Source organism: Dermacentor andersoni, chromosome 3 (assembly GCF_023375885.2).
Source record: "Dermacentor andersoni chromosome 3, qqDerAnde1_hic_scaffold, whole genome shotgun sequence".
Classification (NCBI taxonomy): Eukaryota; Metazoa; Arthropoda; class Arachnida; order Ixodida; family Ixodidae; genus Dermacentor; species Dermacentor andersoni.
In genome coordinates this window covers 173,864,264-173,936,352 of record NC_092816.1, presented here as the reverse complement: position 1 = coordinate 173,936,352, position 72,089 = coordinate 173,864,264, and the positions used below count along the sequence as shown (strand labels likewise).

Sequence of the window (72,089 nt, the reverse complement as noted above, 5' to 3'; positions counted from 1 at the left end):
GAAGTTACATTTCTTGGAGTTGAACTGTAGACCGGATTTGCGAAAAACGGCAAGTACAGCTGAAAGGCGCTCAATGTGTGTGCTGAATGAGGGCGAGAACACAATAACATCATCTAGGTAGCAGAGACAAGCCGACCACACCACTCCTTGGAGTCATGAGTCCATCATACGCTCAAAGGTAGCCGCTGCGTTGCATACCCCAAAAGGCATAACTTTGAGTTGGTAAAGACCATCAGGCGTTATAACGGCGGTCTTTTCACGATCTAGATCATCGACAGCGATTTGACAATGACCAAAATGAATCGCATCAGGTAGCTTGTGCCAGACTGCTTTTTGACCTCATTGTGAGGAGATCACACAGTGATGTGTCGAGGTGCCTGCCTCTGAGATGCCTCTGTGCTGCAACACATGTGCCTGTAGAACACACATGATGCTGAGGGTTCCAGCAGTTTGCAGAGGTGCTGTTAACATTTTGTCATAGCTATAATTTTACCTGTGCTGTCTTTTGTCATCTATTTCAATAATATCATTGGATGTGTTATCAGAATTTAGCAATTTATTTGCCCTGGCGCATTAGCCTGCCAAATTTGACTACTCATTAGGTGGGCTATTATTCAACATGGACCATTACTTGAGTACACCTTTTTATGTGCAGTGGCTTCTCAATCGTGAGTCAACGTAGATGCTCAGAATTACCTGAGGCTATACGTGCACTGATGAATTTGCTACCTATACGAATCGCTCTAGCGCAAACAACATGTTAACACTTCCAAGACAGTGGGCAATGTTATCGTTTTATCACATCAAGAGATACTTTCAATTTTGTATGACGCATCATCCAAGGTGATGCCTCATTGGTGTGAGGTATTGCCCTAAGGCAATTAGGGTTCCATGAAAATATATCAACAAAAGTTATTGATCCAGCTAGGAGTGCTGCTTTGCAACACTACTTTATCGCCACTCCTCCTTTGCATGCTACCTACTTACTCTGTGCTGTGTCATGTTTAAGTTTGAAAAAAGGCAACAGCTAGGCAGTGCAAAATATTGCCGCGAATCTTTGCAGTGCTTGGTCACTCTTCAAGTCTGCCGCCACGCCGCTTTGTCGCTTTGTTTGCGACGCAAGACGCGCCCAGATTTATCCCGATTGATAGCATCCATACAGAGCTGATTCTCGATTGTTCCAAAATGTTCTAGTACTTTGCACGCTTTATGTAGAAAGCTCGCTATCAGCTTTATATTGTGCGCAGACGATAGCGGCGGGCATTCTGTTCGACGACCGCCGAGCACGGTGGTCGCCTCGCCGCCGCCGGGTAATTCAGGCCATTGTGGGCGCAAGTCATCCCAATAAACAGTTTTCTGTTGACGAACATTTGTCCGTCTTTATCGCCCCTGCGACTGCCGTCACCACTACGTGACAATATCTAACTTGCTGTTAGTTTAACAATATAAAACACTATTTAACTTTTTAATTAGGTCAGTACATCATTTACCTGCAGAGTGGATTACTGTTATAAACTGATTATATTTTGTAGGAAGCTTCTCAGACTTGTTTGACAAGTTCATAAGTGCCTTTTTAGCCTATATAATATATAATACTATACACTGTTATAATATATAACACTATATAATAATTTCAACGCTGACATTGTCTGACTCTGCTCTGCAATTTAATAACTATATTCCAGGAAATATACTAGTAATTTGAAACATCATCCCATACATACCTTAAGATACCCGTAATTTAAGAAAAAGGAGTGCTTAAATTTATATTTAATCTGAGCCAAACTTCTTAGCATATGTTGCTAATTGAAGTTCCAATTTCAACAATTTCGATTTCCTCCCTCGCCTTCTTTTTCTCTTCTGTGCAGGTATTGCTTGCCTATGTCTACAAGAACTGTTGTGTCGAGACACAAGAACCTTCACGCGTGGCCTGTGACAGCAAGCTTTTGTGGGCAGCCATTGCTCTTCTACAAAGGCTGGCCTGCTCTGGCAGCGGCGGCAATCATTTTCAAGATTGATCCATGATCACCTTTGCTGCTATTCGTCACTCTTGTTAATTACACTTTCTGCCTCTTTTCTAATTTATTAGGTAATACAGTATGACTATGTGATGTGGTGTGAAGTAGATGTCTTGCTGCATTTTCGCTTGCAATCATCTTTTGTGCATCAAAGACTCATCGTACAATGTATGAAAAAAATAGCAGCATATTATGATTTATCTTTCAGTTCCGGTAACATGCAACATGCAAGGAATTCACTAACGGATGGTATGCCGAAGAACTGGCCGCTATTTCTGCGTAATGCTGTGCAAGCATGTTGCGTTACCTTACAAGGGGAACCCACAAAGTAAGTTACAATTTACTTTTAAATGAAGCATGGACATCAGAAAAAATATACCTATATTGCCAGTTATAGTGGTTCGCAGAGTGTTTTTGCAGATGTGTACTATCCTTTATTTCTTAACAATTCATTGCAATACAGGATTCTGTTTTGTATACTGGTGTCAGGCTATTGTGCTCCCTGTAGCTGAAACCAGGATGTAATGTTTGCCTGAACTGCAGCATCACTAACAAAATGTTTCTCTGCTAGCAACTATTTCAATTTGGTGGAGACCCAGCCGGGCGAAGTTTTGTCAATAATGACATGTTTCACGCAGAGATATTCTTGTTTAGCTCAATGGGCGAACATTGGGATGATATCAGCATACAATACAGATCTTGTTTTATTTGCAAAATAATTCTGTCAGGTGGCATTCAATGAATTGGTCTAAATAAAAAGCACTAATTGACCAATGAGGCCGTACTACACTATTCCCATGGTTCACATCTGGAAAAACTACCTGTGCATCACTCTATCCGACAATATAAACTTTTTTTACGATGCCCGTGCCTCATATAAAATAGATTGTAACTGCGGGCGAACCTCGTGCTACTGTAACAGCTGCCGCAAACATTTGAGAGCATGTCTAAAAGAAGTCTTCATTTGTTCTTTTCAACCTGTCCATTAGCCAACTTATAGCGTAACGTTAGCAGGGCTTACTAAAGTACTTCTAGACGTCCATGGCTACAAAATGTCTTGACGATGACTCCTACTAGATTTTTGAATTAGCCGTTTAAGACATCGAATAGCTGCTTGCGTGTTTCGTGGGAAGAGAGTATGATCGGAAACGGCTGTCAGAACGCTTCTCCCTGACTTAGAGCCGTGATGAAAACTGTTGTTGTTGTTGTTGTTTTTGTTGTTCTTTTTCTTCTTCTTGCCTATCACGTGTGTGGCTTCTACCCACGATAGGGGATTGGCCAAGAAATTGGTGGATTATTCCTAATTAATATGGATGAATTGATACTGATGAAAACTGTAAAATGTTAACACCATTGCGCCTTCGTCGTCGTCGTCTTTTTCCACAGCTTGCGCCGTTGCCGCTCATTGCTTAAGGGGGCATGAGCCATTCATTCGCAAGAGAAATCGATCATCATCATCATCATCATCAACACCAACAACTATCATCTTCCGCAATGGCTCGAGCATCGTCGTCTTCTTCCACAGCTGGCTCCCTTGCCGCTCATCATTCCAGCGTAGAATTTCGTTCATCTTCTGTCGTCGTCATGGGGAGGGCGCGTTAAACGTTTCACACGGAAGCTGTTTGCGGCTGGGCAAAACCCTCGTCCGCGAGCAACCCGCGAACTGTCTCCTTGCGCCCCTCGGCGCAACTGCACGAGCGCGCTCGCGCCGCTGCTCACGCGTTCATCTTCGTCGTGTCCTTACGCGGGTGCATTTTTACAATCCGCCTTTTTCATGGCGCGACGGCTATGCGCCCTGCCCTAGCAGATTAGCCGCGAAACGTTTTGGAAGGGTCGCGCGCATGGCCGCACGCCAGAAAGGCCCCGAAAAAAAAACGAAGCGTTCGGACTCACGCTGCACTCGTGCCGTGTACCGCGATGACACTAGTGCTAGCTCGACGTTGGTGTGATGCCGAACACGTGCGTAGCGTAAAACTGCAACTCCACTTTAGAACAGAAAGCAGCCAGGCCATCGTCCGAGTTGTGCGGACTGCCCCGTGAGCCAGGTAATTGCCGCCTTTCATTGATGGCTAGCAAATTTAACGAAAACCGGTGCGTTACACTTGGGCGACACTTGAATACATCACGTTGCTGACGAAGTCTTCTTGCAGCGTCGGTCCTCACTTGCTGGCGGTGCCACCGCGTGCCTGACTTCACGTACTCGTAAGGCGCGGTAACGCTGGGTCGATACGAGACCGACAAGACGCTGACGCCAACGATTGACCGACTATTGTGAGTCACCGAAACAATTTTATCATGCCAAGTCGACAACGACGCAACCAACGAAAGCGAGTTGTACTGTGACGGGCGTTGTTGTCGACGGCACCGACAAAATCAGCATGCGGACCATCGTTCGACCGAAGCTCCCGCGATAGGCCGTCGAACCGACAACACTATAGCTACAGCGTCTTTACTTGTATATATAATTAATCGTGCTCAAAATGAGTCAAACACACCTACCAAGTTGAAATGTACAAACTTCAATCCTCTCAAGCCGTGCCCATGAAGGTTGAGCTAATGTCGATCCTGTTCAGCGAAGCCTAAGCCTGGCACTGTGGACTTCGTGCACCCGCTACCGGTGGACCTTAACTGAAATCTAAGTGGTTTGGTCGAACGAAACTGCATCTACAGCTTGCTTCCTGCCTTAACGATTCGAAATCAACTACACTCCAAACGGCGCGTATACAATAGGCGGCAAGCGTGGACACAGCGCTGTGCCAACATCTGTAGGTCACGGCATCTGTAGGCTATCGGTCACATTCGATATGCGTATATGGCTGGGTCTGTACGTGTTGCTCGGCCGTACGTGTTGATGCACTGTTTGCTTCTGCGTCAAACGGCAAACAAGATACTGTGCATTCGGTATACAGCAGCATAAGCAACCGCCTTGCTGTTATACCAAACGGTGGCATCCGCGCATTTTCGCGAGAAAACACGGCCTGCAAATGAGCACTTATGCGAACACAGTTTTCTCTAACAATGTTCTATGGCACGCGCAAACTGCAAGTAGGATGGAGTTAAAGAAAAGCTAGAATCAGTAATAACAGCCCGTAGTGTATGTATATGGATCACAGTTGCCCTTGTTTAAGCGTTCGCCCGCTCATATTCACTCGTCTCAGGGTCTAACAACGCGACATATATGCGCAGATATGCATGTTTTGCTACTTTTTGACATTGTTGCATAGCAGCGGTGCACTTTTTCCACAATATTTGACGATAACAATGGTCTGCGTTTGTAGATGTTGATGTATACAAGTGCACCGCTTTGATACATCCGACGCGGAAGGCTGCGCTCGAAGACTTCTTCAATATACGAAATGTATAAACAATATATAAAAAGAGTACAAAAAGCGATGTCCAAGTGCAGAAATCAGCAATAAATTCCAAGGCAGCCGTGTCGCCAAACGGTTCTCAGCGTGCCTTTACCGGCCGCACTGTTCGGAGAACAACGCACTCAGGCCTGCTGACCCAGTAGTCGGTGAGTGCTGCATGGCTTCACTGCGGTGGAAAAGTTTCTTTGCGCGTGTTGCGTGCGTTTGTCCCTAGGCGTGCTGGCATAGCGTAGTGGGGTCGAGTTTGTTTACACTCGGATGCTGGCTGCCGGAGCCGTGAAGCGGGTGAAGCACCACGCTCTGACGCCCCATGTGGTGATCGCTGTGTGAGAAGGTGCTTCGGATAGAATTTCTGACCCGTGCGGCGCTGGCGCTGAGTCAGTCATGCCGGATTAGAACTTTGTCGGGCCTTACGGCGCTTATACCTTAAAAAAATGCATCACTTATTTTTCCTGGGGAGTGATAGGGGCCGTAGTATAGGCCAGGCCTGCTCTCCTGGAATTTTCAGGAGCATTTTTGAGTGCTCCCGTTTGAGTGAAATAAACGCGCAGCGCCTTAGCAACCACAGTTCAACGCCATTGCCTTATGTCACGCCTTGAGAATTATCGACTTCACTCCTCGTCCACGTTACGTTAGGTTAGTTTAAGTTAGCATAGGATAAGTTCGGTTAGCGTAAAATCCGTTAGGATGCAGCAGCGTATTCTCACAGCGGTGAAGCTGTGTGGATTATTGTCTTTGCGACTCGACCACGTTAGGTTAGGCTAACGTTAGCTTAGGTTGGGTTAGGTTAGCATTACGTTACACTAGGTTAGCCTAAAAGCTAAAATTTAGGGGTTGCGTAAGACGCGTTAGGGGGGCGCGGCGTATTCTCGTGAGGCCCTCTGCCTTGTAGATTTTCAGTATATGCGGACCCTACTGCTCCCATGGAAATATCTGCGATGTTAGGACCTGTTTCAGGGTGGTTGCCCACTTCGCAATGCCGGCACGCCTAGGGACGAACTCCTACAACACGCGTGAACTTCTCCTCCGTATTACCTAGCCAGAGTCATATAGCAGTAGCAGCAGAAACGACAGCGGCTGTCGCTGCCGATGCTGCCTGGCAAACCGCGTCGGAGAGGAAAGGCGGCGCAAGGAACTCGTTTGGACCCCGCCCCGTCGAATGTGCACAATACCCTCTGGAGCTCCCTGGGCGTCGCAACATTCGCCTCTTGACAGCTGTAATTACCTGTAACCACCCGCATAAACATTTCATAAACTGCACCCTTCCCTTTTACTAACGTGCGGATCCAGAGGGGACGTAGATAGAACTGTTGAGAGAAGGAGGAGAAAAGGCAGGTCCCATACAAGGGGGTGGGGGGGGCGGGGAAGTTGACCTGAGAAGGCAAGGAAACCCTACTATTATATGACGACGGTTGCGGGGAAACTGGATAAGCTTAAGTTCAAGGTAAACACCAGCTGGATAAGCATAAGTTCAAGGTAAGGTACAGTGCGCTCCTGCTATTCCTGAAAAATAAAGACCGTGCAAATATGTCAAGCAAACAAATTACGCAGGGCTGCAGCAGCTGAGCCGCAATAATTAAGGCGCACTGCAGGGTCCAGGGGACACTACGGAAGCGGTGGAACGTCAAATCAACACTTCTGTGCCCGCAGCAGTAGCGTTGCGGCTATGGCATTGCTAGAGGTCGCGGATTTGATACCGACTGCGGCAGCCGCAATTCTACAAGGGCAAAATATAAAATCCACGTGCATTTAGATTGTGGGACACGTTAAAAAGCATCACCATGTAAAATTTAACCAGGACTCCACCGCTACGACGTGCCTCATAATGCAATTGTGATTTGGCACGTACAGCACCATAATCCAATTTAATACTTCTGCCATGATGCGATGTGCCATGTGAGGCAATGACAAGGTTCAACCCTCTCAGATGTTATGAAATATGGCTCACAACAACGCCTCAAACAAAGACCTCTCCCTGTGTGTTCTGTGTACTACGCACACAACAGCAGTGGCGCACGCAAGGTAACGTTTAACATCAACTCACCACTCTCGCGTTAGACTAATTGTTGAAGAAATTAAGCTTTCTCCGTCAACATCACTGCTGTTTATCGTCAATCAAAGCAACCAGCACAGAAAGCTTCGCTAACATCGATTTCCACAGTTCGTGGCCGGGATCGGCATATTTTTTGTGCATTCGCCCATGAATGATACGGTTGGTCAGGAAAATCATGAAAACTGATGTTTTCGCACCATGACCTCTTCTCGTAGTCACCTTGCCAACAAGAAAGCGTAGCGGCTACAGAGCGCACAACAACGAATAATCCCCACGCCAGGTGATCCTCGGTGCTCTTTTGAAAAGACTTCATCATTCCTCTCGCAGCTGTTGGTCCGTCAATAGTGCCATTGAATTTTTCCTTTAGATTTCCGTCGACGTAATAAACCTATAATATGAGCTCAACGCGATTTCTGTCTATTTTCGCATTTTGCGGTGTCAGCCAAAACACCATGTCACTGCTGAACGTGCTATGATTAGACCTACGGAACTCGGGTTTTATTCATCTTCAACATCTAACATAAGCAGTGTAACCACATGTACACATTCACAGGCAAGGCCAAAAAAAAAAAAACTCGCACACATTTGGGAATGATAGCAACTGCAAATTGACGCCGCTTACGTTTGCAGTACAAAGAAGGACGCAGACCATTCTCCGTCAGGAGATGTACAAACACATGTCGTCTCTGTATGCTCACCGTTTTTCCATGCCTACAGGTGACACCTGCCGAAATTGGCATGTTTTTTTTTTTAAGCGCTGCTTGAAGCTCGATGATGCCGCTGATCGGTCCAATTAAAAAATGCTGAAGATTATGGAGATTCAGAGCCAAATGCCGGCACCGCAGGGCAACGCGTTTCACTAGACCATGGTCTCCGAGGTTCCACGAGCTGGCAGTTTTTGCTACAGAAGCCTCGATCGGCACCCTCGCCAGCAAAAAGGTGTAATCCGGCACAAGCAACACCGTGTCCAGAGATAGCGCTGTTAAGCCCATGGCTGGGGTGCAGTGAAGACGACCGCATAAGGGAGACCGCGCGAGTTCCCAATGCACCCATTGCCTCTCTATTCACACGTCATGAAAAACTTTCACGGAGATATATGCCTAGCAATTTCTCAGCCCTACATCCTGCTACACACTAAACATTTTAACACCCTTATGGGTGTTCGAAGGGGTGTTTTCTGCATTTACACCCATGCCTACACCCTATCAGCACCCTTTCCGGCCAAAACACCCCATCATAATGGTGTATACCACACATAAGGCGTGACTTTACTCGAAGAAGGATGTTAAATTGATGACTGAAGGGTGTTGAACGCATTGCTGCATAAATCTGGGTAACGTGTACACGTCCGCGCATTGACCAATGTGTTTATGTATTGAATTTTAAATGCGAAAGCATTTTGTGTCCTTTCAGGTAGAAAAGCTGGCGTTCTCCGCAACAAAAATGCATATGGGACCCTGCTCATGCCAATCTTGCTCATTCCCTTGAAAGCATTCAGAACCGTGCCACTCGTTTTATTCTCTCAAATTATTCACGTCATTCTAGCGTCACGTCCATGAAAAGAACACTATGTCTACCTGACCTTTGGTTGCGTCGCAAGTACTTTCGTCTCTCTCTTTTTCATAGAATATGCTACTTTAACCCTCCTCTTAAAGAAAATGTTTTCGCCACATCAAGTTCTCGTCTCGCATCGACCATCAACACAAAATTGATGTGCCAGTCTTCCTTTTGGCCAAGAACAGCCACTGAATGGAACCGCCTTCCCGCCTCCAGAGTCTCACTTTGTGACACCACTAATTTAATATCGCCGTTCAAAGAGTCCTGCAGTCTGATTTTCTATTCTTGCCTTGCACTGCAAATATTGTATACTTTCACCACTTCTTTCTGTTGTGCCTACTAGGCCTTGAAAGTATGTATAAATATTAATAAATAAACAAATAAAATGTGACGTCATCGCCGTCTTGTATGACGTCAGTAGTGATAGAGAAGGTAGTAAATACAACAACGTTAATTATGAGCACTTATGGGTAATTAATGTGAAATAATGTGAATAAGGGTGGAATAAATTGGATTAAGGTTCGTACAAACTATAATAAGGTGGATTACGGCAGATTAAGGTAGAAGTGTGAAGGACACGTGAAAATGTATGAACTAATGTATCACGGTCACGTGACAATTGCAGGTGTACATCCGTGAAATCATTGTTTTCGCATTCCTAAGTAACTTGATTGTTTTTCAAAGATTCCAATGTTATTGGCATGACGGCCACTCCAAAAATGTATCATCCAGGAAAAGTACGCCCTTTCACTTACAATTTAATTATCATTACATTTCGTGCTCACAGTAATATTAACATGCAATTAAACACTTCTAGAAAAACTGCAGTAGCAGAGCGAAAACACGCGAGCAACTTGCACAATTCTGCACGAATATTTCGGTGCCCTTAATAGCCAAGAAAAAGCGGCGAAATGAAAGAAGCTGTTCGGATACATTGCTCAACAAACAGGGACGTGCTGTTAGACGAGCCTCTGCTGTACAATGACATCAACGTACAATTTGCATGGTGAAGCCATAAAAAAGACATTTATAGAGGCGAGGTCACGTTGGAAGTTCTGAAACCGGAATTTTCCGGTACCTTGCCTAATTTATTCAGAGGTTTACTAAGCTACTGATCTACTTTCTAAGCGCATCCTCAGACACAGTTTGTAAGGCTCAGCCTATATATTAAGGGCTGGTGTTGTCAAAGCTGTAATTTCGTATTCACAGCATACGCTCTTGCAAACGCAGTCTTCAGTCTCATGAATGTTTACGCGTCGCTGTCGCACGACCAAGATGTGAGCGTCTTTATCGAGCCAGGATATCGCCTAAACTACGCTGTGACCTAGCAAGGTTGCTTCGTTCGGACGCAGCGAATAATCTAATCGCACCAGCAGAAGGGCGCCGATCGTCTCGCTCACGGTCACGATTTGTGTACTGTACCCTCAGTGATGCAGCACAGACTGCGCCCCCCCTGTTTTCGCCTGTGTTCGCGTCTCGCGCTGTGCGAAATAATTTTAAACGTGTGATTAGTTTTATGCGCGGAATAGAAAAAGATGTGGCCCGTGCTTTGTGTATTACTCGTGCCCCACTCCAAAACAAAGCGTTCGTAGGCACTGGAAGATGGATCCACGGGGGCTGAAACGACAAGTTCCAGCGTGCCCGGTCGGTACAGTACGGCCATAATGAAAATATTCATGCAAGCGCCCGTTTATTTGGTATTTGTTTGGTGAGTTACGTGTTTTTGTTAGCTCTAGAAGTATCTCACTGTGATCTCGTAGCATAATTCACTAATGTAAGAGCATGAGCAGCTGCACTCCCAGTAGGGCAAGGTAACTACCTCGATCGCGCCCCGTGTGACTGTTTGTCAAACCTACATCGGGCGTGATGCGCCTGCATAGTTACGCTTTTCTCAGCGCTTCAACGTTCACAGATGTGAATCTCTTGTGCGTTCAGCGCGGCTTCTTGTAATACGGTCGTTCACACTTAAGTTAAATGTGGTCGACCACTCTTGCATCCCGTAGAAAAAGGACGACTGGCTTTAACACCTTTCGAAAGGACTGGCGTGGTATTGGTTCTCCCTGATGCAGTCGCGTGGTGCTGTTGCTTCTTGCCGGACGCCTTCAGCATGTTTTCGGCTCGCTTTCTCCGTGCGTGTGTGTGTGTGCGTGTGCGTGTGTGCGCGCTCGCGCTCGGCTCGATGTGTGCGTGCGTGCGTGCGTGTGTGTGTGTCTGTGCGCGCGTGCATGCGTGCGTGCGTGCGTGTGTGTGTGTGTGTGTGTGTGTGTGTGTGTGTGTGTGTGTGTGTGTGTGTGTGTGTGTGTGTTTGTGTTTGTGTGTGTGTGTGTGTGTGTGTGTGTGTGTGTGTGTGTGTGTGTGTGTGTGTGTGTGTGTGTGTGTGTGTGTGTGTGTGTGTGTGTGAATCAACTTGAAATAATAAACTATGCAAAGCATGCTGGAATAGTGACGACAGCAGCATATGAGCATAAATGATCTTGTCTTTTGTTCTAATAGCATTTGTTTATCTTGAGCTTAAAACGTCTTTTCTCGCAGGTCATGCAGGTGATAGCAGCACTTTACCAAGGCCCAGCCTTGGTGCCCTGTATCAAGAGCGAGCCACTTGCGTTCGCCTTCGGACAGATGGTTGATGTCTGGGACGCAATTGTGAAGATAATATTGTAAGTAGATATAGGTGTGTAGTGTAATATAATAAGTCATGTTATAATTTAACACTCTGAGGCTCCTTGGCGGCCTAAGCTTGATATCATGTGCAGTTGTGTGTGGTTTTAAATATTGCCGATGGTACAGGGCATACTGCAGGTATGACTGCTGATACAAAGTACACACTTGTATTTTCTTCATGGCCTTTCATAAGGAGTATTTTCTTTATGCAAGAATATTCACGTAAGCGGCATTAGAGCATCATATTCTTCATTGTGCATTAATTCGTAATTTCGTATAACTTTCCTGCTACCAATTTGTTTGCAGGAAACGAATATTTCTTTACTGTCTGCAATGAGTTGGTTATTTGCTCATTGCATTACACTCTTCTACTTTTAATTTATTCCTATATAAATCTCAAAACCTTAAAATTTGAGCTGTTTGTATTTTGAATATGATATCAAAATCAAAATGCGCCGGATCGCAATCTAGAGTGCAAGGGACTTTAAAAAATTACAAGAAACTAGGACCTCTCGTGGGTGTTAAAAAACGTTTCAGCAGGCAATGCGCCTATTTCTTGTGCTTAGCTAGCTTCTCATGAAAAGTGCAAGCATATTTCATTTGACACAGTTTTTCAGCAAATAGCAGGCCTATCATTGTCTCTAAGCACAACCTTTCCTCATTTGCATCATGAAAATCTCTCTCGTGCTTAACTTTAGACAAGTCTTGAAAAATGAACGTTTCCTACTTTTGAAACTACACTTGGGGGGGTAAACAGTTTTCAGACACCTTGATCATGTTTAACCTAGCCATTACTAGACGAGAAAAAAACATGCACAGGAGCACTCATTCAATCAAATACAATGCCTGTGTTGATGTTCCGCGCGGCAAAATGAACTTTTAACCGAGAGAGGGCGGGTAGCCAATTTACCACCATTGCGACTCATGCGGGTAGTGGCAACACAGGATGAGAAATGGTTGTGGCTCTGCGCTTCATTGAATATGTAAACACTTATATACAATCCCCCCCCCCCCCCCAGTTAGGGGAAGCTGTGCAATATGTTTTGGGCGGTAAAGATGATTGTTTGAGGAGACAAGAAATTTCAGGCTATAGTTGAGAGGCTACAGAAAGAAGGACCATGTATATAGTCGCAGACCGACATAAACTGCGTAGGAGGGACGTCACAGTTTAGAGCATGAAGTAGAAATTGGGAGCATGAGGAAGGAGCATAAGTTTAAACAAGGGAATACTACTTGTCAGCGTATTGCCAAGCTAACCAATTGAAAGAAGGGGGCATGCTCAAAGGAAAATCGTTGACAACACATGCTAAATTTTCCAGGAAAGTATGTCAAATTGCCAATTCTTTCTAAATTAGTAAATAAGAAATACACAATAAATTTTAGGATACGCAAAGGGCCTAATAAACTGCATTGTAGATCGCTCAGCTGGATGCATGTATTGCAGGGCAAATGAGAATGCCAGTGGGGGTTTCCTCATTTTCATTTCGTGTGCACTCTCTGTAAAACAGTACTCTGTCTCCTAGTGTAATAATGTTCTGTAAACACAATTATTTTTTCATGTCTTGTGTATCTCAGTCTTAATGCGCCATATCCCATAAGGTTGTCAGCTGCAGTGCTTATAAAGTATAATGCACAGATATATTGCAGATTTCATAATGTCAATTTTATACTAAGGTCACAGACGCGCTCCTGGACAAATGTCTGCTGTTGAGAGATGTCGTTGGTAGTGTCTATAAATTTTATTCACTCTTATTTTCTATGGTAAGAAGGCTATTGTATATTTATTTGCTTTTGCTGCTGTATGTACCATGTTGTATTCACATTGAAATAGTGGTTTAATGTTCACGGTAACATGCAATTCCTAAATTTGCAAAATAGAAATTTCTCCTACCTTTCACTTGCCTTGCCCCGTTACCTAAGCTGTGCAATGTGCCCGGTACCATAATTAAGATTGTTGCCTTATGAAATTTTCCGCAGTGTACATGTGTAATTGCATAGACTGAACTCTCGTGATTTCCTTCTTATTTCGCCAATGCAGGATGCAAGATTCCAGCATGGCCATGTGCTGCATTTATTGGTAAAGGTGCTCAGAGAATCGAGTCCCTGCACCTCGTGATTAAACGCGAACAGTATTTTTTTTTCTTTTTGAAAGCTAAACGCCACTTGCTGGGTGAATTGCATTTTCGCAGCTGAAATGTGTACCATATCTTTTCTTATTTTCAATAAATGAATATACACTGTTCAGTATATTTATGCTGTTTGATACAACCATTTCTTTCTGGCAAATGTTAACAGTATGATATTTAAGTTATGCATGACTGCCTGTGCCTGTGTTTTTAGTAACCAGGGTATCGCTGATTTAATAAACCTATTGTTTCATTTGCATACTCATACGCTACAGCAGCATTACCGCATCTAAGTGCAAATAATTTAGAAATTGACAATGTATTTTAAAACAGTGCCAACTTTTGTGCTCAGCCAAATAGTTTAAATAACAGTGGTTTGTTTTTATCAGGCCCCCATTGATACTGCACTTTGCACCCAAATAGTAGTATATGTGGCATATTCAGTCGTTTGTCTTATAGTAAGAAAAGAACGCATTTTCAAACTACATATTGTATAGCAGGCCAGTGCCTCGGGATTAAAAAACAAAAATTGAAAGAAACCGGCATTGTAATTAGAAAATCTGCTACACAGCACTTTTAGCCCAGAGAAATCTCTTTTGAGAAAAGAAAACTATTTAGGCACTAAAAATTGTACATATTTTTTGTGCTCAAGTAATCTTGTTGGAAAGAGAAAGTGAGCAATCATGCTATTGGCTTAAACCTTATTTAAAGCACATCTATGTTTGGAAAATATTGTTTCAATCTCAAAAATGCTGGCCAGTTATGCCTTACATCGACTTTCCAAACTTTTCATAATGCTTTGCCATGACATTGGTGCACAAAATAACAGGTGTGTTTCTTGTGTGTTTGCTCAGCATTTCATTTACTTCCCTAATTGACCTTTGCAATATCCTTTTTGTTTTTCAAGACATCAAAACTTGAATTTTCGTTCATTGGAGCTTAATAGTGAAAATTTATGACTTTATGTGACCCAAAACATTGTGAGGTCAACTCAGGCTCTTTCAGTGCTGCTATACATAGTTTCGTCTCTAATAAGAACAGATTTGATCAATACACATATTTTAATCACGTTTATGGCAAATGTACATGTTCTTGTACTTACCAATGTGGTTGGTGATTGTGCATTTTTAGATTGCATGTGACTTATGTATATCTTGTAGTCTGTATTGTAGCATGCAATAAATACATTTATATTTTTCGTGAAAATGCAGCAGTCTTAACAGTCTGTGTTGCATGTTATACGGATCTGGAAATCTTGATAGCAGTTGGTGTTGATATACATGCTCAAAAGTGTCAAATTTGCTAGGCTGTATTTTTGCAGCGAAGGCAGGCTTTGCAATATAGAGCATGAATTAATAATATTGTGACGCTCTTACGTGCATAGTGGGTTCACGCCTCAAGAAACAGTATGCGGGGGCACGGAAGAGTGGTGAACGAAGAAGACGACAGGTGGCTGGCTAGCTGAATCTCGACAGGCGCTCAGCTGATCAAGGCCATCGCATCTAACGCTACCCGGCTTCGAAGTAACGCCTTTTGTGGGTGTAACAGAGTGGTGGAAGTGCGGGGTATGACACAATGTACCACGGAGTCGCAACATCTAGAACTTCGCCGGAGCCTTCGTCTTGCCGGTTTCTTGCCAACGACTTTCCCTATGGCTCAGGACGTAGGTGGACAAATGCCAGCTCTAGTTTCACCTGCTCAAAGGTCAGCGCCAGTTGGACCTTTGCAGCACTACATGGAACCACGCTCGTTCGCGGGAAAAGTGGGCGAAGACGTCGACGAGTGGCTGACGCACTACGCAAGGGTGAGCCGCTACAACCGTTGGGATTCTGTCACTCAGCTTGAGTATGTTGTACTCTTTCTGAGTGAGACAGCGCTGATGTGGTATGAAAACCACGAAGACTCCCTAACAACGTGGGAGCGCTTTGTTGAGGAAATTAAGAAGTGTTTTGGCGACTCCTACGCCAAACAGAAACGCGCCGAGAGAACACTAGCTCAAAGAGCTCAAGCTCCTGGAGAAACATGCACTATATACATAGAGGAAATCATCAAGCTGTGCAAAATCGTAAATTCGCAGATGTCTGAGGAAGACCGTGTCGGAGATCTCCTCAAAGGAATTGCAGAAGATGTATACAATTTCCTCATAAGCCGGGAACACGTTGATTCCGTCTCAGATGACGTGCGTCATTGCCGTACGTTTGAGACGTTGAAAACACGTCGCATTGTGCCAAAATTTGGACGCCTGGCGAATGTGACAACCGTTGCTAGCGTCGATGAGAGCCCGTCCGCCGATCTTTCGTCTACTATACGGCAGATCGTGCGTGAAGAACTGCTGCGGCACCAGGAACTTGCGCGCGACGTCATACAACCTGATGCTTGTTACCCGCAACACATGGCGCCTGCCGCACCCTGCGCTTCCTGGTAACCGGCGGTATGTGTCAGACGTCAACCACAGAGGAGCTCCATGGCCACGTGAGGACACATTTACGCCCGAGCACCGACGTGCAGAACACCCTCGCCCCAGCAGGTTTGCACGGAGACCGACCGTTCCTCCTGTGCAGCAGGCTCAGCCGCTTCGCTCTGCTAGACGACCCCCCACGGCTGAGCGCTTCGAAGGGCGGTTCATCGATCGTCATTTACCTGTGCGTTATAGCTGTGGCGACTTGGGTCACATTGCCAGGTACTGCAATCGCCGCCAACCACCGAGGTTCGAGCGATCTACGATGTCTAGGCGGTACCACGCTCCTCTGGGCGAAACATATTCGCCCTCGCACACATATTTAGAAAGCTTGCCTCACCAGCACCCGGAGCCGCTGCGGAACCGTTCTCCAGCATCCGATCGCAGCTTGACACCACCACCCGCCCCTCGTGTAAGCCGATCGCCCTCTCCGCGGCGTCGATACCCGTCGCCACCTCCGGAAAACTAGCCAGCGCGGCCGTTGGAGGTGAGGTCGCTGGACAATCTTCGATGTCGACACAGATACCTCCAACCATTTGTATGTTTATAAGGTGTTTATATTAATTGACGGGGTTTCATCCATGGCCTTAGTGGACACGGGAGCAGCCGTTTCAGTGATGAGTCTTGCGTTCAAAAGCCTCCTAGGACGAAAAGTGATGTTTCGCTGGGACCGTGCCGATACGTTTCGCGGAGTGAGTGGGGAGTTGTTGTATCCTGTGGGCGTGTGTAATGTAGACGTTACCTTGGGTGGTCAAATATTTAACGCGGAGTTCGCTGTTCTACCTCATTCTACGCATGATGTAATCCTGGGCCTTGATTTTTTGAAACTGTGTGGTGCTACCGTCGACTGCAAAACGGGTGAAATCAGTGTAGGTACGAGCTTTTCTGCTGCGTTTATGGAAGGCTCGCCGTATCGTGAAAGTGTGTTTTGTGTATCCCAGGATACAGTTGTGCCTCCGTTATCCGCAACGTGTGTTTCAGTTGCCTGTTTCCCTACCACCGACGGAACGTTTGACGCTACGGTGGAGCCCGTTCATCTGAGTTGCATCAATAGGAATGTACTAATACCGTATTGCACGCTGTCAGTTGTTCAGGGACGCACTAACTTATGGGCCGTAAACTGTTCGAGTGAACCTGAAATACTACCACAGGGTCTGAAACTTGCCGCCTACCATAAAGATCAAGTGCTATCGCTCGCCATTCTTACAGAGGCTCTTGATTCTGCGGATGAGCGCCGCTTCGTTAATGCCTGCCCTGCGGCGCACTCCTCATTTCTGACTATGGTAAACAAGTCACTCAGCACTAAGCAGCGTCACGAAGTGGCGAATATCCTGCTAAAACATGCCCGACTGTTTGACTTTTTTCCAGCAAGAGGGGCCACCATTGTTTCCTCCTTCTCGTATACGCTATCGAATAGATACGGAATCTGCCCAACAGTTGCGACAGGAAGCATACAGAGTCTCACCATCGGAACGCAAGGTGATCAATGACCAAGTCCACGAAATGCTAAATAAGAATGTAATCCAACAATCCTGTAGTCCGTGGGCAGCGCCAGTGATTCTGGTTAGAAAGAAAGATGGTACATGGCGATTTTCTGTTGACTACCGCCGCCTCAACACCATCACTAAAAAGGACGTATATCCTCTTCCGCGTATTGATGATGCTATCGACTGCCTCTCATCAGCGTCTTACTTTTCGTCTGTTGACTTGAGGTCGGGGTACTGGCAGATTCTTATGCACAAGGCAGACAAGGAGAAAACGGCATTTGTAACACCAGATGGACTTTTTGAATTTAATGTGATGCCGTTCGGGCTCTGTAATTCCCCTGCAACTTTCGAGCGTTTCATGGACAACATCCTGCGTGATTTGAAGTGGGAAGTATGCATGTGCTATCTAGACGATGTACTGATTTTCGGACGCACGTTCAGTGAGCACAACGCACGTCTCGATCTTGTGCTAGACTGCTTGGACAAAGCGGGTTTGGTGCTCAACTCGAAGAAGTGTCATTTTGGAGAGCGCCAAACACTCGCTCTGCGACACCTAGTGGATAAGGATGGTATACGACCTGATCCAGCGAAGACTGCTACGGTGGAAGCCTTCAAGCAACCTCGCCATGTAAAAGAGCTACGCAGTTTCCTAGGGCTTTGCTCGTACTTCCGCTGGTTTGTTTGTGGATTTGCCAACATCGCGTATCCGCTGACATGCCTCCTCCAGAAGGGCGTTCCCTTTGAATGGACTCCTGAATGTGAAGCTAGTTTTCGTGAGCTGAAGTCTCGTCTGACGTCCCATCCTATTCTCCGACACTTCGACCATGCGGCTGCCACAGAAGTTCATACGGACGCTAGCGGTATTGGCATCGGCGCTGTCCTTATTCAACGCGTCGACACCAAAGAACACGTCGTCACCTATGCGAGTCGCTCTTTAAGTAAGTCCGAGCGTAACTACACCGTTACAGAGCAAGCATGTCTTGCAGTTATTTTCGCAGTACAGCGCTTCCGGTCTTACCTGTACGGGCGCCCCTTCACTGTGGTGACAGACCATCATTCTCTCTGCTGGCTGGTTAATCTCCGCGATCCGTCGGGCCGGCTTGCGCGTTGGACACTTCGTTTACAAGAATATAACTTTACCGTTTCTTATATAAGTGGGCGCCGACCCGCCGACGCTGACTGCCTCTCGCGCATGCCGCTTCCAACGACGGACTGTGACGCGGACAACTTCGACTGCTATATCGCATCACTGGAGCCGGCATTTTCTGATATAATTACCTTCAAGGTCGAGCAACAATAAGACAGAACTTTAGAACCACTGCTCATTACTGCAACGCAATCAGCACCATCCACTCGTTTCTGCGTTCGTGATGGGGTTCATTACAAAAAGAACTATTCTGCTACAGGCCCACGATATCTTCTGGTGATCCCGGAGAGTCTCCGTGTCTCCGTCTTGCGCGCCATGCATGACGATCCAACATCTGGTCATTAGGGTTCTGCGCGAACTCTCTACCGCCTTCAAGAAAGGTTCTACTGGCCTAAAATGCGCCAGACGACCGCCCAGTGTGTGTCCAGCTGCAGCGAGTGTCAACGTTACAAGCGTCCGACGAGTGCTCCTCCTGGTCAACTCCATCCAGTACCACACCCCAGCACTCCCTTTGAGCAAGTTGGCATCGACCTCCTCGGTCCTTTCCCACATTCATCCGAGGGAGAATCGCTGGATTATCGTGTGTGCCGATCACTTGACACGCTACTGTGAGACAGCTGCAATACCATCAGCTACTGCAACCGAAGTGTATTTTTCTGCTGCGTTTTGTCATTCTCCGACATGGACCTCCCAGAGTCATCATCAGCGATCGTGGGCGGCAGTTCACTGCAGACGTGGTCGAAGAGATGCTTCGTCTATGTGCTTGAAGTTTTCGACATTCCACACCGTATCATCCCCAAACAAATTGCCTTACGGAACGCACGAACAGAACTCTTACTAACATGCTGTCCATGTATGTCGCGTCAGATCATAAGAACGGGGACAGCGTGCAAGCTTTCATTGCGTACGCATTTAACACCTCAAAGCATGAAGTTACGGGCTACAATCCCTGCTTTCTTCTTTACGCTCGTCCGCCTCGTTATACACTAGACACTATCCTCCCGTTTTCCAGCGACGATAATCTTTGTATATCAGAGACAGTTTGTCTTGCTGAAGACGCCCGACGACTTGCTTCTTTACGCACTCTTGTTTCACAACACCGCTCGAAGGCACGCTGCGACCGCCGACGCCGACACGTGATATATGACCCTGGTGATTTAGTGTTGCTCTGGCAACCAACCAGGAAACGTGGATTATATGAAAAACTGCTGGTCCACTATGTTGGACCCATGTTATTACTGAGCGTATCAGCGAATTAACCTACCGCATAGCACGTCTCACATCAAATGGCCCACGGTCAGCAAAGCCTGAACTTTCGCATGTCGCCCGTTTAAAGCCCTTTATTTCTCGCCAGCCTGTTTGACTTGCCCGGCGGTCTTCGTCTGCGCGCAGGGAAATGTGACGCTCTTACGTGCATAGTGGTTTCACGCCTCAACAAATAGTATGCGGGGGCACCGGAGAGTGGTGAACGAAGAAGACGACGGGTGGCTGGCTAGCTGAATCTGGACAGGCGTTCAGCTGATCAAGGCCATCGCATCTAAGGCTACCCGGCTTCAAAGTAACGCCTCTTGTGGGCGTAACAATATGTAATGTGATCCACACATATAGGGGTTGTGTATGCCCATCGAAGCTTCAAGGCCGGCTGTGGGACAGTGCGTTTGTTAGCCAAACTTGAACCTTCTGGCACACACGAGAGTTACGCGTCGATAGCTGTACATAGTAGTAATTGAAGGCGTGTACTGGCGAACCTGCTTTCAATGCACACCAGAAATAAAAGGGTGTGCACCCTTCCAACACCCACTTAGATGGGTGTTAATGTGGACTAGCACCCTTACTCCCTAAATTTATTTTGCTGCACTCCAACTGTAGGGGGTAGGCAACAGCACCCTTAGGGTGTGCGTTTGGCGAGAAACTGATTTACACCTTTAAGGGTGTTAAAATGTTTAGTGTGTACCCACCTCTGCAACGCCCTTTCGGACGGCATCGCTTCCCAGTACAACCAGAACACACTTCGCAGTGTAGTAGTTCCAACTGTTTAGTCCTCTTGTACATTTTCTTCGTGTACGTTTCTGTATCCTTATCTACTAATTTTGTAGTAAGCCCATGTTCATGTTTCGTAATTTTTTTTTTCATTTTAAACAAATCATCTGCGGTATCACACACCACTCGTTGTCTTGGAACTTTCAACTTATCATAGATGGCATAGTGTTATTGTTGCTTGCCTTGTTTTAATCTGATTAGCATCCTTTGCGTCCTCAAGGAGTTTTGACCCTATCTATCCGTCTAGCTAGCTAGCTAGCTGCTACTCTTTTGCGCCGACACAGTGGCCCAGGTTGTCTAGTAGCTTAGGTTATTAAGTAAGTGCTCGTCGTCCTGACGCCGTCGTAGTCGATCCACCTTCGTCACTCCAGCTTAGTTATCTGAGTCTCGTCATGCCATTTTCGTCACGCTATCTACGCCAACCCTGTAGCTCTAATTGGTTAGTAGCTTTAACACTAGGTATACTCTCGTGATAATGAAGCTGTGGTGGTCGTTAAATCATCATCATTCCACTAATAAAAGGGTTTACTGGGGACAAACCGCAGCGCAACATCATAGTAACACTCATAGTAACACGAGAAGAATGGTCTCGGCAAAAACAGATCGAAATCGACAATCGCGCCCTACGCTCGGAACCCTACTGCTGCTTTCTGCCTGCTCTTCTTCATTACAATAAACCCGGCGGCGAAAAGTAGTCATCCTGGCCACTCAGGGGGATGGACGGATGAGAGGGTCGTGAGGAGCATTTAGGCGGCTGATGCCAACGGTGTAGCGACCAAGACGGTGCTTGTCCGAGGATGAATTGACAGGCTCAGTGACATAAGTGACGGCAGACCGGCACTCGATGACACGGTATGGCCCGTTATACTTTGCATAAACTTTGGGTGGGAGGCCAGAAATGTGGAACGGTACTCAGAGTCAGACGAGTGATCGAACGCCTAGATTCTGTACATGCTTATTGTTGTCGTGGCGATCTTCCTGGAAAACTTGGCTGTCAGACGTGAATGAGAGAGCCAGACGCCACTGCTCTGCATGCTCTGCGACGGCCGAAATTGGACTCAATTCGCTGGCTTCCGGGCCGCACCGTAAAATTGCGTGCAGTGTTCACGGCCATTTCAAAGAAAAAATATTGTAAAGGAGATTTATTAGGGTTCGTAGCGACCGCCGGTTCTACGATGCACCGAGCAGTTCCCGAGCTCGAGCTTCTGCTGCGCGCTTGATGCTGCCGATGCTGCTGACCCAGTGCGCACGTTCGTTATCTTCCTTACAATATGTTTAAAAGCCTATCGTACACTGCGTCTTCGTCCTGTATGCATAGGTAGCGAATGGGGAAACGACATCCCAATCGGAAGGATCAGAATAAATGCACGTCGCAAGCATATCTCCCAGCTTGCTGTTGAAACCTTCCCTGAGGCGATTGGTTTGAGAGAGGCAAACAGGCGATGCGCAGTGAACAATAACGCACTAATGGTGACCCTTTTGCATGACGTCAAAAACACACGGCATCTGTCGCTTAGCTGTCCCTGTGGTGCACTATGGTGGGTAATGAAATGGCGCAATGAGGGTGACGACAAAATTACGAAATGGACGATGGCAATGTGACAACCAGATGCAATAACGACTGTCTGACTAACGCGCAATGACAACGATGACATGAAAAAAAGCAGCATTGCAAATAAATGATGACAGCTTCATCACGAAAGTGTGATGAAGTTTTGACGTGAAATAAACCGCGAGGGTGGTTTGACGACGACTGTGTAACAACGAATGTATGACGACAACGACGGGGCAATGTCTGTATCATCATCATCATCATCATCATCATCATCATCAGCCTGGTTACGCCCACTGCAGGGCAAAGGCCTCTCCCATACGTCTCCAACCACCCAGGTCATGTACTAATTGTGGCCATGTCGTCCCTGCAAAGTTATTAATCTCATCCGCCCACCTAACTTTCTGCCACCCCCTGCTACGCTTCCCTTCCCTTGGAATCCAGTCCGTAACTCTTAATGACCATCGGTTACCTTCCCTCCTCATTACATGTCCTGCCCATGCCCATTTCTTTTTCTTGATTTCAACTAAGATGTCATTAACTCGCGTCTGTTCCCTCACCTAAACTGCTCTTTTCTTATTCCTTAACGTTACACCTATCATTCTTCTTTCCGTAGCTCGTTGCGTCGTCCTCAATTTGAGTAGAACCCTTTTCGTAAGCCTCTAGGTTTCTGCCCCGTAGGTGAGTACTGGTATGACACAGCTGTTATACACTTTTCTCTTCAGGGATAATGGCAACCTGCTGTTCATGATCTGAGAATGCCTGCCAAACGCACCCCAGCCCATTCTTATTCTTCTGATTATTTCACTCTCATGATCTGGATCAGCAGTCACTACCTGTCCTAAGTAGATGTATTCTCTTACCACTTCCAGTGCCTCGCTACCTATTGTAAATTCCTGTCCTCTTCCAAGACTGTTAAACATTACTTTAGTTTTCTGCAGATTAATTTTTAGACCCACAATTCTGCTTTGCCTCTCCAGGTCAGTGACCATGCATTGCAATTGGTCCCCTGAGTTACTAAGCAAGGCAATATCATCAGCGAATCGCAAGTTACTAAGGTATTCTCCATTAACTTTTATCCTCAATTCTTCCCAACCCAGGTCTCTGAATACCTCCTGTAAACACGCTGTGAATAGCATTGGAGAGATCGTATCTCCCTGCCTGACGCCTTTCTTTATTGGGATTTTGTTGCTTTCTTTATGGAGGACTACGGTGGCTGTGGAGCCGCTATAGATATCTTTCAGTATTTTTACATACGGTTCGTCTACACCCTCATTCCGTAATGCCTCCATGACTGCTGAGGTTTCGACAGAATCAAACGCTTTCTCGTAATCAATGAAAGCTATATATAAGGGTTGGTTATATTCCGCACATTTCTCTATCACCTGATTGATAGTGTGAATATGGTCGATTGTTGAGTAGCCTTTACGGAATCCTGCCTAGTCCTTTGCTTGACAGAAGTCTAAGGTGTTCCTGATTCTATTTGCGATTACTTTAGTAAATAATTTGTAGGCAACTGACAGTAAGCTGATCGGCCTATAATTTTTCAGGTCATTGGCGTCCCCTTTCTTATGGATTAGGATTATGTTAGCGTTCTTCCAAGATTCCGGTACGCTCGACGTCATGAGGCATTGCGTACACAGGGTGGCCAGTTTCTCTAGAACAATCTGCCCACCATCCTTCAACAAATCTGCTGTTACCTGATACTCCCCAGCTGCCTTCCCCCTTAGCATATCTCCCAAGGCTTTCTTTACTTCTTCCGGCGTTACCTATGGGATTTCGAATTCCTCTAGACTATTTTCTCTTCCATTATCGTCGTGCGTGCCACTGGCACTGTATAAATCTCTATAGAACTCCTCAGCCACTTCAACTATCTCATCCATATTAGTAATGATATTGCCGGCTTTGTCTCTTAACGCATACGTGTGATTCTTGCCAATTCCTAGTTTCTTCTTCACTGCTTTTAGGCTTCCTCCGTTCCTGAGAGCATGTTCAATTCTATCCATATTATACTTCTTTATGTCAGCTGTCTTACGCTTGTTGATTAACTTCGAAAGTTCTGCGAGTTCTATTCTAGCTGTAGGGTTAGAGGCTTTCATACATTGGCGTTTCTTCATCGGATCTTTCGTCTCCTGCGATGGTTTACTGGTATCCTGCCTAACGGAGTCACCCCCGACTTCCATTGCACACTCCTTAATGATGCCCACAAGGTTGTCGTTTATTGCTTCAACACTAAGGTCCTCTTCCTGAGTTAAAGCCGAATACCTGTTCGGTAGCTTGATCTGGAATTCCTCTATTTTCCCTCTTACCGCTAACTCATTCATCGGCTTCTTATGTGCCAGTTTCTTCCGTTCACTCCTCAGGTCTAGGCTAATTCGAGTTCTTACCATCCTGTGGTCACTGCAGCGCACCTTGCCGAGCACGTCCACATCTTGTATGATGCCAGGGTTAGCGCAGAGTATGAGGTCCATTTCATTTCTAGTCTCGCCGTTCGGGCTTCTCCACGTCCACTTTCGGCTATCCCGTTTGCGGAAGAAGGTATTCATTATCCGCATATTATTCTCTTCCACAAACTCTACTAATAACTCTCCCCTGCTATTCCTAGTGCCTATGCCATATTCCCCCACTGCCTTGTCTCCAGCCTGCTTCTTGCCTACCTTGGCATTAAAGTCGCCCATTAGAATAGTGTATTTTGGTTTCACTCTACCCATCGCCGATTCCACGTCTTCATAGAAGCTTTCGACTTCCTGGTCATCATGACTGGATGTAGGGGCGTAGACCTGTACAGCCTTCATTTTGTACCTCTTATTAAGTTTCACAACAAGACCTGCCACCCTCTCGTTAATGCTATATAATTCCTGTATGTTACCAGCTATATTCTTATTAATCAGGAATCCGACTCCAAGTTCTCGTCTCTCTGCTAAGCAGCGGTAGCACAGAACGTGCCCGCTTTTTAGCACTGTATATGCTTCTTATGGCCTCCTAACTTCACTAAGCCCTATTATATCCCATTTACTGCCCTCTAATTCCTCCAATAGCACTGCTAGACTCGCCTCACTAGATAACGTTCTAGCGTTAAGCGTTGCCAGGTTCATATTCTAACGGCGGCTTGTCCGGAGCCAGGGATTCTTAGCACCCTCTGCTGCGTCGCAGGTCTGACCGCCGCTGTGGTCAGTTGCTTCGCAGCTGCTGGGGACTGAGGGCCGGGGTTTGATTGTTGTGTTCATATAGGAGGTTGAGGCCAAGTACTGCACCAGGGTGGCCAATCCTGCTCTGGTGAGGGAGTGCGTTACCGGTTCTGGTCACCGGGATCAGGCCACACTCCAGGCTTCTTTATGCAATTTTTATCAACACGCGGATTTTTTTTTTAATCCGGTGGAAAATTGCCGGCACCGGGATTCGAGCCACGGACCTCTTGCACGCGAGGCGGGTGTCCTACCTCTACGCCACCGCTGCACTGTGATGTTATCACTGTGATGTGATGTGTTATTATCACTATAATGTTATTGGGTGTAGGATCACTCCAGAAAGAGGCAGAAACAGCGCGCCGAAGCGCAAACACACATCAGATTTGTATTGACGCACACAACATATAGAAACGGCACACACACGCGACAGTTTCCCAAAATACCTCAGACGACATGCAGCCATATATACGTATCGGTCAATTATAATCGGCCTACAGTTCACGCGGAAGCACGTGTCGCCGTGTCGGAGACCTCGTGGAATCGATGTCAGCCAGCGGGGTCGGACAGCCGTGTCGGACAGTCGGGTCCGACGGCCGGGTCGGACAGCCGAGTCGGACAGCCGGGTCGGACAGCCGGGTCGGACGGCCGGGTCGGACCGCCTCGCGGGGCTCAGGTGGCCCTGCGCAACAGTCGATATACGGGAGCCTCCGCGTGCGCGGTTTCCCTCCGGCGGGGTTTTCGCTCGGGAGCCCACGGCCGCAGTCACCGGATCGCGTTCAAAGCTGGCGGAGTAGCCCTGTGGCCGCTGACCCGAACGCTCGATCGACCCTGTTCAGGACCACTAACCCTCCTGGACCAGTTGCCCAGCGGAAGAGCGGGGCGCGGTAACCTCTCAGCGGGCGACAGCGTTGACTCGGGTGTAGCGTAGTGGCGCGGGCGGAGAAAGCTCCTATGGACCAGACGCCCAGCGAGGAAGCTGTTTTCCGTCGTACGCCGAACCTCGCGCACTGCTCACGCCACGGGGCACACTCTCTGGCGCCACGCTTTTCGAGGCGCCCCTGTCGACGCTCCCAAGTCGGCATCGATTATGATGATGGCTCTCTCGCGGCTATTTGCAAAGAGTCGCTGTCCTCTTCGCCACCTCACGGCGCACTGCCTTCATATGTTTATACTTTCCACTCCCGCGTACCATATATTATCACAACCACGAAACCTGCATGAGCACGACGGCGCGACGACGACGGCATGGCGAAAGTCTGAAGACAAAGCAGGAATGACGAACGAATGTACAACTAGGACCACTTCATGGCCACGAGCACATACCTAGTGGTCCAAGCTATGAGATATTTAGGGCTGCTAGGTGGGTTTAGAAGCACGTGACGAGGACGACTTGGCGAGAGTCATATTAGGAATCTGCAATAATGACGATGGAACGACCACAATGGCATCGCGATTACGAGCATTTTAACCTGTTGACCCAAGCTGGCAGGCAACTTGGGTCACTGTGTCGGCGTAAGATAGATAGATAGATAGATAGATAGATAGATAGATAGATAGATAGATAGATAGATAGATAGATAGATAGATAGATAGATAGATAGATAGATAGATAGATAGATAGATAGATAGATAGATAGATAGATAGATAGATAGATAGATAGATAGATAGATAGATAGATAGATAGATAGATAGATAGATAGATAGATAGATAGATAGATAGATAGATAGATAGATAGATAGATAGATAGATAGATAGATAGATAGAAAACGGCTGCAGTAGGCAAGAAATGCTAATAGGATAAAGCTGATTTGAGAAATAAATAGGCGCACGTTTGTGTTTATGCCTAGTTATTCTCAATTTTATTCTCAATTATCAAAATTTTCCGCGCTACGTCGGCCTTCACTTTCAAATAAGTAACGGATGATATAGCAGCCCAAATTATTTTCTTCGCATCTCATCCAAGCCTCACCAGCAGTATAGGAGCAACCGAAGCCTCCTCGACGCACAAAAATCATAATGCTGATTTATTGGCACCGCATTAAAACGGGACGGTGACAAATAGTCCCCTAGTCCGCTTCAGTTAACCAGGTACCCCATACATGCTTTTCATTTGAGCAATTTTGTACACATCTCCACCTATGTTCGTTTTCTCAAAAATTCTCTCTCTACCTTGTACCGCTACTTATGCCGGCAACGGATCCCGTCGTATGAAGCTCTTCTTTGTTTGTTTTTTTCCTCTCTTTACTTTGCTTTTTTTTCCTTTTAATACTCTCCACGTCTCTTGCTTATCTCGAGTGCTGACCGGTTGACGCTTTCGTCCGCTTTAGGAAAGTGCTCTAGGAAAGTGTACATTACGTACGGTTCTCCCATGGTGAATCCTTCCGCATTCCAGTAGGACGTGCTGAGTGGTCTCTGCATTTTCGCTGTAGCATACACATGCCTCATCTTGTGGCGAGTATTTCTCCTGTAAGTTTTTTATCATCAGGCAGCCAGCGTTTCGGTTGCGAAGGCCACGGTGCGGAGAAGGGGCTTAGGACGTCTACCACTGAACTAAGCACTGTCGGTGCCATTCTCAGGGCCGCAGCAAGACGTGAGAGCCCGTACAATCTGACTGAACGAACTGTGCTTAACTTTCAGGCCAGGCAATGCTACACCTGCGCTAGGAGAGAGAGAGAAGTGGTTCTTGTGGGGAAGGAGGAAAGGCTAGCACTATTTTCTGCAACCCATGCGGGAGCACGGCTCAGCGCCAGCAGGGTGGCGGGGGGGGTATTAAAAGAGAGAGAGGGTAGGAGGGAGAAAGGTAGAGGGTCGTCCTAGCAGCATCAGAGCAGCCCGGCCGGGAGGGCCCAGTGGGTTCGACCGGAGCAGTAGGTGGAAGTAGACCGTATAGGAGGTGGCCCAGCCGAAGCGAAGTAGTGGCGGATCAGGAAGCCCGAGGTGGTGGGATGGCCGTTAGGCCATCCGTCTTTGTAGAAATTTCCTATTGTCTCGCCGAGAGCGCCGACGAGTCGAGGTACTCGACGACACTTAGGGAGGCTGGTAGCTGATCACGACAGGGAAAGAGAGTATCTTCCTGTCGGGAACATGGGAGCCCCAGGCGGTGGAACTCTTGCAGAAGTTGGCCGCGGTGCTGTAGGTGAGCAGGGCAGGCCAGCAGGAGGTGCTCCAAAGTCTCTGGTTCCCCACAGGAGGCACAGGCTGGCGAGGTGGCTTTCCCAAGGCGGTGCCGGCGGGCTGCCGTGCAGTAGCAGCCAACTCGCAGTCGGCGCAGCAACGAGGCATCTCTTCGTAGGAGGCCGTGCTGTGGAAGAGACCGTGGAGGCCGGCCCAGGGATACCCGTTTGTCCGGGTGGCAGGCGAAGATGTGCCGGCGCAGCCTGTGTCTCGAGAAGTGTGCGGCTTACTTACTTGTATACAGATACTGCAGGCCCTTTCCGGACCGAAGCAGGAGAGGATGTATCAGTGATTATGCAGGCAGTAGAAAGCATAAAAATTAACAAAGACGAACGCAATCACTGTATAAACACAAACACTGTAGAAGTAGTACTTATATAACATCAAAAACTACAAAATATCGGTGCTCTGGCTTGCTCACAAAAATGCAAAACGATGTTTGCCAAGGTGAAAGTGATTTGAGAGCATTAAATTACAAAAAGAAAGTAGCTACAAAGGGCGGCGATTATAAGAAGGTATCTGCATACCTTATATGCATAAAATTCCACATGGCCTCAGAAATATTGGCCAAAGGCAGGGCGCCAAAGTGGTTTTTTCAGCTCCTTTAAAGTTGAAAGGGCTATGTAAAAAAGGAAATGACGAAGCAAAATCTGACAATAACAAACGTCAAATAAAGCACGCAGAAGAAAACAGGTTTTTGGATTGTGACGAGATCCTTGCGTAGAAGATACCTTTCATGTGCCGAAAATCATACACAGACCAGACAGGCAGATGTATTAACATTAGGTTAAGAGAGCACAAGTATGCGACAAAAATGCCACAGTCACCAGGACATTTGGCGACGCATAGCGCACGATGCGGCTGCAAGCCTACCTTCAAAGAAACCAAGGCGTTGACTAGATGCAGATATGAAAATGCGCGTGAAATTTTGGAAGCGTATTTCTTGCTCAAACATGACTCGGGAGAACATGTTAGCACACCTTCTGTGGCGCTGGGAGAAACAGCTTTTAAATTTATATATATATGTTAGATCAAGCCCTACTTGTCATTGTCAAACCACATCTGTGTAGATTGGCTTCTTTTTCATCTTTCATCTCGTTTTCTTTTTATTTAGTAACCATTCGTGTATATATTTGACGTGTACAAGCGAACAATCAACAGTTCAAACTTTGCGCACATGTGTGTCTGTCTCTTTGTTGTTCTTCGTGTAAGCAGTATAGCGCAGCAAGCAGAACGAGGGTATATGTGTATTTATCGTTTCGCGAGCTGGTTTGCAAGCTTTCAACGAGTCGTCTGCTCGGCGCAAGCTTTCGTCTGTGCATTTCACTGTCACTATAGGACGTGAAGCAAAGCGTGGCATGGTCCGCCAAAAGGAACATGCTACAATCGCTCGAAAAGTTAGATATATGTGCCCGTTAGAAGGACCTATGTATCTAAAATTATACCAGAGCCCACACTACGGCATGCCTCGTAACTATACCGCGTTGTTGGCTTGTACGTTCCAGAGTTAGTTTATTTTGCAGTGTGGTTTAGTTAACAAGCTAGGACGATACACATGCAGGTCTTCTAATTGATGTGCGGCACCGAGCGCACTAGGTATGTCCTCGATCGAAGCGTTGACGATGCGCCTAAATACACGCCTGCCTTTTTTGCTACATCTCCCCGAAGAAGAGAGCACGATGCTGGCGGCTGAAGGGGAGGAGGGTGGACCGGATTGTAGTAGAGTTTGAGTCACTGCACATGCACTGTCTCGCGTCCACGGCGCCTTACGTCAGTAGACGGCGTGATCTGCTCGACGAGATAATTGACAGGGGAGGTCTGTTGCAGTGCAGGACGCGGTGAGGACCCTGATAATTTGTGAGGAGTTCAGAGGACGGCGTGATCGGGAGTGGTCGAAGGTATCCAGAGCCAGGCTTGAGTCCACTTGATATGCGCATGTGGGTTGGTTGTCATTGCGACGCAACGTTCGCTGCCATTGGTCTTCAATCGTAAAAGAACGGGTGACCTGGCGGCTTTCCTCGGCGTATCAGGAAGTTCCATACAGCGGTGTGCACTCGGATGAGTCAGGTCCATAAGGGCGAATCGTGCTGAGTGCCCAGAAAGGCTTAGGACCATATTGGAGGAAGACTGGCGAAATGCCCGTCGGGGCCTGTGAGGCAGTGTTGTAGGCGTAGGTCACATACCGTAAAACGAGGTTCCATTTAGTGTTGTCGGACGCAATGTACATGAATAGCATGTCACCCAAAGTGTGACTGAATCGCACGGCAATGCACCAACATGGCATGCTTCCCACGGTGCACGGCTCACCGCCTTTGTGCATGCACCCTATATTGATGAAATGAGTCGAATATGAGAGGATTCAAGCCTTGATTGAGATGGGTGGCGCCCTTTGACTTGTTACTGCCGACTTGTGTTACAACTTGCCGAAAAATGAAGACGCTGTACAATGGGCGAGCGCCGTCATCGGGCTAATGTCGTCCTTGTTCAGCGTAGCGATGTGCGTAGTTCACTGATGGAATGCGCAAGCACATTGTGTTTCTCGTGTAGCCCTCTTGCACTCACGCACTCATTCTAAGATGGGACATCCTCTTGGCCACATGAACTTTGACCCCTTGGCGTCTACAAATCCTTCACAAAAGACACACTGAATGTTCATCTGATGTGGACGCCCACAGCCTGCATTTTGTCACAGCATTGCAGTATTCCACCTGGCTAAGAGCTTCTTTTCTACTTGACCTTGCCTACCATCATTAACGGCGATGTGTTCCTTGTACCGGTGTCATCCATTCGACGTTGTGCCCGTGCTACTTGTCTCAAAGAGCTATCTATATATGGCGTTGGAACGAGCGAAGTCTCCTTCATCCGTTGCCTAATGAGTAGAACACTGGGCTGTCGCGCTGCACAATCCTGGTCTGACCTTGCCACCATATGCCTAATTCGTTTTACTGAAGGTTCTCGAAACGACGCGAGACACGAACCTACCTAGCTGAATGTTCCTGTTATTAGGCGAAAGATTCTTTGACATAAAAAAAATAAGGATGCTCCTTAGCATTATAGACAACCGCCTAGCCTTCATGCTTTCGAAAAAGCTATTTATGTTCTTTCAATTTGATACTGAATTAGGTATAACCGGTCAGGAAAGGATGTCCATTAAAGAAGGACACTCCAGGAGAAGAAGCCAACGGGCGAGAAAGGGTGTCGCCCAGTGCCTTAGACATGCCTTAGAGCTTAACACTTAGAGCTAAGAAAGTGTTCTAACGCCGCAAACGCTCAACAGACGGATTATTTTCCTGCTTTGCCGGCATCCACTAAGGAACAACGAATAAATTAAGTGGGACATAAGCTATAGTATACTTCAGGACTAGATGTGCTGTCAGGAACCCCCATTCCTTTATATAAAACATGACTCACATTGAGCGTCAGTTTTTAAATTATTCTTCTACAGACTCACAGGTCGTCTTAGCAATTCGTGCCAAGTGAATTTAATATCTTTGTTTCAGGGTGTAACCACGGCTTCTCATAGTAGTTGCAAGTAAACCTGGTGCAAAGTTTCATAGGGTACCTTCTATTCCTGACTGGGCAAATCTGGACGCCGCTGACATAGAAAAATAATATATGGGCAGCTATGCTCAGTCATAGAAATGCTAGTCGCTCAACCAGGACACACTGAAAAATGTTATTTGATCGACACACTAGAAATTCTTTAAAAAATTAAATTATGGGGTTCAACGTGCCAAAAACACTTTCTGATTATGAGGCACGCCGTAGTGGAGGACTCCGGAAATTTCTCCCACCTGGGGTTCTTTAACCTGCACCTAAACGTAAGTACACAGGTGTTTTCGCCCCTATTGAAATGCGGTCGACGCGGCCGGGATTCGATCCCGCGACCTCGTGCTCAGCAGCCCAACACCATACCCACTGAGCAACCACGGCGGGTTAGATCGTTCTTAAAGAATACACCCTATTTGGCAACTCCTGGCGGATAACCTGCTTCTGAAAGCAGTCCATGTTAAGGATTTTTGACTCCCTTTTTGGAAATATCATCATAGGTTTGCTGCGCCAAGCTTTATACTGGATATTGGTCCATGGTGTCATTCACCATGTGCCAACATTTCTCGAAGTTGTCATAACGGGTAGCTTCCTCGAAATATTGTTTGTGTTTCATTTGACTTTCGAAGCTCATGCATAAGTTTAGGACATTATAAACCAAACCAATGCCTAATGTTTCGAGGAAGCGGCCATCATTTGGTAGAGCGATGACGCGCTGCCCGGGCTTTTAAGAGGCCATTAAACAATAGGCCTAGCTATAGCTGTACGACAAAAGTCAAGTATGTTCTTAATGTACCAGAACACTGGAATTAGCCATTTCATAAGTTGAGCGAGAAGATGGCATTTCGAGGGGCTAGTTCTTTCATTACCCACAATCGCATGTAGTACCACACAATGAAGCTACCTAAACTATAAGACAACTTCAATGTTATATTTATATGAAATCTTGAAATAATGCAGTAAAAGAAATTGAAAGTGCACAAAAAGATGCAAGAAAGATGCACACAAAAAAAAGTGCCGCAAGTGGGAACCGGACTCACAGCTTCAGCATTGTTCGGTTGTTTTACCAAGTGGCGACCACGGCATCCATCCTCCCACCTACTTTCTTGAGCATTCTTGTGCAATACAAGTCATTGCCAGTGCCTGGCTAACTAACTTTTTAGCCGTTTAAACTAATGAAAGCGTGACGCTTGAAGTACTACTCGCCGTCTCTGACTGAGCATAAATAATGATGAAACGTGGCTGTCTGGTTTATTAAAGAGACGTTCTACAACATGCGATCATATTTGCCAAATACTCCCGAGTTAGTCTTTTGGGCCAGGGCGCAGTGATCACGTGTACAAAAATTCGAGATATGTTTACTCACCCCTTCTACATAGGCTGCGTGCGAAACCTGTTTCGGTAGTGGTTCCTTCTTCTTTTTCTTGTGTGTCTTAGTTGGCGGTGCTTCTGTGAAAGTTTTGATGTAACGAAACATAAAATGTTACTTTTACAGAGATTATCGTCAGTTTCTGTACTGTTTCTCAAATGCTTTCTTCTGAAAAACTCTAGCCATTCCATCGCATCCATATAAAAACCAGGATTCGATCGCCTGACCGACAGATCCCAAGCACGCTACTTCAGCAGTACGCCACGCCTTTTTTTTCTTTGTTGGTGGCTTTGACATTATACACAAACAATACACAAAATATAAAACGTGTCAGCAAGAATTTTGCTGGCACGACATATTAAACTTTTTTCAATGTTGCGAATTTATCTTTCATGTTATTCCATGTTGGCTGTTCAGGGAGTGCCCGATGGACATCCCTGAACCGTACAACTTCAATCAAGTGATCGCGTGGAGGTCGCAATTTGACAGCAGCATTGTTGAACTGCGTTCTAGCTTTCCACAAACTGTGGAGGCCCAGGATCGTTATAGCGTCATACGGAAAACCCTCTGTTTCTACCGGTAAGAATCTTATTCCATGTGGATCTAAAGGCAACCCTTTCTTTAACGTCCTCTGTAGCACATCCCAGAAAAATATGGGATCCCTAGCAATCTAGAAACGCATGCTCTCTCGTTTCAGGTTACTTGCATAAGAAGCAGTTAATTGACCATGGGACAAAAGCACCCTTGTTATCCATCGATGTTTTAACTGATAATCTATTAGTGTGTAGTTTAAAGAGAAACTTTCTTACCGAAATGTGTACTAGCATTTTTTAATCCTTTTGAGGACAGCTCCTGGGCCTTGACATACTGTAAACCGGTACACGGAGCATAGTGCCTATTAGGTCCTTATACAGATCTTTCCTAGTATTATTGGCGAGATATTCCACTGAAAAGCGCCCATGCAACATTCTTTACTCAAGCTCGACTTCTCGTAGATAACCTTTAACAGCTCCATGTATTGCTTCACACGAGCACACAAAAAATCCTGGAAGACGACGACCTACAAGCACTTGCATGGCGGTGCGAAGGAACACATAATTCTGATTGCGAAGGTACATAAAACGCGTCGCAACTTGTCGCACAAATAAATGTGCCATCTCAAGGCCCCCTTTCTTTACGGGCAATAACAAGTTTATGCGGCTGGCGAGTACATGGCAAGGTGCGTATAATCTGCAATGTCAAGATCCAGGCGCAGTTTTAGTTTCATAGAGACGCGCCTCGCACAGACATGGTAGATGTGCTATCTTCCCGCAATAAGTTTTACGCCCGTATCAGAAAGAAAAAGTTGTTCGTATTCAATAGTATGGTTGAAACCGCCACAACATCGATTTTCGTGTGAGATTGGTATTTTAACGTCCAAAATATTCCTAAATAAACCGCTGACCTGGGACGTCTTATGGGCTGTTAATGCTAATTTTGATAGACGTTTCTTGTTCTTCGCGCAAGGAATATATATGTTTTCTTTTTGTTCAATGATACGTTTCAATCCCCACATTTGTCTAGTCACATATCTTGGTCAGAGCAGCGTAGGCTAGCGCTGGCCGCCTTCGGCGACAGCACATCTTCTTATGTTTATAACGCCTCACAACGGCGCTTATCGGTTCTTGTGCTGACACCGCGGACACGAGAAAGGTGGATTTATTAACAGTGATGCAAACACTGAAATATAGGGTGATTTCTCCTTGTTAAACTTGCAGATTCGTGAGCCTATACTGGCCTATAGCATGTAGGTAGGCTCGTCAGATACGGTAGGCCTAAGCTTCGCTGAAGGAACTGATCTCGGCGCGGATACCTGGCGAATGCTAAAATGTGTGTATTTTAGCCTCATAACCTTTTCTCTATTATTTTTCAGTACAGTAGGCAAATTAGAAGCGCGCAAATCACCTCAGCTTTGTTATCGGTGCGATAATATCAATCAGCGGTTGGTTTGAAATCGGGGTCAGTTCAAACCCATGTTAACGACTTCTGGGTTTCGTGTCGACTCCACGACACTGCGACAACGGCGTCAACTCGCTGTCGTCGGTAACGTACAAACGATTAAAACACGCGGCCTCCTCTGGGTTTGCATAGTTTCGTTCAAGAATGTAGCTAGTCAAAAGGGAAAACGCAAAAAAAAAAACGAAAGTAATCTTCAGTGTCAAATATGCATGGATGTATAAACAGGACAGCTCACGCACCTTTATTCCAAGCTACGACGTGAAGGAGGCTTTTATGATACCAAGATATAGCGTTATTTAGGGCAAGAGACTAGCATTTGCGATGAAATTGTATAAAGCATTTAATATTCAGCAGCGCTTATAGCTTGCTTACTGGAACCCGTGCGGCAGCAACCAGCTCTGTTTCCAGTGCCAGCCGGCGAACTGCAGCAACAACCAGCGCGTGTACAGCGCAATCCAGTGCGCCCCAGCATCACGACATTGAGACCACCGTCTCGTCCAGTGGGACCCAGCTCTTATCCCGCGATCTCGTTGGAGTACCAGTGACTCCCAGCGAGTGCCGGTTGTTGTGCCATAGTATACGAGCACCACGTGGCGACCACGAGGCGATGGGAGCTGCCTCACTACCTGCACCACGTGGCTACCCCGAGACGACGAAAGCACCCACTTCTCCACGACGAATCAGGAATTCGACACGGGAGGCGACTTCAAGGAATGCCCAGCCATCTCCGCTGCGCCCTGCCATCTCCGTGACGAATCAAGAATTCGACGCGGGCGAGGTCATCACCGTGCCCCGCCTGGTGCCAGCCATCGAGAACTCGCCCAAACCGGTTCCTGCCGACGAGGAGTCGCCGAAGAGATTTAAGGAAGAACCGGCCCATTGTGAAACAGAGAGAGTCGCTTGCAGCCGCCCAGTCGGTCTGATGCGCTCCTACTGCTACTTGTACGCTATCATAGACTATCTGTAAATATTCTATAAAGCTTTTCGTTTCTTCTTCGTCTACGGAACGAGTCCGTCTTTCGTCCTCCACCCCGAAGTCACAACACGGTGTGCCCAGTGTGACCCAGTGTCAAAAAACGTGCTGGTTTCTCACTGGAAGGCCATAGGAGACGCTAATTTTTGTAATAGGGCTAGAGTATGTACCGGAGTAAGATTATCCAGGTCAATTACTCACACGGAACCCTGAGACGCAAATTTAGAGAACAATGAAAACGGGTCGGAGTGCATACGGCCGGCATTACCAGAGCGAGACCGGGCGCTCACTGCTGTCGTTTTAAAGAAAACCGTACCATCACTCTAATCTTCATGCGCTATCATATGGAGGAGATACTTGGAGGTTAACAATAAAGCTTGAGAATAAGTTAAGGGCCACGCAGACAAGCGGTGGAACGAAAAATGTTAGGCCTAACGCTAAGAGAGGGGAGGAGAGTGATTTGGATCACAGAGCAAACGGGGATAGTGGTAGTTGAAATTAAGAGGGAATATAAAGCTTGGCCGACTGCGTAATTCATAGGGCGGATAAGTGGTGGTCCATTAGAAATATAGAGTGGGTGCTAGAAGGGACTAAGCGCTGTCAAGGATGGGAGAAAATTATGTGGGGCTATTAAATAAGGATATTTGCAGGCATAGCTTCTAAACATCTAGAACACGTCAGGAGTAGTTAGACATCGCTGACACAGGCCTTCGCTTTGCAGTGAACCTAAAAATATGCTGATGACGTTTTGCAACATCCGAAATTTGTCCGGAATTTTAGTGCCCTGTTGCTCTTGGACCACAGCTCACTTCCTACTGCGAGGCCACATTCGCATGTTTAAAGAACGGTGTCTGTCGCCTCTTGGATAGCGCCACCCCCACCTTGTCCTCGCACTTTATGTGCAGTGACGGCTCCGCACAAAGTACGTAAATGTCGAAAGATCAAGGACAAGAACCAATTTCATCTGAAACAATACAGAACGTTGAAGGGCTATGTGCTTTGTTAACGATTCTGTGCCTTATTCTGACGTGCACTTGGACATGTGTTCTTTCGAGGCTCGTAGTTTTATCGAAACATTGACGCTGAACATTGTGGCGATGTTCACTTATTAGCGTTGAGTTCTATGACGTGCCACTTGGGCTATGACAGACAGCGTAGTTACGGTCTCCAAGCCATGACGTCACCAACCTATAATTTATTTCCGCTCTCCAAAAGTGAAGTGCACACGCATTTTCGCATTTCAGTTCTGTCAGAATGCGGCCGCTTAACCTTCAAAACAAACTCTGCAAGCGGTGCGAGGCATCACCGTGTTTTATCAGCTGCGGGGAAGTCAAGATATAATGAAAGCTGATAGGATGTCAAAGTGTGACAGGCAGCCAAAGATGCAGGTGTGGATGGTACACAGTCAAGTTTTCTGCAATAAATCCGGAGCGCTGGACAGCCACGGCTTCTTACTGCATTTCATTTTTAGGGCTGTTTTAATAGCTCTCCGTGCATTCCTCATTGATCCTATGCGAAGGGAACGCGCTCTAGTATGTACTTCTTATCGATACACCGGCTCGAAGAGAGAAGAGGACGACGAAGTCTCGCGCACTTGGTCTGCCGCTTGTTCCCCGATTGCCATATGTTCACCAGTGTCAGTGTTAAAATATATATTACTATTTAGCGGGACTGATTGGGTCGATCCATTACTCACAGGTGGTGACCGCGAATGTTTTCAAACTGCAAGCTTTCTTACATCTGCACCGCGCAATTCTATTCTTCTGCAACACTCTTCATTCATAGAGGCAGGTTATGTCGCATCCACAAGATACCACCCCGTCCTCCGCCGCTTATGATGTTGCAACCGTCAAGCTTCTGGACTTTTCACCGGCCAGCTCTGCCCTTTGGTTCGCCACAATCGAGTGTCTTTTCCGGCGAAGTCGTATCACCTCACACCAGTCAAAGTTCGACTGCGTTATCGGCGCTCTAACAACTTCGAACGCGTCCGTCGTCCGTGACATCATTCTGACGCCAGCTGCCGAAAATCCGTACGACACCTTAAATTCTGCGCTTCTTCGCCGCACGGCAGAGTCTGACCAGCGTCGGATGCAACTTCTGATCACCGTGGAAGAGCTTTGCTATGAAAAACCAACTGAGTTGCTTCGCCGCACGCAGCACCTTCCTGGGAAAGACTCATTGTCAGCGGACACTCCCATTTTTAGAGAGCTGTTTCTTCAGCCACTGTCTGACCAGGTACGCGTGATTCTAAGTTTGTAGTCCACCGACTCGCTCGAAGCTTACGCTGAAAAAGCAGACAAAATTGTGGAAGTTGGCACCAGAAGAGGGTTATAGCGCCGAAAAAACACAACACACAGCAAGCGAGACGGTACAGGCGCAACTTCCAACTGTTTATTCACCGCGTATGCGAATGAATATAAGGTCAAACAAAGATGGGTAGCAAGAACCACACATGCGCACGAGGTTTTTACAAAAAGCGGATAAAGATAGGTGAGGTACACACGTATCTCACGCCCGTGTATCTAAAAAGGCAGTTTCATTCTTATAAATGGAGATAGATGGGGCGCTAACACAATCGCTACAGTTTCTTTCAATATAGTAGGCCTCCAACAGTTCACGGGCTGTCTGGTCCTTACTTCTGTTTAAAACCTTTGCTTCTTTCAGCCTTGCCACACACTTAATCTTCCTTTCTTCTCCGCAGGCTTTACAAGGATGCGGCAGATGAGAACCAGTACCATTTTTTAAATCGCGATTATGTTCCGCTAATCGGTCATTAATACAACGGCCGGTTTGTCCGATGTACTTCTTTCCACATGTGAGAGGTATCTCATATACGACACCCACGGCACATTTAACAAGCGGGGCTGCATGTCTCTTCTTACAGTCAGCTTTGTTTACCTTGTTGGGATCAGTTTTAACGCACAAGCCAGCCAGTTTCTTTGGGGCGGAAAAAACCACAGGAACCTGATATTTTGTCGCTACATGCTTCAAATTGCGCGCTACCTTACGGGTGTACGGAGTAAAGAAACTGGCTGGCTTGTGCGTTAAAACTGATCCCAACAAGGTAAACAAAACTGACTGTAAAAAGAGACATGCAGCCCCGCTTGTTAAATGTGCCGTGGGTGTCGTATATGAGATACCTCTCACATGTGGAAAGAAGTACATCGGACAAACCGGCCGTTGTATTAATGACCGATTAGCGGAACATAATCGCGATTTAAAAAATGGTACTGGTTCTCATCTGCCGCATCCTTGTAAAGCCTGCGGAGAAGAAAGGAAGATTAAGTGTGTGGCAAGGCTGAAAGAAGCAAAGGTTTTAAACAGAAGTAAGGACCAGACAGCCCGTGAACTGTTGGAGGCCTACTATCTTGAAAGAGACTGTAGCGATTGTGTTAGCGCCCCATCTATCTCCATTTATAAGAATGAAACTGCCTTTTTAGATACACTGGCGTGAGATACGTGTGTACCTCACCTATCTTTATCCGCTTTTTGTAAAAACCTCGTGCGCATGTGTGGTTCTTGCTACCCATCTTTGTTTGACCTTATATTCATTCGCATACGCGGTGAATAAACAGTTGGAAGTTGCGCCTGTCCCGTCTCGCTTGCTGTGTGGTGTTTTTTCGGCGCTATAACCCTCTTCTGGAAACATGCACCAACTAGCCCCCCAACAAGTATTACGAAGTTGGCACCCCAGGCATCGCTGCCATCCACCATGGTCACGCTGTTGCCGCCGACACACCATCTCTTGATTACCACCTTGAGCGCCTCATTGAGTTGAATACAAAGCGTGCGCGACACGTCGACAAGCCTGCGACTCAGCCGGCTAGATTTCGTTCATAAGCTTCTCATTCATTGCCCGAGCCACCATTTAATGGGCGAAACCACCGAGTTTCTCCTTCACTGGCTCGGTCGTCTTCAATATGTAGGTGCCACGCTCGTTACGGAACCCGAGCTAGACTGCGCGATCCGCCTTTCGTCGTCAGCTGGCAGTTGACGACATTGTCGACTAGCACCTTCAACGGTACCGGCTGCCGAAGGAGCTGGTATTAAGCCTATGCGCGGCATTGGAACCGAGCGTGCAACCTTGTTCAGCGCAACCACGTGCCATACCGGAGAACTTACGGGAGCAGGGCCTATTGCCTTGAGGCCATACCAACTATATATAATAAAGCTTCTGTTAATTTTCGTAATTAGTATAGAAATAAAGAAATTTAGTCGCTTAGTAGTACGGCGGTTGTGGTGGTTATATATACAGGTGGGGCAATCCCGTCAGACAAGGCCGGCAATTGCTCTGACTGAGCGTCCCTTTATGCATCACATATGTCACCATGTGTCCATAAATTATTTCTCTCGCGGAAATGTTAGAATGCGTAACACTTCGACTGCAATTTTTCTTTGACACAGGTGCACTGAACGGCCGAGTGCGGGTGCGCTTGTCGGCGCTGTAGCAGACGCCTGGAGAAGGAAGCTGTTAATAGCGGTGGACATCCGCTATTAGGTGGACATCCCAAGAGAGACAAAAGAAACGATGGTAATACCCCTATCCCAAAGAAATGCACCTAGAACACAATAATTACAGACGAGAGCAAAGAGCGAATCAGATACTGAAAAAATTCGGCAGCAACGAGGAAGCAGTCTTCGTAGACGCGGCTCGATACAGTCGCAGACGGGGTTTACGGCAGCCGTAATCGATAGCGAGAAACAGTGTAAGACGTGCGCGACGATACGCACGACAAGTAACGAGACAGTGGAAGAAGTAGCCATGGCGCTCGCAGTAGCTCAGACTAACGCAACCACGATAGTTGGTGACTCTCAGACGTCAGTAAGAAAGTTTGCCAACGGTCGAATGTCCCCGGAGGTGCTACGTATTCTTCTTGCAGGAGGTCAAGATTGCAAAAGACAAATATACATGACATGGACACCCACTCACGCCCTCGTGGAGGACGGCAACAAAGATGCAGCACATGGCGCAGCTCGAGGGCGAACGGACCGAGCCGCGGTCGCAAGTGACACCCCGACACCCTCCAGACGTGACGGTGCGGTAGATGAGTGGGAGGGAAGAATAACCAGATATAATGACATAACAAAGCACTATAGGTTACAGAAGAGCATATTCCCGATTCCCCCCCCCCCCCCCCCAAAAAGAAAACATTGACAAAAAAGCAGTCTGTCGCGTGGCCGCGGTTACAAACTAGGACGTATGCGAATCATCCACTCTCGCACATAATATATCCGGATATATATCAAACGGACAAATGCAAAAATGTGAATCCAGAGCCACTCTGGAGCATATATTATGGTAATGCCAACGGATATGCAACAATAACGAGAACGCGGCCTCTAGCAACAGCCTTCGCACGCGCTGGGAGGCTGCACTGCTCAGCCCCGCCCTCAAGGATTAATTATAGAAAGAAAAAAAGAAAGAAAGAAAGAGAGAAAGAAAGAAAGAAAGAAAGAAAGAAAAATTCTTCTGTATGTTTACAGAAACGGGGACAAGAGGAAAAGGCACCGACGCCTGAAAGAGGCTCCTGCTGCGTTAAAGTTATGGCAACAGCAAATAGCTTACGCGTAGCACCAAAGTAAATACAACATCGTCATTTCAAAATTGTGTAACACAAAAATTAGCATTGTCAACTACCACACTACAATAATAAATAACTACTAGAATTGAATTTTTTCGTTGTTTTAGGACAAGTGATATACAGTTACTATGTTGCATACACTCAATACAAATATATCAAAATAAATTACAAATGCTCACTACAACATCCAGCACAAAATTAATGCTAACATTATACAAATTTCAGTTTCACAAACAGCGTGAAGAACTTATATAAAGTGTAATTATCAAGCAACAGCAATTACCAATCTAGTAAACACAGCAAACTTTGAATATATAATCGGAAGTAAAAAAAACACACAGTTATATTCAATTTCATTTTCAATTAACAAGAACTTGAAATATTTAGTTGTAGGCATATTCCATTCCGTAGTTCCTAGACGATTCAACAATGCAGAGATTTGATAAGTGAGATGTTGTCTGCCATAATTGGTTCTCGTCCGCGTAAGTGGAATTGCTTTCCTACTTGGTGGATACTTGGTGGATTTTGCGATTGTGACCCGTACCTATCAAAAAGTTCATTAGCTTTTAGTTATTGTAATAACTTGTAATAATAAATTTGGGAGGCATTTAGTAGTTCATATTTGATGAACAAAGGCTCTGTGCTCAAATGTTGCGGCATTCTCAATAATTTTCGAAAACTCTCAGCAATCTCTATTGAAATATAACAAGTTTTTCCTAATTCTGCGTATATGTAGTGCCCCATTCTAATATGCAGTAGGAACGCCTAGAGTAAAATAATGAATAATGAAGGACAGTTTTCAACCAAACCGGTGTAACGTCTCTTATATCAAAGAAACAATCTGTAATTTTGCTAAGCTCAGCTGTAAGGGTAATTACACATGCATTCCATGATGGGTCTTCTGTGAACCTCACGCCAAGGAACGTGTGAGCTTGTACCTGTTCTAGTTTAGCCCCACGGAATTTCACTGTAATTTTATGATCAACGGTTTGTTAATTGGTGCAAATAATATGTACTTCGTTTTGTTAATGTTTAATTGCAGCTTGCTGATGTGTAGCCAATTCGATAGCCGATCTAAATATGTATTAATTGAACTTTGCAACTCTGTCATGGATCTGTCCGCAAAAAACACATTAGTGTCATCGGCGTGCAGTATTGGCCGTCCAGCGGGCCGAGGATGCCGCCAGCACCCACGAACTCCTGGCCGTCGCCTAGGCGGGGCCTTTGGCCCTCCGAGCCAACTCGCAAGACACACACTAAAGTTATTTCGTCCTCTTCCCCTACTTGAACATATCAAGGGGCACACACCAGGGCAACCACCGAGACATCCCGCCGTCTCAAGGTGCCCAATATGTTGAAGTAACTTTGAAGTTGAGTTGCAGGTATTACAAATGCCACAGCGCCTAGCCTAGGCCATTGCTCCAGCAAGTGGCCTAGTCTGGGGCCCTATAACGTAAAACTAATCGAATATGCTTTATTCCAATTACCTGACGTAAAATTTAGGTAACCGCCGACGCAAGCATCGGGCCATGACTCGCAGCGTTGTCCGAAGAGCCCAATCAAACGCTTTCCTTTTTCGCAGGAGGTGCCCTTTGTTCACTTTGAAAACGAGTACTATTGCCTACACTGAACGGTTTTTCTTATATAATTGGCTGACAAGAGGTGAGAAGCACGCTCAACTGGATAGGTTTTCGATGGGACCGAGTCCGTGCAGTGAAAATAGATAACCGCATGAAGAGGGTGGTACCGGCGCCTGCGATTGGTCCACTTTCCCTTACTTAGCTTGCGGTGGCTGGTCAAAAATTGCGGCAGCGTGCAACGGAAGGTTAAGATTGCCGCTCAAACAAATCCTCAGCAAAGAAGAGTTGGCAGAGCGATGTCGAAAACGTGCCGAAAGAGCTCGATAACGTTATACGGTCACGCAAAAAGGTTTATTTTACGCAAATAAACCCGTGCACTCCGGCAACTACAAATAGCCTGTGCCTGAGCGATCGTCGGGTAGCTCTCTTCTATTGCTTCTGGAATGGGGCAGTCTCTGGCTATTTAGAAAAAAAAAATCAGTTTTGTTCAGCATATTAATGCAGCTTTAACACGTACATGTCAGTTTTATGGGGTGACTTTTCGCGGTTTTGTAACGTCGCGGGACATACAGGCGAAGTGGGCGCAGCCCGAAAAGCTTTTAGAGATGGCAGAGCGTTAATGGCGAAAAGGCGTCGTATCAGCAATAATTATTGTTTGCTCACTTTAATAAAGTATAATCAGTCTGTAACGTCATATCAGGTGGGGAGCTATCGCGGTTTTCGTGACGTAGCCTGACAGACAGGCGAAGTTAGGGTGGCCCGAAAGTTGTTTGCCCGATTGTGGAGAACTGCCTGCAGAATTCCAATAAAAAAGCTTGGAATAGCTTTACTTTATAGCGCCCCTAGTTAAGCATCACACTGATTAAGTCGCAAAGAGATAGATGTCTTGAACACTACTCACGTGCTGTCTCTTCAGCGGCGCTTTCGGTCGTCGTTGTCGTTGGGATAGTCTCTGGATCATCACCAGAACTTCTAAGCCAAGTGTTAACACAAGGAAGTTGCACTGCTGGGCACCAAGTGTGTACGCAGGATTTCTGGTCACCTTTGCAGAAAAGCAGGGATTGATATTTCAGCAGCAATACTGCAGTTTAGACAGGCAAACACTTCTAATAAATAGTGCCCACGATTTTCAGCCTGACCGCGGGGCATGTAGTTTACTGTTTTTATTGTGTCCAAAAGAATGCACCCCATCCCGTGACTTAAAATTGTATTGATTAACATAGCATCAATGTTTTAGCTGATGCGCATTTGCTTACATCATAACCCACCGTTGGGGCGTAGTAGCTTTGGTGTTGCAGTTACTGTAGGCCCGAGGGCGCGGCATCGAATCCTGGCCGCGGCAGCCGCATTTCGACGCAGGCGAAATGCAAAAACACTCGAGTACTGTCCGTTGGGTGCATGTCATAGAACCCCAGATGGTCAAAGCTACTCCGGAGTTCGCCATTTATAATCATATGGCGTTTTGCCACGTGAAACGCTATTTTATTTTATTTAATTCATACTTACCACGTCACTATGTGGTGTCCTTGTGACAGGAAGCATTTTTCAGCTTGGTCATCATAAGGAGTCGCTTTCTAAAATTGCCTTTAACTAAAAATATAATAGTATTATTAGCTTATCTATTCGCAACCGTGCTGCCCGTATCTTTGGTATCGTTGTGTAGAAAAAAGGAGCCATTATTTGATCATGCATAGGCCACGTGCACACATGGTGGCGTTGTCGCGCAACACGATGTAGTTGGAGCCAAATACATCCTATCGCTCGGTGTGCAGATTGCATAGCACTCGGCCATACGCTTGTCGATCCCAGTGGGAGTGGCAGCATCTGACAGAACCTACTCAGCCATACTGCGTATATACTATCAAATTCATACCTGTGCTCGACAGATAGTTAATTAGTTAAATGTGGTTTAGTGGCGCAAAAGCGGCTAAGGCTATGCTTCGCCAAACACGAGGTGTTTTTTAAATCCAACTTAAGTTCAAAAAAAGCCGTGGTAATCTATATTTAGTGTGAAAAGCCGTTGTCTAGAAATCTACGCAAGTCAGGCAACGGGACTATCGGATCATTTCCTAAAATAAAAGCAGGGCGTAAAGGTATCTGTAGTTGATACAGGTTGTGCAAAAGGTTTCGTCTATGTACTTCTAGATGTGTCACTGCTAGTGGTTTTTGGCATTTCTCGCACGTTGGCGTATCTTCTTTTGTAAGTAAATAATTGCGTGTGAGGAGTGTGTGCCTAATGCGCAGTCGGCATGAAACTACTTCAAAGAACCGCTGCTGGTGGTTGCACGACTTCCACTCACCAAGTACGGGTTTAGTGAGATGTATCTTATTGTCGGCACAATGGTCCCATTCGTGTTGCCACTTTGACGTTAAGGCCTTACTAATCGCACGGATACTATCTTTATATGGAAGCGTTGGTTTTGTCATATCTATGTATGCTGCCATCAAAGCACATCTATGAGCTCTTTCATTACTCGGTATCCCAACATGGCTTGGGACGCAGCAGAAACCATTTGATCCCCTGTATTTAACATGGCTTCGGACCCAGCAGAAACCATTTGATCCCCTGTATTTCTTTAGCGCCACCATGTTTCGAATATCCCCTAGTAGGGGTTAACACTCAGATTTCAGATGTGCAGCCTTTAGTGTACTTAAGGAATCAGTGTATTTGAATACTTTTGTGTTTGTCAGTGATAATTCTTTTAACTACAACCCATAGAGCATAAACTTCAGCAGTTAAAGCAGATGTAAGTTTTGGTAAACGAATACTTGTTTCCTAATTTTCTGTTACGGCCCCTACACCCACGTGTTATTTTGTTTTAGAGCCATCGGTGTAAAATTTCGTGTTATTTTCATATTTCTCCTGAAGAGAACTGAATTCTTGTATGATGTGTTCGTGTGGTGTGGCTCCTTTCTTTAAATGTGTTAATGTGAAGTCACATAACTGTGTGAGATCATACCGCGGTAGCAATCGTTGTTGTTTCTTGGCAACCTGGACGACTTCATGAGGAGTGTCATACTCCTGACAATATTCCTCATATCGCAGGACAAGCGGCATAATCATGTTCGGTTTATTTGAGTGGTGTAAGCGTGATCTGTACGCTGTGACGATGTTGTAGCGTATGTGTTGTGGTGAGGACTGAACGCTGAGCACGTAGGAAAAGGTGAGTAACGCTCTGCACTGCTGTAAGGCAGGTTCATTACGCTCAACGTATAAACTTGGGACAAGTGATGTTTTATAGGCACCACTTGCCAGTCGCAATCCAAGGTTATGTACTGGATCAAGTCGTCGAATGTAAGACTTTCTGGCTGAGCCATAAACCACGCAGCCGTTGCCTCGAATTCTGCGCACACGATACCGGTAGATAAGTAAAAGACGCGTTCGGTCGGAACCACAGTGCTCATGAGATAAAACTTTGAGGTTATTCAACGCTTTATTTGCTTTATTATTTGCTGTTTTATGTGAGTTAGGAAGTTTACTGTCGAAGGTTGCTCCTAAAAACTTGTGATCTTGTTTCACCGGCAGTAGGGCGTCATTAAATTTTACGACTGGGTCGTTTTGTAGCCCTCGTTTTTGAGAGAACAAAACAGTAACTCTTTTCTGTGTGGAAAAACGGGAACCATTTTTGTTAGCCCATTGTGTAAGTTTATTTATTGTGATCTGAAGCTCCTTTTCACATGCTGACAAATTCAAGGCGCGGAAAGCCTCTTGGAAAACGTGTACGTATACATCGTGCATAAGAGACGATGGTATAATCTTGCTAATTGAGTTCATTTTTACTATGAATAGTGTCGTGCTGAGAACACAATCTTGTGGAACGCCATTTTCCTGTGTAAATGTCTGAGACTGTACTGAGCCCAGACCTACCTGAGATGTTCTATTAGACACAAAATCAGCTAGGCAGTTGAGTATTTTACCACGGATCCCGAAGTCAGCCAGCTCTCTTCAAATTCTATATCTCGCTGTGGTATCATAGGATTTTTCTAAATCGAAGAAAACTAGCTGCAAGACATTGCTGTTTTTGTAAAAATGCACATGTTTTCATGTTCAGAATTTCATGTTCTAGACGGACAAGATGGTCAGTAGTTGAACAACACTTTTTGTTTCCACACTGGTAGGGGCCTATCAAGTTTCTTCATTCTAAAATAAATGAGAACCTTATATTGATAATGCTTTTATATGATATTTCTAATCAGCATGTGAGGGCAGTGCGTCTGCAGCTGCTTGCTGATATTGGGGCTTTACCATCGTTTAAAATTAAACTACTATTGTCTTCTTCCACTCTGCCGCCATTATAACAGATTTCCAGATTATCCTGAAATATTTCAGGAGAGCATCTACTGATGCTTGAGATAGATGTGCCAACATGGGCTAGTGAATACGGTCGTGACCTGGCGCTGTTTTTTCTTTTTTCCTGCAAGAAAGACTCTGTGCATTTCTTGTTGTATGAGGGGGTAATCGTACAGTTCATTCGAGGCGCCAGCAGTGGGCAGCATCTGTTTTTCAGCAGACTGTTTGTGCTTTAAAAATTCCTTTGCATAATTCACTGAACTAGAGGCATCCCGAAAATCTTAGCCAAGTATATCTGCCTTTTGTAGTGCTGTTTCTTGGCCTTGACTAGAACGTACTGGTTCCCACATTCCTTTAGATGTGACTGAACCGTTTATTTAGGATGTGTATTTCTTCCACGATGATTTTTCTGCCTGCCTTCGGATAAACCGTGATTTGGCTTTGGCTTGTTTAAAGCATAAGATAACTTACAGTTGGGGTGTCTTCGTAAGATTCTCCAGACCCTATTTTGAAGCTATTTTGCTTCTGTACACTCAGGAGTCCACCAGAGGTAAATTTTTTTGCGCACAAGGCTAGAAGTTTGAGGTATTGCCTTTCCTTCCTTTGACATTAGAACCACTGAGGACTTTTCATTAATTTCATTTATTCTTAGTTCCCTTCAAAAGACCTCCTCGAGTTTTGCATGTCTCATGAAAAGCGGCGAGTCAGCAAGATGTATTTTCCAGCGACGCGGTTTAAAATTGGTAATGGGTAAGGATAATGCGTGTTTGATGATAGCACGTAGATGATCGCTGCCATATGAGGCGCTCAGGACTTCCTATTTAAAATCCCTAAAGATACATGGCGAGCAAAAGGCTAAATCTAGGCAACTAAAAGGCGATAAGTAGGTTGGCGTACCTGAGTTTCAAAGGCAAATGTTATTAGGTAAATCAAAATCTTCAATAAGCTGCCCTCTGTGCTCAGTTTTATCGCTACCCCAAAAAGTAGAATGATCAATAAATCTCCCACTAAAAGAAAAGACTCACGCAGCTGTTCTATTAAGTCCTCCTGTTTTCTAATTGTAGCGTGGGAGTGAGGTGGAATATAAACTGAACAGATGGTAAGAGTTTTATATGATTTAATAGTGGTGGCTACAGCCTCGAAAGACGTATTTAATTTAATGTTTCGGGTAGGAGTGCCGCCTTGCACGACTATAGCGACTCCTCCTGACAAACTGCTGTAGTGTTCGCGGTCCGTTCGGACAACAATGAAACCTTTGAGGAATTGACTGTGTTTAGGGCCTAAGTTTGTTTCCTGTGGGCAAGATGCTACTGGCGAGAACTTATTTATCATGTCTCTATTGTCACCTAAATTGTGAATCACTCCTTTACAATTGCAGTGTATGACAGAAGCCATAGTGGCGGAATTGAGAATGTTAAGTTATGTGTACGTATTGAATAGTTGTGGGTGACATGTGTTAAATGTATTGTGCTATTGGAAGAACGATAACCGCTCAGGTTACCGGTCCCTTTCATGGCGCAGTTACCAAGAGCTTGTCTTTTTTAACACGCTCCAGAGAGTGCTGATCTTTTGGCGTCGATGACGCTGGAGTTGTTGTGTGGACCTCCATAGGCTTTTCCTAGACGCTTGATGATCGAGAACCAGGCACTGAGACATGCGTCTCAGGCTTTGCAGTTTGATTTAGCCTAGGGCCCTGCGAAATCGGGATCTGCAGGCCCGTCTTTGATGGTGATGGAGCAATAGTGGCTGCTGACACCAAGGGGGCGGATGGAGTTACTACTGGGCCACTGAGTGCGGTCCCTGTAGACGACTGAGATCACTGCGGCGTTGCCGCCTGCCATACCGCACTGGCCTAGGGTGTTTGACGTTTTGAGGTAAGTGTGATACCTTCCTTCTTGCTTCATAAAACCGAGATCTTCTCTTTCATCGTAAGTGCAATTATCTCTTTTTCTTTCATCCAGCAAGGGCAAGATCACGAATACGCTGGGTTATCTCCTTTGCAGTTTGTAGAGTGTGGAGGAGCATTGCAGTTGTCCGATTGATCACCATTGCTGCTACACTTTGCACATGTCGAGTTACCTCTGCATGATTGCGATGCGTGTCCGAACCTCTGCCACCTGAAACACCGCCTCGGGTTTGGGATATATGTTCCCACATTGAGCTTCACATACCCTGCATTAAATGTACTAGGCACTATACTGGTACCAAAGGTAAGTATGACATGTTTAGTTGGAATTTGTTCGTCATTTCTTCGGAGAGTTATTCTTTGAACCTTGAACAGATTTTTTTCTTGGAAACCTTCCAGGAGTTTTTTATTGCTCAGGTTCAAGAAATCTTCTGATATAACGCCCCTGCTTGTGTTTAGAGAACAGTGTGCTGAGATTGTGACTTCGATGTCACCGGCACAGGTGAGGTCAGCCAGCTTTTCTACTTGATCTTTGGTTTTGAGTTCGAGGAGGAGGTCCATATTTGACATCACTGAGGCCTTTTAATGCTTTTCAGTTTTTTTTCTACGAGGCATTTCGCCACTAGGAATGGCGACAGTTTTCTCGTTGTTATGGATCGTTCAATGTGCATCACATGTTAGCGTGGGAATGTTTCTAAGTCGCTTCTTAAAGTTAAATCAGAAATTGCTTCGGTGCGCCCTCTTCTGTAAGGGCGATCTGAAAGGGACGGGGAATGCGTCTGCCATGACATTCATGGAATATTCAGCAGCGGTGGTAGCCACCCACCACCGAGCCAAACAAGCCAACGCTATGAAGTTAGGAAAATACCTGTAGACGTCAGCTATATAACTCCGCTACAACCTAATATATGTACTGAAATATTGCTAGATACACACAGCTAACCCTTGCTGCCTGCAAAACTAGAAGTAAACGAAGTGAGTAAAAGATAGCAAAGCTTGAAAGGGAGAGAGAACGACGAAGATTGGAGAGGAGGACAGGAAGAGGCAACTACCGATTTCCCCAGGGTGGATCAGTTCGGCGTTGCCATCTACGTGAAGCGGAGGCCAAAGAGGTGTATTGCCGCCACCGGGGTGCCACAAAGGTCAAAGCACCCGGCATTGGCTCAACCCCCAGGATCCTCTTTTCCCCGAGCATGGCTACACGCGGCAGGGTACAACCCTCATGTGCTCAGGTACGTGATGTTGCAACACACCAAACGCCTGCTGACGCAGCTGCCCCTGCGGAGTGGGCTCAACAGCAGTTTTAAGACTTGCAAGGGTGAAGTCTCTTGAAGAAACGTGACATGTGCAACAGCAGCTACCGACGGAGTCGGGCTACGGTTACTGCCTAACGAACTCGATTTTCTATGCATCAGGAGGCTTGATTTTCTAAGAGTGGTGCCGAAACTCAACGTAAGAGCGAACCACATAGATGGCCCCAAGGTAATCTCCTTCCTGCCTACTGATTCATCGTACAGACATTTTGCTGCTTACGGTGGAGTCAAAGTATGGAAGCGCTCAAGCTCACGTGCAAAGACGAGAGATCGCAGCTAACGCGCATTTTTAACGACATCGAATAGCAAATACTGGGTTGCGAAAGAGCAGCTTTGCAACCAGAGCGAACACCTGAATCATCTTCACACGGACTTGAGGGCAACTGACTCCGACATCGTCCCTCTGCTGTCTACAACGGAAGCTTCAGCAGAGTTTGAGCGGGTTGTGAACTACAATAATCGAGCCACCGGAATGTCTGCGAATCTCAAATACCGTATACGTCAGATTCAGGAATCGCCCTACCGTACGTCACCATCGACTTTAAGCGACCCCGTTCAACGCACGCAGCAACGGCATGTTCGCCTTCCGAAAATCAACCTTATGAAGTTCAACGATCGATAATCAATGCGGCCACCATTGTGAGAGCAGTTCAAGCAACTGATCCACAATGACGACGGCCTCAGCGATGTAGACAAGATCACTTATCGGCGCTCGGTTTTGACCAGCGACGCAACATTGTAGATCGCGTGACTTACAGCAGCTGCAAACTGTTACAGCGATGCCCTGGACATATTAAACGGCGCTTTGCTAAGGACAACTTGATCATTCAGGATCATATGTGGCGAGTTATCGACGTGCAGCCCGTTCTAATCCGCAACGACCTTCGAGGACTTCCAAGCCCATGCGACATTGCGCAATCCCAGACACATGCCCTTGAGACCCTGGACTCATAGTACCGGAGGATTATTATTCTTCAATGCTCTACCAAATACTCCTGAAGTCGCTTCCTCACGATATTGTCCTCAATGTCAACAACACCATCACAGACCAGAAATTGAAGGAAAGAGGAGTAGAGCACGTTGCGGGGCTACTTGGTTCATAGCTTTAAAAAGATGAAGCGCCAACAGAAACAGCACACCAATGAAGAAACAAACAATAAAAGGACAAGGGGAGGAGCTGGTATCACTGGTGATCAAGGAGGTCGCACCAACCAACAGAAGGCAAGCATTAAGATTTTGCTGCTTTTTATTCAGATAGAAATAGACTCGAGAACGAACAATCCTACATGTTTCGATACAATAGGGCAGATCGAAGGGCAAAGAAAAAGATTTTCGCAGTAGCGCAACAGTCACATCGCGATCTTTATCCTTAACGAAACTGGTATGCCGTCAACACTCAACCCCGAAGTCTGGCCTCACGTGCCAAACCCGTTCGTTAAAAAAAGGCCTGTTTTCTGCGAGTCAACAACCCATTATGCCGAGCAGTGCGACTATGCAGTTCATATCGAGGAAAAGAAAACTAAACGCCTACTACATCGACGTCGCTGCTTCCGCTGTACTATGGAGCATCACGTACCAAGAAACTGCATAAGACTGGACTAATGTGAAAAATTGAATCGGCGCCATGCAGAAACAATGTGCGACCCTACGTTGATGAAAACGACTGCGGCACCCCAGTCGTTCCCAAAACAAATACAACTCAAGATGATTGGAACAGGCACTTCCAAACGGCGCGCATAGCTCAAAAGAGCTGTTGCTTGGACCGCCGGAAAGCAGTGCTAGTTCGCGTTTTATGTGATGGAGGCAGCCAGCACAGCTTTCTGACCACGCAATTGAAGGAGAAACTAAATTATGAAGTGCTTGATCAAGAATGTCTCACACTAGAATATTTCGGAGGGCATCATAAAGAGAAGCCTTTCAACTGTTTACTTACAACTCTGAGTTCAGTGCATAGTTGCAAATCACTGCTGCTCGAAGCTTTCATCACGACCAAGATGTGCGACCAACCCATTCCACGTCTTAGTAGACACTTTACTAATGAGCTCGAGCATCAACGTTATGACTTCATTGACATCGATCAAGCTGAAAGCCCTAAACCTGACGACATCTTAATTGGCAGTTATTATTACTGGACACTTATCACAGGACACGTAGGGAAGTCGCACAACAGAACCAAAGCCGTTGGTCCTTCACTAGACTGGACTCTGGACGGACCAGTAGCCGCTTGCCCTAGCGGCATGCAATGCAACGAGACAACTGCACTGAAAGCGGCAATGACGGGCAGTAATATCACCACAAATTAATACGTGGACCTACAAATTATACGGATAAAAGGCGATGGACGTAACAAGAACCAGGACTCAGGTCTAGCTCTGGATTTCTTCAACGGCAGAGTCCAGATAGAGAATCATCGTTACGTAGTTTCGCTTCCACGGGAAGCGACAGTTCCCAACCACAACAATCGAACAAACTCACAGACGCGTTTATATTAACATCCTTGAAAGCTTCATTGAAGCTCTCAGCTTCTGCAGGAATATGGTGCTGCTATACGTAAATACCCTGAAGATGGTGCAGCAGAGAAGGTCACTGACGATAAAAAAGAAGACGCAGTGTCTGACAAGCTACACCATGCAGTAATCGGCGAAGACCGTAAAACAAGGTAAGGGTGGTCTTCGATGCTTCGTCGCATTAAAAGGAGAACTCTAGTTCAACGACAGCAATTACGCCGGACCATACTTCATTGTCGATCTCATACGCCGGCTACTTTGCTTCAGAAAACATCGTATTGCTTCAGTAGCAGACATGGAAAAAGCGTTTCTGCAAATAAGCATCACCCCGCACAAACCGATACGTTTTGCGCCACCTGCTTTCGGAGAAAGCACCCACGCTAGGTCAACCGCTTTTAACGTTGGTATCTGGCGTGTGACCAGAGTACCATTCGGCACGACCTGTAGGCCCTTTCTTTTGGCGGCAACCATCCGTTATCATCTTCAGAAAGCTTCGTCAATTTACCCCGAAGCTACAGAAAAGCTGTGGCTTTCCATAGAAGTTGAAGACATTTTACCCGTAGCGGACTCCGTTGAAGACACGTCCAAGCTGTGGTCAGAAGCCATGAAGATATTTGCAAGTACACTTGTGAAGCTACACAAGTGAGCTTCGATCGACCCACGCGTTCTTGGCACAAAATTGATGCTACCTCCGGAGTTAGCTCTGGGACAACTGATTGGACTAGTGAAAGTCCCGGGATCGGTATGGCATCCTGACACCGACGTACTGTTGCTTAGTCCGGGAAAGCTATTGAGTTTGCTCAACAAAGAACCAATACCAAGCGGTTCATGCTCCAGACGACCTCTCGCCTATACGACCATCACGGCATGCTGACCCCTTGCGCAATAAGAATGAAGATCTGTTTTCAAAAGCTTTGGAAGAAAAGTACTGAAGGGCAAGAACAGCTGCCACTGGATGCTCTACATGAATAGGAAAATTGGTACAATTGACTTCCAGACCTCTGTGATATTGAAATTCTCCGCTTCTACCGTCAGGGCGTACATGGAATTGGCGACAAACACACACTGCACTTTTTAACTGACGCTTGTCAGTCAAGCTACGACGCCGTTTCCATCATTTGGACAGCAGAAAATGCAAACGACAATTGCTCAACGCTAGTCTTGTGCAAGCCCAGGGTGGCGGCAATGATGTACACAAGCCTTACCAGACTCGAACTGCCAGCCTGCCTTGTTTCAGCAGGAATGTACGTGTGCGTGCGAAGCAGGCAGGCAGACAGATAGGTTTGCCATGCATTTGCTACCAACAATAACCACTAGAACTTTGGGAGTCATCTGACCGAGGCATTCACAAATGCTCGAGTTATGGAGATGCCCTGGTCAGTTGTGCGAATTAACAAACTTAGTCTCGTGGGCAGGACCAAACTCTACCGATCATCAACAGAGTGTCATGGAGAATGTCCTCATTGGGCCACCGAACAACCAATTATGGACATTCATAAGTACAGCTCTCTTGCGCTACTACACCGTGCTAATGTTTGGATACTATGATTTTCCTTGAAGCAAAAGCGGGAAGGCGTGTTCCGGATAGCCCTGAATGCAGAATAAATAAAAGCCAGTGACCTATACTGAATAAAAAGGGTTCAAAGCTCAGCCTTTTCGCATAAAGTTGACCGCGTCTCTAAAGAAGCTCAGCATATAAAGGATTCAACACTTCGGGACATGACCTGCTTGTTCGAAACTGGAGTTTTTCGAGTCGCCGGACGCCTACAATTCTGCAAAAATCTTACAATGAAAAACATCCAAATCGTATTACCAAAGCACCACTACTACTGGGAGCTCCTCGTCGTCCAGCACCATCGACAACTTCTTCATGCAGGGGTTCGGGATACACTTGAACTAACAGTGGAAATATAATGAATATTACGTGAAGGGCAGCTAGTCAAGATGGTCATCAAAGGATGTATCATGTTCCCACGCTACAATGTCAGACCTTTCTCCGAAGTAACTCCACCGTTACTACCTAAAAACGTGACTCCTTCGGAACCATTTCAAGTAACAGAACTAGATTTCGCTGGTCCCCTCTACGTCAAACGTCTAAATGACTACGCCAAAGTATATATTTGCAGTTCCACGCGCGCCGTGATCAGAGCTGTTCACTTCGAACTAGCCGAAGACATGGCTGCCACGAGCTTTTTCAATGCTTTCCGGTGCATTGTGTTGCGTCGACGACTTTCTTCTGTTATGTATTCGGACAACACATCAGCGTTCAAGAAGTGCAAGAGAGAGCTTTCGAAACTGTGGCAATCACTCAGAAACGAACAAGTCTGTACCTACAGCGGTGACCATCATATACAATGGAAATTTATCACCGATCATGCACCATAGTGGGGCGGTCTTGACGAGTCTTATCAGGTCTGTCAAACTGACATAGAAGAAATGAATCGGAAAAAGATCCCTTACGAAGAAACGGCTACAAACAACCTCAGCTCAAGTAGAAGCTGTCATAAATTCCCGGCCACTCACACACGTTTACACCGACTGTCTAGATCTTCCCCTCTCACTTTCGCATCGAAAGGCGAATATCTTCACTTCCCGGCATAACACTCGCCGAGAACACAGTAGATAGTCGCCATATGCTACCCTTGTGGGAACGAGAAAAAACGCCAACGAATTTGTGGGAGCGTTGTCCCAAAGAATACCTTTTGGGGTTAAGGACGATACCCAGCCCCAAGTGAATGACCTCGTTGGATAGAATTAAGAAAGGCAACCTCATCCTTCTTCAAGAGTGCAGCAAGCCCCAGCAACTATGAAACATTCTTCGAATAGAGGAGCTCCATAGAGGAAGGGACGGCAAGACAAGATCCTGTACCTTGAGACCACGAGGTGGCTCCACCGTTAAACGGACCATTGAACCCCTGCACCCACTGGAATCAAACTTTTTGTAAACTTCTGCGCACGGAACAGTTTGTTGAAACAAGAAAGACGAAGGGGAAGAAGCGCTCTTGAGCACCGTTCAAACCACGCGCAACAGCAGCTACCCATGAAGTCAGGCTTGTAGGAGATCTTGTCGGAAATTGTAGGACTTGTACGAAATCAAGCCTGCTAATGTATAGGAAAAAGGGTTTATTCTACATAAATCGAAGCCCGGCTTCATGGGTAGCTGCTGCTGCTCGTGGCGCGAAGCATGAGTGTGCTTCGTCTCCTCCTTTGTTGTTCTTGTTCCAAAACTATGAATTGGTACCCGTATCTATTCACCACCAAAAAATTTCACAAGCAAATTGTCACCGATTCATAGGTGTCATTATTGACACACAGCTTTCATAGAGCCCGTACGTGCCATACTTGAAGAAGAGGCATATCACTATTGCATTTATGTAGAGGTTTCTCGAAGGTAAAACGTGGGGCTCTTCCGTGGCATCTGTGCTTCAACTATACAAGACGCTCTCCCTAGGATAATTATAATGTAGCACACCAGTGCTGTCCAATGCTAACAAAACTAACACTCGTGTCCTACAGAAGAGCACTCAGAGCCAAGCCCTCCGAACACGTGTGGCGCTACCTGGGTGTGCTTCAACTTTAGCAATTGCCATCGTGCGACCCCCCACTAAAGACTTACATAACTGCCCACGCACTATCTTCGGTTTACATACAAAGGTGCTGGCCACCATCTCGCCCGCTTGTCTGAGAAAATACCCAGGCCATCCTTTTGCATATCTATTTCGAGCAACCCGCACTCTTTGTCAGTGAGATACCAGCAACAAGAACGCCATCTCCTCTGGGGTGCCTGAAAAAGCCTCCTATGAACGCTGCTCTGCAGGAAATTGCAAAGAAGGGATTCAATTGTGGGGTTTTACGTGCCAAAACTACGATTTTATTATGAGGCACGCCGTAGTGGGGGACTCCGGACTCATTTTGTCCACCAGGGGGTCTTAACATGCCACCAGTGCACGGGACACGAGCGTTCTTGCATTTTTCCCCCATCGAAATGCGGCCGCCATGGCCGGGATTTGATCTCGCCACCTCGTCCAAAGAACGCTAGCCTGATCTCCGCGGCTCTGAAGCAGATCGCATATGAGCTTCCACATAAATCATACGCTAACCAAAGCCATCTTTACAAGTACGGTTCGATCTCGGAAAGCACGACGGGCGCCACTGTTATGCCATCTCGATCGGTCATGAATTTTAAGATTCCACACGTCACGAGATCAGGTTCTGAACTTGCTGCTCTCTGTGCAGCTATGGACTACATGAAAAAATAACTGCCTAGCAAACCGGCAAGATTTTGTGAGTCAAAAGCAGAACTCCAAAGTGTGCGAAGTGTACGATGTGGAAATTACGAACAACTCATGTCCAAAATCAACGAAATTTGTCATTGCGTTTCTGAACGCAGACATCTTTCAATGGCTGCCGGCACAATGAGGCGTCGTTGGTAATCACCTTGCCGATGAAGCTGCCTCACGTGCCCAGGTTGGAGCACGGGCACTGCTCATACCTTTATAGAGAGTAGATGCTGCAATAGAGCCTTGCAATATCGCGCGTACCAACACGTTGAGACATCGGCCTACTCCACCGAACTCTAACCGTCGATTACGCAGCATCGACACATTACTGAAACTGCAACTACCAACCAACCTTTCACCACGTAACGCAACACTGTTGTGTCGGCTGTGGGTAGGCGTAGTCTTTACTAACTCCTACAGCTATCGCATTGGCATATCGGACTCACCCATGTGCGCCAAATGCAAGTGTAAAGAAACCATCGGTCATCTTTTGCCTCCCTTTTCTTGCTTCAATGAACAAAGCCGGAATATCAAGCTTGCCTCGGATAGACTGGTCGATAGGCCATTTACCGAAGCGAATGTCTTGGAAGCCTGGCCTCACAACTCATCAGCCCAGAAAGCCATTCGAGCTCTTCTACATTACCTGAAAGCTACCTGAAGTCGGGCACCCAAGGGCCCGACTTTATAGTACTTCACTTGGCTTGGTGCATGTGAAATCGGAATGAAGACATGCGTCTTCTCTCTACCTCGCTTTCACTCCTCCACATCATTTCCCACGGGTAAGAAACTGGACAAAGTATAACCTCTCTGCCTTTCTTTCTCCTTTTTCTCTCTCTTAATTAAACGGAGGTGGCCCAAACGACCAGGCCTCCTCCCCAACTGCAGCTTTTGTTAATGTTTCTGTCGGATACCTCACAAAGTTGCCATCATTGTTTTTGGTAGCAAAGACGTGGCAAACCTGTCTGTCCGCCTGGTTAACTTCCTGTGCGCCGAATACTCGTTGCGATAAAGGCTTGGGTATATACATATTGGCGACAGTGCTTTGCCTATCATCACTACCGATACCCGCACCTCCACTGCTGCGAAGTACTCTCGCGACCTGTCCTTACACTTCCCTGTTCGACTTGGACGTAAGTTCAGAAACATCAACCGATCGGACAAACTTTCTATGCACTTGCTATTAGGAGCAACCAATACTAATGTTTGAGCGCTCCGTCTGTGACGTTGACACAAAGGTTTTGTAGTACATCAGTGTTGGACGCGTGTAATAGCAACATTTGTGGCATGAACTTGTATGGAACATTGTTAAGTTCTCGAGATTTTTTACACTAGGAGCGTGTTTACCTTCGCTTTCGTGCAATTAGGCCGTATTTCTAACACTATAATCAACTAGGTTGATATACAGCGCTTATACCATCTAGCATATTTCTTCGATTGTGCGCCTGCTTCCAATTTATTTGCCTATGTGAATACAAACTCGGTACATATATTATATACATTATCTTTTTAAATGTTTCGCTGCTTTTTTGGCTGCGCCGCTGAAAACAATTTGAGTTGTTGGTAGCCAGAGTCCGGTGGGGATCGACTAGAAACTCTGCGTAACTTGGATTAGGACTGGTTGCTACCTCCGTCGTGTACTGCTGTCTCAAGACATGACTTGTTCATTCATGTATCCTGAGTTGCCGCGATATTGGTACAATGTTTGCTACTGAATGTAGCACAGTAGCAATTTCATGATGTCCGAGAAGCTACTTACCTGTTCTTGCAGAGTTTAACACGGCCACTATTTCCGGATCCATAGCGGCTTCCTTCAAATAACTGTTTGAATCTTCTTCTAAAACTTCAGGACACCATATCTTGGCACACCTCTTGCAAGCTGCAGCAAAATAAAATCACCGTTCACTGCATATAACGTACGTCTGTGTTTTTAAAAGACCAGTTATATGGCTACCACAGCAGCGAGCACCACTGCGATATTATGTACTGGTGGAATCGCCTTTCATGGAGTTCTCATGGAGTTGTCGAGAAGGTTCACATATATTTACGCGCACGCAGATAATATCAAAACTAAAAGCGCTTAAAAACCCGTCTAGCTTGCGTTCTCAGAAAATGTCGCTTCGTAACAAATGTCGAATCATCCTGAATTCCTAGTTCTATTCGTTTCTTTCATTCTAATTTCGCAGAAATTTTCCCGAAACTTAGATGTATGAAAGAAAATGTAAAGCTTCTTAGATGCAAAACAAGTGCTGCGCACATGTGCACGTCGCAATTACTTTACAGAAAAATGTGCATAGGCCAGATCGGTCGGTGTGTTATATACCCGCTTATCTCCAACCAATCAGTAAAAATAGTCAATCACGCTTTGTTATTCATAGTAGAAGGTCTCATTGTGAGCCTATATATTGTGACACATCAGTTTTGTTTTCACACGTACCCAAACTAGCCCACTAAATCTTTTAGGTTTTTCATATCAGATCGCTCGCAGGTATTACGTCAGTGAAGCATCTGTTGCATTCGCCGAAACAAAATTCGATTTGCACAGCAAGACGGGCCCTGCTTACATATGCTATTTTTTGTTGTTCTTTAACTTGCACCGAAAGGTCAGGCGTCATTTGGCACGGGCTCGTTTTAGTCAGCCATCTGCATATATAAATGTACAGGGTGTCCCAGCTAACTTGGACCAAGATATTGAAGAAACCTATGCGTTTTTTCAGAACCGAAATCGCGTGGATGTTGTTCGCGCTTATCTGAACTTAGAGTACCATTTTTGCTCATCCTTTTTTGAGTAATTAGCCGAGGTAATTTAATTCACTTTTTAAATATAGCCTGAAACGTTCAGGCGTCAATGGGAAAGTTGTGGAGTAGCATAAATATTTCCCAAGCTAGGCACTTCCAACGAGATAGACTTAGCATGGCCGTTTTTATTCGGGAAAAACGAAAACCCGCGGAATTTTAAAAATACCACGTGACAGCGCGCTCTGTGCGCCCGAATGCGCCACGAATATAGCACTCTCAACCGCGCTTTGTAAAAAACATCGCTCGCTTCGCGCCTTTCGTGCTGCCCATGATAGAGTTTCGCGTTGTGCTTGGTTCCGAGATAAACGCCAGTGGGTTCACAAAAGGAAGCATTGTAAACTGACACGAAAGGTTATGTTTTAGCTTCCTGTCCATTCTTGTCGGCAGAGAATTGGCAATTTCATAATACTTACGTGCCTTTTCCACGTCGTGCAAAAGTTTCACAGCAATGGCTCTTTTCATGGATAAAGTTTGTAGAGATTTATTTGCTGTGATGTCTGTCTAAAGAATGTGTTCAAACAAGTCGCCCTCTGCCATAATGCAGTATTGGCGCCTTTTCAGCACGTCCGATGTAGCTTTTCTGATGACGCAAGACGGTATCTCGCTGCAGGCGTAAGCATTCTCTGCATTTAGCGCTTCTGGTGTAGTTGTAGGTTTGCGGTACACTCGGTCTTTCACATGTCCCCACAAGAAGAAGTCAAGAGTTGTCAAGTCCGGTGACCTTGCAGGCCATGCCACTGGTCCATGCCACCCGACCTACTGGCGTTTGACGGCTTCGTCAAGCCAGGCTCGGGAAAGGCTGCTGCTGTGAGCTGGTGCACCGTCGCGCTCATACCAAGTTCGCTTTAAAAACGCAAGAGGACGATGACATCGAAAATTTTCTACTGGGCCTTCCAAAATGTCGTTCACGTACCGCTGAGCAGTGAGCATGTGGTCAAAAATATGTGGCCAATTATTCTTCCGTCAAAGATACCGCACCACACAGTGAATGACCATTTGTACTGGTGTCTGGTCTGCGTCACCCAATGCGGGTTCGTATCCCTCCAGTAATGCGCATTATGGATGTTGGCTTGAGAATTTCTGGAGAAGGTTACCTCATCTGCCCACAGCACTTTGCCAACAAAATCTGGTATTTCGTCACTGTTAACAAGGATCCAATTTGAGAAATCAAGCCGCCATTGAAAGTCTCTTTCTTGCAGATTTTGATGCAGTTGGGAGGTCATACGGATGCATTTCAGCCTTCCTAAGAACTCTTGATACTGAAGATTTTGAAATGCGGACCTCACCACTCACATCACGCACGCTGGAATAAGGGTTTGCAGTCATGAAAGCCAAAATGTCTCCTTTAGCCTCTTCAGTGATAGCCCCTTTCTGTGCAGCGTCTTCTTAAAGCTACCTGTTTCTTTCAGCGTGAAGTAACTCCACATAATTGTGTTCGCGCTAGGACTTCCCCTACATTGCCAATTTCGGTATACCTTGGCAGCTTTTATCTTGTGCCGCTCCCAAGGTTCTGTTCGCCTTCTGCTCGCTTGAGTACGGCATGCTTTAGGCACTGCAAACAAATTCTTCGAAACGTTTGTGCCGCACGATAGTAAGGGACATTCGAGCTCACATGCATTTAGCCGCTGGCACAGCTTAGAAGAAAAGCGGCGTTCTAACAAATGATCCTCTCCCTCGCGCAGGTTCCAGATGTATGATGCATTTTCTGTGTGTATTTTTTGCATTCCGCATCGACTTGAACGGTGAAAAAAAATGCTCTTCTCGTTATATCGGAATAAACGGCTGATGACGGAGCGTTCTTCGGCGATGGGCGCGAGCGGCTGCTGACGAAGCGCTTTTTCGGAGCGCCGTCGCCAGCTGCTGCCGGTAATGTCAGAGCCGAGCAAAGGTTGAAGCCCTTTCTCGTAAGTGTAGGGAAGGCGCGTAGCTGGCGATGTTTTGCAAATCACTCATGAGAGCGCTGTAATCGCGGCGCATTCGGGCGCACAGAGTGCGCTCTCACGAGGTATTTTTTAAGCTCCGCGGGGTTTCGTTTTGCCCGAATAAAAACGGCCACGCTGTCTATCTCGTTGGAATTATCTGGGTAGGGCAATATTAGTGAAGTTCCACAACTTTCCCATTCACGCTTGAACGTTTCAAGCTATATTTAAAACGTGAATTAATTTATCTAGGCTAATTACTCTAAAAAGACAAGCAAAATATGGTACTGTACGTTTACATAAACGCTAACATCCCCGCGATTTCTGTTCTGAAGAACGCATAGTTTTTTTTCAAAATCTTGCTCCAGGTTAGCTGGGACACCCTGTATATATATATATATATATATATATATATATATATATAGAAGAAGAAGCCAATAAACAATGACATTGGTGTCATTGTTGGCTTCTTATGATATGATAAATAAAAATGGGGCCCTTGAGTTAACCCCTTTTTCGTCGTTCATTGTATATGTACTATTCTGAAAAGTAATTTTCACAATAACGTATCATTTCACATGTATATTCCTCTTTGATGAAATAGATATGTGGTATTTGCACGCTATCGTCGATAAGTTCCCCGCATATAACAAAACCTAGTATAAAATAGATGAACTGATGTTTTTCTACTTAACGAAGCATTCATTTAGTCACTAAGATAAGCAACCCAGCGTATACCCCATGACTACCGCGAGAACTCTAATTTTTAAAAACATTTCAGCTACCCTCGATAATGTGATTAAGCTCATGCTGACACAATTAGGTCTAGGTTTTTCTGCACAACAAAGAGCTACTCTCGTTAACTGACCTCCAGCATCGAAATATTACGGTACACGCTGCTACGAAGTGCGGCTGAGTAGTAAAAAATGCTCACTCACGTGTTGTACTGCTACTGAAACTTGCCCATGAAAGAAGTAATAAAGCTGTAGAGGGGGCTAACATCATTGGGGTATTTTCCAGGCTTCACTGATGGATAACTGGGAAAAAAAAAGAACCAAATGGCTAAATGCCCAATTCCAAACTGTAGTCACGGGCGCAGGCATTGACTAATGGTATCAATTTTCTGATCACAATATAGCCACAGTTTACATATACCATGTGGTCACAGGTTGTCAAGGATGTGTCGTCAAAAGCACAGTCACGTTACGAATAACACTTGAATAAAAAAAGCTGGCTACTGAAGGCAGACAGACTGTTCGGGCTCGTGTGATTATTCTTGTGGATTGACTACACGCTCCGTAAAATTCGCTCTCATGAGCAAGATTCAACCATTTATGCTGTTCAAAATAACGAACAGTTACGTCCACGTAACTGGATTTCGCCTGATGTATAAGTTTCTGCAAGCTTCCATCACTAATTTATTCCTTGTATATAAAATATACATACACAAAAAGATATTGTTACCTGCGAGCAAAGTAGGGAAGTCATTTTCGAGGGGCACTTACAAAGGAATGCCTAGCACTGGCCAACATAGTAGCTACCCGACGTGAAGCAAGGCACGTCGTCGTACCCAGATCAGTCAGAGGCCGCTTATAGGTACGCCCCACTCAATCTAAAGGTGGATATCGTCTTCGAGTAGCACGTATCGCGAGTCCCGGTGGCAGAGCCACCGGCTCGGTGCCACTAAGGACCCGCAGCAGAGGACGGGTAGTAAAGCTTGAGTCTCGAAACGTGGACGACGTCGCTGGATGAAGGAAGGGAAGATGTAGTCGGACTGGCGGACACAATCTCCTACGAGACGTCAGTCGCTTGTCGAAGGGCGCGGTATGGGCCCGTGCAGCGAGGAAGGCGATTTTCAATACATCCCACTCGTCAGAAGGGGATCGCACGAGGGCAGCTGGAGGAAAACGTTCGTCTGGGTGTCACTGGTCGTAAACGTGCATCTGCTCATCTTTGGAAGCAGCAAGTCTACTACGGGCTATACGCCATGCGTAATCAGCCGGTGCAATGGCATCGCGTGGATATTCAAGTGCGAGTTGAAGGGGGAGGAAGAAATGTATCCAACGGTAAATTTGGTTTGGTTTGGTAAAAAGGCAGAAGGGGAGTATCCAGCATTATCATGACGGGAGGAATTATCTGCGCATGTGACGAACGAAAGCACAAGGTCCCAATCATGGTGATCAGCCGACACGTATTCGGAAAGCATGTCTGTTAAGGGCCGATTCAAGCGCTCAGTGAGCCCGTTAGTCTGGAGTGATGATCGTCTGCTGCACTGATGAGCAGCGCAAGATATTGTCGATTCGTCTAGACAGGACTGTATGGCTTCGGTCAGTCAGCAAATGACGTGGAGCCCCGTGTACTAAATTACATCACGGAGGAGAAAGTCCGCGAGGCAACCCAATTGCTTGCTGAAGCAGATGTTGGAAAGGGTCCGAGATGGTCCAAGCCGGCACGGAAGGACAGCTTAGATGGGACATCGATGGGGTGAGGATACCCAACAGGAAGCGCAGACGGTTTCTTACGGGGCTGACAGAGCTCGCAGGTGCTGACATAACGTCGCACTAGAAGGACTAGGCTAGGCCAGTAACAGCGACGGCGCACGCGGTCGCGAGTACGTGTGACACTAAGATTGGCAGCAGTTGGGGCGTGATGAAGCTCACGAAGAACATTAAAGAGCAGATACGATGGTATTACTAGAAGATCAAAACCATCAGGTTACACGTTAAGCTGAGATAAGGTACGGTCCTTCAGGGTGAACATCCGTCCAGGGGCATCGCTGAAAGAGGATTCCAGGCGTGCAATTATGTCTTCCAACTAGACATCCTGACGTAATTCGTCGGCGATATTAAGAAATTGCTAACGGAAATTACACAGTTGACGGATTCAGCACGCGATGAGTCAGAGTCGGCCATGGGTAGTGCCACAAACAATCCGCATCTTTGTGCAGGCGCCCTGTCTTTTACACCACCGTGTGGGTGTACTCTTGCAGGTGCGGTGCCCATTGGGCGAATCCGCCTGTAGGATCTTTCAAAGAGGCAAGCCAACAGAAGATTTGGTGTTCGGAAACTACTGTGAACGGTCGGCCGAATAGATACCTACAGAAATTTGTAACTGCCCGTACAAGAGCGGGGCATCCACGTTCCTTAATTGAGTAATCTCCCTCCGATACGGACAGCAGCCTACTGGCAGAAGCGATCATGCAGTTTACTCTACTTTGAAGTTGGGCCAGGACAGCGCCTATGCCATAACCAGTCGCGTCAGTGCAGTCTTTAGTATGAGCTGATGGGTCGAAGTGGGTCAAAATGGGAAGCGTTGTGGGGAGTTTAATTAACTCTGATAAAGCTGCGGTTTGTGCAGGACCCAAAGCAAAAGGGGCGGCTTGATTAGAAAATGTGTGAGTGGTTTCGTGATCACTGCAAAATGTTTCAACAAGCGGTGAAAACAGTGCCCCACATTGCTGCGAATATCTTTGTCAGACCTGGGCGCAGGGAAGTCTGTCAGCGCTCGAATTTTTTCTGCGTCGAGTTGTACGCTGGCCGCAACCACGATATCACCAATGATCTTAATGCGGCGACAGCCAAAACGGCACCTCAATGAACTCAACGGAAATCCGGCACGACGGAACGCGTCAAGGGGCGCTGAGAGGCGTTCGAGGTGTGTATAAAACGTAGGTGAAAACACAATCACGACTTCTAAATGACACAAGAATGTATAGCACTTGAACCCATCAAGCAGAGAGTCTATTCAATGTTGCTGGGGTATAACAGAGACCGAAGGAAGTGACTTTGACCTGGTAAAGGCCGGTAGGAGTTACAAAAGCCATTTTTTCTCAGTTCATAGGATCCATAGCAATCATCCAATATCCAGAAGTAAGCGACATCTTACAGGCGAAAATGAGGGCATCATCAATTGGCGGTAAGGGATAAGCATTTTTCTTCGTAATGGTTTCAAGGTGGCCTTAATACATACAAAAGCGCTACGGTCTATCTTTCTTTTGAACTAATGTAACAGAGGAAGCCAAGGAACTGGATGCTGTCTCGATAATTGCCTTCGCAAGCATCTTGTTTATTTCCTACTATATGACCCTTTGCTCAGATACATGCACTTCACAGGGGCGTTGGTAAACAGCGCTGGCATCGCCTGTTTGTGTGCGATGCGCGATAACGGATGTCAGGGCCAAAGGACGATTACCGAAATCAAGAATATCCCAGTATGACTGCAGAATATGCCTAAGGATTTCAGTGTACTGAGAGGAAGGTCATTTGCGATCATGCTGCGAATTTCACGATTGCCAGAAGTTGCGCGCGTTGGAGTGCCCCCTGAAAATCCATAGCATCCAGTGCAAAATCTTCAAGCCAAATTCTTGCAGTAGCCAAAGGTGACCTACAGAAAGCCTCTGTGGAAGTACCTGCTTCATGAAGCAAAAATTCACATGCAGAAGACAGGTTCTATTAGCTGTAATGCGCAGGACCATGTAGGGTGCACCGACACCGCGAATGAGCAGGACGTCAGCAAGAGGCCTCGCATAGTGGTCACCGGCTGTTCGACAAAGGAGGTTGGTTACGGGACTCGCAGAATCGAGTGACTCCAAGGCGGACGATACCGTGGAGCAATCGATCAAAGCGCAATTGGGAGAAAGTAAACCAAGCACAAGTACGACGTCATGAGGACACTGCACAAGAACCGTAAAAATAACCATCTGGTTACCAGCAGTGGTAACCCGTGCTGTCCATATCACAACAGCAGCGACCGTGGCACCGTCAGCGAGATGTATGACTTAGGTCGCGGGAGGTTTAAGGATCTCCTTCATACGACGACAAAAACTCGCACTCATGAAAGAGGCGTGCGCCCCAATATCAACCAAAGCTCTGACAGAGACGCCGTCAACATGGACATTAGAATGTTCTGGTGGGCACGTACGGGCAACGGCTTATCTTGGTTCAAGGTCGATAGTGCAACATCACCACCAGAAGCAGCCCACTCTAGTTTTCGGTCGAGAAGCTACGGCTAAAGGACGACGAAAGAGAGTGGCAGCGAGTCGGTGAACAACATGGACACCGATGCGGCGGAGGCGACTGGGCGTAGCGGGCACCTTGCTCGGGCACATTGGGTGCACGGATTCGCTGTGGGGCGGAGAGCGGCTTGCTGCGCGGAAGGGGCGACAGTAAGTGGGAAGTAGGCTAGAGGAGTGAGAAGGCCACTGGCTGCGGCAATACCGAGCGATGTGTCCAGCTCGGCTGCAGTGTAAACAGATAGGCTTATCATCGACTGTTCCGACGGGTGTCTGGATCGATGAAGGTCATACGGTCGGCAAAGATGCCTGTCCGCGGAGACTAGGGAGGCGTAAGGAATATTGATGGCGCAGACAGTATGGAAGAGTGCAAGGTTCGCAAATTCCTGGTGAGCAACGGCACCAGGAAAGACACCGTACGTTTATAAGGAACCGCAAATGCGGCCTCGAGTTCGTGGTGGGTGATGCACGTCATCTAGACCGATGTGGATGCTTGGCAACGAGTTACCTCGCATGATGACGTTGCTGCGGTATTCGCTAGACACTCGAACTGTGGCGAGATGCTTCCGAATTTCGCTTGCTCTAGGCGACGGCACTTTTTGATCACGATGTCAAAGTTGTTAATGTTGGTGAAGACGAGCAGGCTGAACGCGTCGACGGCGATGCCCTTTAAAATGTGGGCAATCCTATCGGCCTCGGACATCTGGCCAGGTTCTACGCATTAAGCCAGCACGTCCTGTATATGCGACAAGTAAGGTTCAGTTGACATTTGTGTACGTACTGCCAGTTGTTTCCTTGCAGCAGACTGTCGTCCAAACAGGTTGCAGAAGAGATCGCGGAGCTGCTGCTTGAACGTGTCCCAGCTGGTGAGATCGTAAACGAGGGCTGGAAACCAGGTGCGAGATAGACTGTGACGTTGACCAGAATTATAGTTGTATCCCAGCCATTCCGTTAACTCACATGGCCGTACATGCTGAGCCACTCATCCACGCGAATGATCTTGGCCCCGGAAAAGGTCCCGGGTTCGGAGGGCTGTGAGAGGGCGATAAACCGGGTAGCCGTCGTACGCGTAGATGGCTGCAATATGTCATCATCTGGTCGCATGGCGGTAGATTCGAGGTGGCTTCCGCTACGAAGCACCGTCTTCAGAGGAAATACCCAGCACCTCGATCAGATAAATGGTACGTGGAAGTACCGTAAGGAAACTATTTCCTAGGTGTATTTACAGGGAGTTCTGCTGGATCCAAGCGAGAGGATTGGTTTGGAAGATCAGCGATATAGCGCCGTTTCACAAGTAAAAAGTAACGCAAGTACGTTGAGCTGATAGAGCGGTCCACAAAATGACTCTCCATACTTTTCGAGGCGCAAGTCATCCTAGCGCATGCTGTGCCGGACTCACATGTGCCTAGGAAAGGCTGGAGTGACATTCGATACACCGCACTATTTGCTCTGTGTACATGCCTCAAAAAATTTATCACACGTTATTACAAAAAACTATGAGTCTGTCACTCCGACTAATTTTAAATGTGCTGCGATTACTCCGCACGAAGTTAATTTTGCGACAAAGCACGGGCACTGAAATTTTTTGTTGTTGTTGACCGCAACCGGCGCAGTGTTTTTCCGGCCGCGAATTTCATCAATGCGTGAAGACGCTACAGCTTCCATAGAATGGCATGGCAATTTTGAAATATTCTGCTATTAGCTTCACTACTTCATTCGCATGAATCAGCAGTTTTCTGCTGACTTACGTTTCACGTCAATTTCAGAAAGCCAGATCTCATATGCCCAAGCAAGGCAACCGTAATATTCAAAACTGTACAGCTGCTAAGTAGGCCACCTTACAGCACAGAAAACCGTGGCTATATGAACTGAGAGAGTTGCTTCTGCGTCGCATGTGTGTTGGTTGTTGGATGTCTTTAGATCTGCTGCATTTGGCGTTTCTCACGTGTTTATGGTGGCACAGTCGCCCGAAAATACATGTTAAAATAAAGAAAAACGAAAAAAAGACATGAGATATGAAATAGTGGACGACTTGAAGAAACATAAGAGCTGTAATCAATTTCTGCCATAGCATCGACTAAACCATACTATTTCATGGCGCTCTTTGGCCATGTCTGGCCTTTGCATCGTAAAACCCCAATATTCAACGAAAAAATCACTACCCAAGCACTATATAAAGACGGTTAACCAGCGAAGCAGAAACGTGCGGCCCCGGTGTCTATTACTAGTTTAATCCCGACGGTTTAATAAACGATGGCTTGGCAGGCTGCCGGTTCCTCAGTACGCAGTTGCTGCTTGCGCTCGGCTGAACGAGCCTGTTCTTGTGTCCTGGACGGCGTAGACGAGCTCGTTGTCGGTCTGCTTGCGGCGCTGCTGATTGAAGGTTGACTGCTCCTCAGGAGTACGTATGACGCGTGGCCTACCCATTTTGGAGCCCGAGAGAAACACCTGCGCGCGCGCTCGGCTGCGACAGAGAGCCCCGACGTCACAACTGACGCCTCTCTTTCTCTTTTTCTTTCGCGCATGCGCATGGGGTTACGCCGGAGCAATATTCAGTGTACAGGTGACAGATGGACGGACAGACAAATCGACTAGCCATGTACATCTTCGGTGTAGAAAGTTTCCATGGGTCCACGTAAGAACTTATGCTTTCAAAAAGATTGCACCCTTTGGGCCTTATCCTTTCCCACCAAAATATTCGCCATCTGCCATTTTTGCGTTTCCTATATTGTAAACTGAGCCCTCCCTACTTTCCTGTCAAGAACGCTGTGCCACGCTGATAACGCGCAAGCCGCTCTTGACTTGGAAGGACCAGGCTCGCAGCGCTAAAAAAATGAAACGTGGGTAAAACAGATGAATATTATTGCTGTGGGACAAACTAAACCGCAAATGGTGTAATTTTTTCAAGAGTGGGCCTTACGCAGGGAGTATAATTGTAGCGTCTTTGTACTCCCCGAAAGCTCTGATCAGGAAGGGAGTAAACATTTTACTCTGATGAATGGAAGTAAGCAAAACTTCCACATGGGAATTGACCACCCTCGCCGCGAGTTGTGCTAAACCACCGCTGCCGCTTTGTACGCTGGTAGTTGTAGTACTCGTAATTGCAGTACTCGTAGTTTTCAACACTTCTTCGTGGGTGCACCATGGCTGTGTGATAACATAATAAACCGCTGCGCACCTGTGAGATTCAGTAAAACGCCAACAAAAACGACCCTTAGATGTCTATGTTAAAAGAATTAAAGACTAGCAAATAAGCCAGACAAAAATACAGGTAGGAAAATTATCGTTCTTCACATTTGACCCGCCGTGGAGGTGTTGTGGCTTAGACGTTACGCTGTTACTCTGAGGTCGTGGCATCATATCCCGGCCGCAGTGACGGCATTTCAATGGGGACAAAATGCAAAAACACCAGTGGACCTTGCAAACAAACCCAGGCGGTCAAAATTATGCCGGTGTCCCCCACTACGGCGTGTCTCATAATCAAATTGTGGCGTTGGCACATAAGACCCTAGAATTTATTTTCTGCGTTTATTCAATTTCTTCAAAGAATACTGCGACTCCTAGTGCTTCTTGCAAACACACAATGAAAGGCAAGAAGGCATGACACGTGGCACTCAAGCATTTCTGCCACAAAGAACGGGGTTATGCTGTGAAAAACGTAAGAACACAAGAAAGTGTGGTATCAGGGATATGTCTACTGCTCTGGATGAGTCATGCGCAGTTAAGCCTTAGCAGTATAGCAGCCTAGCAGAGGAAGTGACAAAATGCAACAATATCGGATAATGTTCAAAAAGCAAAGATACGTGAGCGCTCAATCTGAAGTGCTCCTAATAGACCAGTGTCAGCCGTCGTAAACGAGGTCAAACATATGTTACTCGTCGCGGCTGCCTGCATTCATTTGCTCATCGAAAGCGGGAGTAGTCAAATTGTTGGATTGTCTAGATAGCACAGTTTTCTTAAATGGCGTTTCGGGTAGACAGCACCTTGACAGCAGAACTGCGGGTGTACATTACCGAACACATATTGTGGAATAAAAAAACACAAGCCCTTTGACAAAACAAAAATGTTAACTTTCTGCTAGTAGAATTATGCCCGATACAATTAACTCAGTCAGGCATTTCTACACCTTCTAGAGCGAAAAATAATTGCTCATACATATACATAAAGAAGCACAGAAAGTG

General features: G+C 46.3%; 1 long non-coding RNA gene across 1 annotated transcript; it reads right to left on the bottom strand.

Annotated features, from left to right (window-relative positions):
• Positions 1 to 44,792: 44,792 nt before the first annotated feature.
• LOC129382968 (uncharacterized) lies at positions 44,793 to 63,929 on the bottom strand. Its single transcript, XR_008610933.1, has 3 exons — positions 63,836 to 63,929; positions 59,939 to 60,058; positions 44,793 to 44,927 (listed from the first exon to the last, which is right to left on the bottom strand). It is a non-coding gene; the product is annotated as an uncharacterized lncRNA (long non-coding RNA).
• Positions 63,930 to 72,089: the final 8,160 nt, after the last annotated feature.